Below are 72,089 nucleotides of genomic sequence, written 5' to 3' on the forward strand. Positions count from 1 at the left end.
CAAGTTTTGATATAGAAGAAAAGAATTGCTGAGCCAGTCTTACTGGGTAACCAAGGAGGCAAAGGGTACGTTAGTTAGAAGGGGGTTTTATGATTTAGAGCAAGGGATAAACCCACCCCAAACAAGAAGATGTTTTTTACCAAGCAGAAAGATAGCACAGGCAAACAAGTCAGCAAATGTGGCAAGTAGAAAAAAGGCCTCAGAATTTTCCACTGCAAGAAAACTAAAAAACAACTTCTAGCTTAAACTGTAATGTACTGACTTTTAGTGATTGGAGAATGAATATGGTAATGATAGTAGTTATGATGGGCTACAGACAATAGTTAAGGCATAGATTGCTTCTACTGTATTAAGAGGCTCAACAAATAAAAGTATATAATGCATTGTAACAAAACCAAATGGTCTCCAGGCCTGCCTGCAGCTGGAGCTGACAGCTGTAGGCACAGGCTCTGTTGCCCACGACCCTGCACTGCTGCAACATCTTGGATGGAATAGACTGCATTTTGGAGAGGTGCCTGGAGTCCCACATCCCTCATTTCGGCTCTTAGGAGCCCACAGGAATGATGGAGAGAGACTCTTGACAAGGGCCTGGAGTGACAGGACAAGGGGGAATGGCTTCACACTGACAGAGAGCAGGTTTAGATGGGATCTTAGGAAGAAATTCTTTCCTTTGGGGATGCTAAGGTCCTAGCACAGGTATCCCAGAGCAGCTGTGGCTGCCCCATTTCTGGCAGTGCCCATGGCCAGGCTGAATGGGGCTCTGAGCAGCCTGATCTCCTGTAAGGTGTCCCTGCCCTTAGCCACATCCTCAGGTGTGTGTAAACAAAGGCAGTGTTAGGCACTCTACATTTTTGGACAATGAAAATTACACTGGGTGTTGTGTCAGGTATGTCTGAGTTTCAGCATGCACACATGAGTTCTGCTTGTGGCCTACAGAGCTAAGAGGGAATTGGCAGAAAGCAATACAATCCCATAATAAGCAGTATTGTATCATACCTCTGGAAACTAGAAATACATTTGGAAAACATAAAGTTTGCACGTGGGTATGAAGATTAATTTTAGTATTTTCTTCTTCTTTTCAAAAATCCTCTAAAATTAAAAATCTCTTTTTCTAGAAAAGACTGTGTTTAGTGTTTTTGGAGCAATCCCCTCAAGTGAGTTTAGGTTAAAGCCAAAGAAAACATGCCCTTCTTTACACCCAGTTGACATCTTCAGGTTCAGTGGACATTTACAAATGGACAAAGGGCATAAATTTGTTTTGGCTGCTTTATCTAAATCCATGAACCAACCATCTCATAACTGTGTCTTCCACAGGAATCTATCCAGCCTGCACCACTAAGATGTAGTAACCCACAGGAGGTAAAACCCATGGTGAGGCAGAGTAAAGTGCAGCTTCAGAGGCAACCTCAAGACTGAGAACTGCAAATGACTTTGTTGTGGTTTAAGCCCACACAGCCACTCACTTTCCCCTATCCCACTGGGAAGGAAAAGAGCTGGAATTGGCAGGGTGAAAGCCAGAAACCTCGTGGGTTGAGATAAGGACAGTTTAATCGGGAAAGCAAAAGCTGAGCAAGCCAGCAAAGCAAAACAAGGAATTAATTCACCACTTCCCATAGGCAGGCAGATGTTCAGCCATCCCCAGGAGAGCAGGGCTCCTTCAGACACACCTGGGGAAAAGTCTGCCATCACTTCAAACATCCCCCACTTCCTTCTTCTCCCCCCCAGCTTTATAAGCTGAGCACGATGCCAGATGGTCTGGAATGTCCCTTTGGCCAGCGGGGATCACCTGTCCTGGCCGTGTCCCCTTACAACACATTGTGCACCCTCCTCGCTGATGGGGTGTGGTGAAAAGCAGAAAAGGCCTCAGTGCTGGGTAAAAGCTGCTCAGCAAGAGCTAAAGTATCCCAGTGTTACCAACCCCGCTTCCAGCACAAATCCAAAACACAAATCCAAATCCCTGCCAACTACTGAGGGAAATTAACTCTGTTCCAGACAAAACCAGTACATCCCTCAACTCTTGATTTTCCACATGCCAGCTAATAACAGTTCTAAAACTCTCCTGTGACTTGTTCATGTACTTGCATTGAAAGCCAGTTTAAACTCCAGGAACTGAAGTGGACCCACCAGGATTTGGGTATTATGCAATAAAATAAGCGCTGATAACAGAATACATGGAGTTGCACTAATTCCAAGGCCTTTTTCAGACTCACAGAATCCACAAAATTCACACTTCCGTTGCAATGCAGTCTCATGGCAAGTCCCTGTACTTTTGGCAGAATATACCAACCTGTGCTTTTATATTCTTCATTGTCAGGATAATCCTCTTAGAACCTCTTTTTGCGAGTGATTTTTTTTTTCATGGATTGTACATATTTTATTGGTGCGGTAATCATCTTGGTTCTGAACATCTCGTTCCCTCCCTTAAAACCTCTGGAGAGAATCCTCCTATTTCACCTGTACACATGTGTTTTGGGGAAATGAAGTGACATAATGCTTTTAATAATTAATAGTAAATAAATTTCATAGAATATCTTGAGTTGGAAGGGACACACAAGGATCACTGAAGTCACGCTCCTGGTCCTGCACAGGACAGCTTTTAGTTATGCTAGCAAAGAGCAGCTGGGCTGGCATAGATCCTTTTTAAATGCATAAACAAGGATCGTATCTTTTCTAGCTTTGACTCTGACCCTTATTTCCAGAGGTCAAAATTTCTCTTGTCTGGCATTTCTAGTCCTGCAAGTCCAGCTTCTCTCACTTATGATCCCTAAATTCCTTATTCCTGAGAGAAATGTCACAATATAACACAGAATAATTATGGTTGGAAAAGACCCCTAAGACCAGCTAGCCCACCTACCAAGCCAGCACTGGCCCGTGTCCCCAAGTGCCACATCTGCATGGTTTTCAACCCAGAGGGACAAATTTAGCTCTGGTGAAGCTCTCAGGGGTTTTATCTTGCACAAGAGCAGCAGCAGACTCTGCGTTACACCTGATCCTAACTAGCCCCTTCCCCACACTGCCAGTGAGCTGAGGTACTGGGAGTTTGCACAGTTTAGGGTTTGCAGCAGACACGGACACAGTCTCCATCCGCTTACTTCTCACCAGGGATTAGTTCTGCCAGCCCAGGCCCTGCGCGTGCAGAACGGAGGGAAGAGCTGAGTTACCGAAGCATTGCAGCCCTGAGCCACTCAGTCCTTTCTCAGACAGAATTCCTGTGTTCTTGCTTTCCTCAGGCAACGCCCTCTCCGTAAAGGCAGCCCTGCTGCCACCTGCACTGCCACTGGCTGGGGACAGCAGCAGCGTAGCAATCACCGTGCTGGGGTTATCTGATAGCCATTAAATGGGATCCAGATTAGCAGAGCAAATACTTGTGAGCCTGCCTGATGGCTTTGCGCTGCAAGACTGAGCTGTGGCGAATCTGGAACTTGGTGCTGGTGTTTTTGCTTTCTCACTCAGGTGCCACCTAAGTGCCCTCGTCCGCGGGGACTTGGAGGCAGCTGAAGTGGCATTCTGGTCACCTAAGAGCAGTGTTTGGCTGCATATCTGCATGCATCTTGACCCTTTCAAAGGCAAGGTGAAACTATTGCTTTTACACAGGGTTTGTGTCTCCTGTTCTTTAAAGGAATACTTTTTTCGTCTGCACCATCCATGGATTTAAGCATTTTTTCTTGTTTCACCTCTGTGAGAGATCACAAGGCAGAGAGGGGCTGGACTGATAAGATAATGTCTTTACCATTTTTATAAAAAATTAAGAAGGAGTTTTCACAGGTTTAATTTAGAGTGCAATTCTTCACTGGGCTTGTTATTCAGATCCTCAGATCCTCAACCTGCAGTACAGCAAGACATACAATCAAAGATACATCTTGCTCCCAAATGCTAGAGATTAGCATGATTAATTGCATGGAGCCTTCTAACAGCTCACAAGTAACTTTTTTCTCAAAGCTCATTTTTCTCAGTAGCTGGAAACAGAAAAAAATGCATTTGTCACCTGGCAGAAGAACACACAGGTGTTGTGGTTTTTTTTCTTTTTCCCTGAAGGATCCCAAGTGCTGTAGAAGAAGGGCTGTCATGGCCCAGTTTTTATCTTTGGCTCGTGCTGTGGTACCCTCTGCTCTGCTTGAGGGCTGCTGCGTTCTGCATTGGCATAGAGCTTGTTACCTCAGTGGAATGAGAACAAGCTCTTTCCTCCTCAGAATTATCAGTCAGGGATCTCTTCAGTTGTGTTTTTGTACAGGCTTCTTCTCAGCCTTCAGAACCTTACTTTTGGCTGCTGAGAGATCCTACCACCCAAGTACAAGGGAACATGATTAATGGGTTTATACATCAGCCTCCCATGTTCAGCTGGAATGACAGGCTGGGATTTCCCACTGTTGCTAAACTGCTCTGGTTATGGACTTTTTAAATTAACTTTTCCCACAAATCCTGATCCATTTAGCTCTGCTGGTCAGTTTGCACTCATACTTGCAGCTTTCTGAAAAGCATTCTTCGGCTGAGATGAGCAAAGCAGGCTGCTCCTATCCCAAAGAACCAAAAACTCATTTGGGCTTCCCTGAGGATGCTTTGCCTCAGTTTTGAACCTCCTGAAAAGCCAGGTGTTCGTGCATCCACGATGAATGAGGGCTGGCCAGGTATGAACGATAGAGACATTATACCCTCTAGTGGCAGGAATATCTGTCACTCCAGCACCTTGGCAGAAGTGTTGCAGGATTCTGGAGGCTCGTGAGGGACAGTGAAGTAGGTGGTGGATGTCACTTAAACTCTTGTGGGGCAATCCTTTATAGTATATTGACATCTCAAGAATCAAATAGAAAGATTTGCTCAGAAAAATGAATGCCAAATTCATGTTCCTAATATCATGAAGAGTCTCCTTTACTGCTGACTATTTCAGCACAACACAAACCAGGAATAACTGTAGCAAAGGCACTTTTTTGTTGTTATTTTCCTCTTTTTTCTTTTTTTTTTCTTTTGTTCTTAGATAATCTCAGCTGCTAACTCAGAATTACGACTAATTGCATGAAATAATGCAGCCAAGCATCAGACACTTTCCATGCTTGGTTCTCATCAGCAATATATCCTTCAGGGTTAAACAAAAAACAATCTGCAGGGGGCAGATTTTGGCATTATTAAAAACATAAACTTAAAAATTGACTGAGAGCAGGGAGGGTTTATTTTCTGACATTTGAGCTCATATCCCTCTAGGTAGTTTTGTTCTTCTACAACAGCAGTTGCCTCAGCAAAGCCATGGGAGGGATAAGCATGTTTAATTCATGCCTGTTCCTACAGAGGAGGTTGCAGAAAGCTGCTTACAAGTTTGCTTTTGAAAGTGTGGTGTTTGGGGTTTGCTCAGCTATTTGCCTAAGGGCAGGATGACATTCCTGTGGCGTGTGCTTTCTTGAATTCCACACAATATGCTGTTTTGGTTTTTTTTGCCTAAAATCAGAGTTTAAAAAAAAAAAAGGAAAACCCCTCCAACTTAAAGAAATAGTAAATGATAGCAAAAGATAATAGGGCTTCAAGTGGGCTTTCTGCTCTATGATGAAGCATATAATGTTTCTAAGGTTTGGCAGTGGCAAACTGGTGTAATAACCCATTATTTACTGCAGGGCTGATCCAAACCACCATCCCATTTTCGGGCTCCCCATCACATCATTCAGAGCAAGGTCATTGCATTTCAGCACTGCTGACAGTGCTGACAGAGTCACAGGTTTGTTATTGTCACATGTTAGTCCATCCATTTAACTTTGAACTAATTAAGCCAGCATTTTGTAATTAATTAGATACATCTGGCTAATTTCTGCTCTGTTCATTACAGAACTCCTCTGAAGAGGACTGGCTCAAAGTTGGTGTTCAGTTTTGTTGCTTCTGCTCTTGCCATGAGCCAGAATGCTTCAGTGAACCTATTGCCACAGGCACACAGCTCTGCACTAATTATTGCACAGCCATCCATGTGTCAGCACTGGCCAGTGAAGAAAACAATAATTCTAAAACAATTAAATAAAATAAATAAATTTTCTTTTGCCATTCAAAAATAGCACGAAATGTCTAGGTATCTTCAGCCATAATCTTGTGTCCTTGTCAAGAGCCAGATTAATCAACATATGAAATGCAGAGCATTCAAAGATTTCTTTTCCAGAGCTGTACTAATGGCCCAGCTGCAAGCTTTGGCTCCATGTGGCAGGCTGGGGACATGCATCTGTGTACCTCCCCTGTGTCACCACCACCAGGGAGCCAAGGGTTAAATCACAGGAAGGGCTCTGGCTTGCACAAACAGGGACAAACATCTCTCCTAAGATGATAAGGGGTAATAATCATTGGGACGTAATACAGACACTAATAAATGGCATCTGGAGAAAGACAAGAGATCCCTCAAGGAGCCCTTTGAGGGAGAACCTGAGATGACTTTTTGTTTTATTAGGCATCAGAGGTTCTGCCCAGTTGAGCCTCATGGCACAAAGCCAGCAGGAATCATGCTTCAGTAGTCCTACTGCTTGTGAAATGGCTAATTTCACAATGTATTTGGAAATCCTTATTAAGGCTAACATTGTTTACCCTCCTCTACAAGGAGAGTTCAAAATCCTTGTTATTGTTCAAAATCCTCATTAAAAGGTTATCATACACTGACTGAAAAATAACAAAACTGAAAGCAAGGAGCAGGTCTGGCCATGTATGTGTAATGTAAAGGAAAGAAAAATTTAGAGACTTGGGCAAGAAATAGAGAAGAGACATTAAGGAAACAAAAACTCATCAGGGAAAAAAGATTCCTAGAGAAGAGGAAAAAAGGATTGAGGACATCCACTGGCAGGGTTGAGGGATGTGAAAACACAAAGGACAGATGAGCTTTGAGAACTGAATATGGATGGAAAGGCAAGGTGTCAAGACCAAGAGAAAGGGCCTGGGTTTTACTTTTGGAGCTTGGCTGATGATGTGGCACTGGAACCCTTCTTGCTTCAGAGAAAATCTGTCAGCAACTGAAACCCTTTCAGGGTCCAAACTTCCCTGGCTTTTTGCATCTGGTAGGAAAAAAAAGAACTGAATAGGCTACAAGTTCAAGATGGCCTTTAGAGAGATACTAATTTTTCCAAGAAATGTGGGCATTTCTCATGGCCTGCACTTTGTTCAAATAGCAAACTAAAGCAGGCCCTGCCCCCTTTAGTTAATAACAGTTATTAAATTGATACCAAGGGACTTAGTCCAGAATGAGACAAAACACTGATGCTCCTCTAGGTAGCTACACTGGCCATAAAAACCACTAATAAGACAAATAAAACTCCCAACAATCAGTGTCCTAGCTATCACCTTATGCTACTTCTTGGAATATTGTTAGAATAAACTGTATGCTAAGCAAAACTTCCTTGAAGAAAGGCAAAAATATCTCATGGGCAGAGAGGAGTGAGGAAAACATGTGAGAAACATCCAGCAGACACATGGTGAGAGCAGGAAGAGGGAGAGGCAGGGCTCCAGGCACCCAAGCAGAGATTCTCTGCAGCCCATGGAGAGGGCCTCTATGCTGATTGCCTAAATCCTATCAGCTAAGTCTCTTAATGAAAAGTTCCATTAGAAAATAAGAGTGAAATAATTTCAATTACTTGGTACCACAGTTTATGACTGATGAAGGTGAGGACTCATGCTCTTTTTCCAACTATTTCTTTTCTTCTCTTAGGGAAAAATATGTTCTTTAATTTTCTCTGAGTATTTCACTACATTCTCTATGGCATTCCAGAAATCATTGGTAGATTTTTAAGACACTTTTGTGTCAGCACCAATTTTACCCCTCCCTCTATATTCAAAGAACCTGTTTTCTCTTCCTAGATCTTTTTTTTTTCCCCCAGAACCATTTGCTAAATTCTGTAGTTTCTTCATCAAGGTGCTTTGACAAAGAAATTGTTATAAAACTGTGGCTCAGCAATGGTGTGGCCAGCAGAAGCTGGGCAGTGATTGTCCCTCTGTAGTGGGCAGTGGTGAGACCACACCTCAAATCCTGTGTCCAGTTCTGGGCCTGTCACTACTGAAAGACATTGAGTTCTTCACTGAAAGGCGGGAATGGGCTGTCCACGGAAGTGGTGGAGTACCCATCCATGAAGAAAGGACTGGATGTGACCCTCAGTGCTCTGGTTTCACTGACAAGGTGGGGATTGGTCAAAATTTGGACTTGATGGTCTCGGAGGTCTTTTCAAACATTGATGATGCTGTGACAAATACAAGATTCATTCATATATTTTCCTGTTGAATTCTATGTAGTGCTTTTACTCTGTACTCAGATTTCTTTTTATATGAGGTGGGTCTTTATCCTCCTCCCCTCTTTTTATTTTTTTCCCCCCCCTTAATTCAGAAGCTGCTGCAGGGACAATCTTTATCAGATCAAATATTCTCTGCCAGGCTGAACTGGCCCATTAGACTGCCTCTTCAAAAGATGGTTGTCAGAAAAGGAGTGAACATGTGAGCCACACTACTCTGACTATATCCCTCTTTCTTAGCCACAATAATTTTATTTTCACCAGTGGCACCTCAGAGGAGTGGTAAAAAGTTTCTAGGAACAGCTAAAAGGGACAGCAGATTCCAAGCTGGAACAAAGAATAGCCTTGCTTAATAGTCTGCTGATTTCTGTTGGGTGTAACCTAGGCACTGGGATCCAGGGAAAGAAGAGCATCAAACTGAGTTTATTGGCTCCTCACAAGGCATTCCCAAAGTCTGTCTGGAGCTGGAAAAGCCCTGGCCTCCCACAGAGAATTCTATCACTTTAGGGAAAGAGATCAGGATCATTAAGTTAATTTCCTGTGTTTTATTGAAATCAGTTCTACACCACAACCTTCAAGACAGGTGAACTGTGTTAAAGACAAGGCAAAACAAAGCTAAACCCAGCAAGGATATCAGTCTGATTCTGGATAAGAGGAAGCTTTATAAAGTATTAGAAAGAGAAAATAGTTTCCCTCAATTTGTTTGCAACATGGGAATCCATCTATCTTTCATTAACTTACACAACTTTTTCCATTTGGAATTTTTTTTTCCTAGTTCTTCTTGTTCCATCCCTTGTTCTGCATTCTTCTCCTCCTTTCTCATTTCCAGAGCTGCTTCTTCCCTGCTCCATTTTTCCACATTTTAACGGTGCTGAGAAGTAGCCACACAGTACTGGACAGACAGAGGCATATTTAGGGACTATCAGTGGAGTAAATATGCAACAGGTGGGAAAAAAACTCACATTAAAATTACAACAATCTGTCTAAGGCCCAGTTCCCTGCATTTAAAACTGGATTGTGTTTCACTCTCTGAGATGTAGCAGGGTCTGCTCTGCTCACTGCTATTGAGGGATCTTCCTTTCCTGCAGGCAGTAAAATACCTGGCAGGAATCTCAGGGAAAGAGTTTTTTTGCGTTATCTTGTGTAAGACAAGTGCCCCATGTTAGAAAAGTCCAAAGAGAAATTGAAACACCTGGAAATGCTTAACTGAGATAAAAGGTAAATATCAGCATTTGTTTCAAGCATTTGAAAAATAAGGAATTGCGTGAAGTGATTATGTTGTTCATGGTAGTCCATAACAAAATAATTATGGGTATCTAATGACATTTAGATGTAGGAAGCTTCAAAGTGTCAAAAGCTGTAAAGAAATAATGTCAGGCTAAAGTACAGTGAGAAACTAAGAGGCAGAGAAGCCAAAAATTTAAACGAATTCAGAAAAAAAAGAATATTCATATGCATATTCACAACCATTTGAAAACACAACAAATATTTTGTCACACAACAGATCAAGATTTTAACAGGGGAGGGGAGGGGAGGATGCTGGAAGGGCTAAAACCAAGGGAAAAGAAAAACCCCTCCATGTTAAAAAGAAAAAAAAAAAAAAAGACAAATTCCCTGAAGAAAAAGACAAAAACCCAAGAAAAACTAATCCCTTCTAAAGGAGTTACTTCATTAAATCATTCCAAACAGAGCCTCTGCCAGACTCCACTCCCTTCTAGTAACATAAATAGAATGATTCACTTTCACTGAGTCAAGAGCTTGGAGGTTGCCAGTAACCACTGTATTTCATGGGATTTTCGAAGTCAGTAGGAAACAGCAAATTAAGGATCAGTTAAAGCTTTTATATACATGAGGCTTTTATATACATGCCACAGTATAGAGGAAGGATCACACATCCTTGCAATTGTGGTGGCTTCCAAACACACCACACCGAAGGAGAGCTCCAGTGGATTGTGGAAAGAGATGTTTCCCCTTGTTCCTGGATGTAACACTCACACATGGCTCCTGCTGTGTCTTTGATACCCCCAAAAATACTTCCAGGTTGTTGGCAGTGCCCATAACATATAAATTTCTGCCTTTCCACTCTTTCCCTGGACATTAACAGGTGCGAAACAGGAGAAGAAGGGATTCTTCTAAGCCTTTTCCCCATTTATTACAATATACAATATTGAATGCTGCTCAATATACAATATTGAAACCTGCACATAGCTCAATGGACAAAGTCCTTCAGAAGCTGGTATAGAATCACAAAATATATTAGGTTGGAAAGATTTGTCGCCCCTGAGCAGACCATGAATAAATATTGAATTTGAGGCATTGCTTAGGGCTGTATCCAGTTAAATTTTGAACAGCTCCAAGGACAGAGCCTTCACAATTACCCTGGGAAAATGTGCCAGTGCTTGACCACCCTTGTGGTCTTTTATCTGATTAGGCTTTCTTTAGCTTTAACAAGACTTAACAAACCAGGAAAAGAAAACAAATCCCTCTGTAGTTTCCAGATGTATCATTGGAAAGACCCCATGAAGACCCTGCTGATTTTCCATACTAAATGAGACTCCTTTGACTTGGTTTTACTTTGTCTCCTCTACACGCCCCCTTTAGCACCTGCAACACTGCAATTTTAAAAGAGGTGCCATTGGCAATACATCCATGGGCCAGAGCTGTTTCCCTGTGGGAGTCACTCCAGCCTTGGCTCCGAGGGCACAGCCTGCATTAAGAGTTGCTGTCTGATCCCAATCCCTTCCCCGAGGAAGCAGGATTAGAAGATTAGCTGATTACCCTGCTGCAGGGATTGGGGTTTAGCAGGAATCCAGCAGTGGTCTGGCTGGCATCAGTGTTTACATACTACAATCAGTTATATGAAACCACTGCAAACTGCTTTCTTTATACCCTGCATTTACTACAGCTCAATACAGATATTACATTCTAGCCTTGGCATTGCTAATTTCAACCTTGACACTCTTCATTAAAATAAAAAAGATAAATCAGTTGTAGTGTACGGAAACCCAATTTTCGGTTTTCAAAGACACCAAATATAAAGAATCTATTTAATTAACAGCAGCAGGTAAAAGTGTTTTATTGTGCATAGCTTTTAGGTTTTTTCTTACTATTTGGCATCACTTTAGCTGTTCTGGATGTCCTGGCTTAATAAGTCATTCTGGACCGGGGAAAAGTCTCAACACCATTAATACTGCCCAGAACAACTTAAATCAGGGAGGAATCCTCAAATTTGGTGATTCTCCTCCCTGCATTGGCTGTTCCTAAACCCATCCCCATAATGCTTGTACCAAAACAGGCTTCAGCAAAACAACAGAGAGGAAGAATCAGCCAGCAGCAGCTCAGGACCAGCTGCTGTGGAATTCCACCTCAATTTTCTCCATTGAGGAAATCAAGTCTTTCCTGGGATCTGCTGTGACTCAGGCACATTGAATTTGCTGCCTTTTCTGTTCCTCCTCTCAGCACTTTCCACACATGTAAATACAGACAGATTTACCCTTGGTTTCCAAACCACAGCAATTGTAGAGTCCTTGATATTTCTAAGAGGATTAGAAAGGTTGGGGAGTGCTGGAAAAAAGAGCTCCTCGGGAGATTTGAAGATTGCAATGATTTTGGCCCAGACAAACCTTTCTGGGGTTGGTTCCCAGCTTCACAATTTGTATGCTGGGGAAATTCTGTTATTACATTAAAAAAACTCCCAAAAAACCCCAAAAAGCCAGCAACAAGAAGGAAAATGTATTTATGACTGGGCCATTAAAACTTCTTTTATTGTGCTGGTGGGTAGAGATGTCCTATCTTAATAGAAGGTGCTCAGAACTCCAAGCATTTAAAAATATCTTCCTTAATAACATGTAGTGCAAGAAGGTGCATCTGAACTAGAGGAGAGGTCAGGCTTAGTCACCTTATTTTCTATCCCTCCCACAGGAGTCCAGGGGGTTAGAAGTTTTCTTTCATCACTGAAAACAGTGCTTGGCAGAGGTCATTAAATTAGCAAGAGGATGACTCCCGACTTTAAGATCTTAGCAAACTTCTCTTAAGGTTAGAAAATTGATTTAAAAGGCAACTGCTGAGTTTTTAAAATAGCTATCATGAACAAAAAATCCCAAACCACCAACATATTTATAGGACTTCAATTTGCTTCTTAAAAGCACTATTATTATCTCATTTTGAAACTCTCTTTTCCTGTTGTTGATGTATCACAAAAAGACTTTTCCATAGCAGTTTGTCAAAATTCAGAATTCATGTTTTATTTTTCTCCAAGAAGTTTGTGAAAATTACTTTTGATCCAGCATTGTATGGTAAGATCAAGTTTTCTCTTAACTTACTAAGCTTTCTAATTGGACTTTTCTGGCATTATTCAAAGGCAGCTGAAATGGTAAAATTCAAACTTGCCCTATTTATCAGTCTTTTCAAGCCAAATCTAAGAATATATATATAAAATTATTTTGAAAGCTTGTTCACTTTATAGTTTATTTTTCTAAACATGTATATTTAAACTTTTCCACTAATTCCCAAACTTTGCCCCAGTCCCTAGATATGGAGACATCCACTCTTCTGCCATTGCTAGACTGTAAATTCTCGAAAAAAATCTAGAAACTGAGGATTTGATATTCAAATATCAAACCAAGCAGCAAGAGCTTCATGTATTGTACTGACAAATCCAACTACATTTTTAAACAGAAAAGAAATAAAATCATATAATACATAATGTTAGATGATTAGTAAAGAGCTGAAACAATATCTTTGCCTGAAGGATGTGTTTATGTTTACATGTTTCTCAGGCAGTGCAGCTCCAGTCTAGTGAGCCTTAATATAAGCTCTGTGATTTTGTTTTGTAGCATTTACAGTTTAAATTGGAATAGTAGAAAAATACTTCCTCCCCAAAAGGTATGAGAACAGTTTCTTCTTCCCATTGTGCTTTTAGGTAGAAATCCTGACTTTTAAATTGTTTTAAAATGCCTAGTGTTTTAACCAGCTGGAAAGAAACAAGAAGTACCTCGACTCCCTGCTCTTGAATTTTCTGCAGAATCTAGCAGAAAAAGTCGGAATATCCTCACTGGGTCCAAGAAAATCTTAGTAGGTGTTTTCAGATTAAAACTGAGCAATTATTCAGACTTATTTAGAACAATAGCTTAAAAGTTAAAAGTCTCACTTTGGAACAGCTCCAGATTTGAGACTTAAAGAGGAATAAAGCCAAGAGTTGTGCTTTTACATTTTCCCTCTTGGTTAAGGTGTGTTCAACTCCCATTCCCAAGACCTACTCCCTCCGTTATGAAATTGGTATTTATCTGCCTCCAAAGCAGAAGCTATTCCTGCGATGAGGAATCTCATCATGATGAGGGGATTGACAGGACTGATAGCAATCAGTTATTCACCCCTGGGTGAGGGAATTGGTAACAAGAGTGGCAAGTTAATGAAGAATTAAGTGTTGGATCTGAGATCTGGGAAAGGTTTCTCCAGAGATTATTAAAAAGACATGATAAATCTTTCCTTTGGCAACAAAATCGCCACCTGAGTTGAAGGGGCATCAACAAGGAGGCTAAATCACATCTCCCACCTGCCAACTTTTCACTCAGTGGCTCCCACCAAGTCAGCACAAAAAGTATGTCTCTGCAAACAGATTGTGTTCAGTTTCTAAAACAAATAAACATGCAACCAAATGTCTTTGTTGTGTAAAACACTGCAGGCTGACATCTCCACACCTGCTCCTGCCAGCAGTGTTCTACTCTGAGGTCAGCGGGTCCTCCTGCAGGACGAGTGGGATCCAGGCTGCTGGCAGCCCACTTGTGGTTTCCAGCTCCCATCTGGGATCTGGGGCCGGGCTGAGAACTCAGGTTACACGGGTATTTCTTGTGCCTAATGTCTCACACACCTCTGAAACTCAGAATCTTAGAATCACAGAACCACAGAATCACAGATGTCCTGGGTTGGAATGGACCTTAAAGGTCTTCCAGTTCCAGCCCCCTGCCATGGGCAGGGACACCTTCCACTATCCCAGTTTTCTCTGAGCTCCATCCAGCCTGGCCTTGGACACTTCCAGGGATGGGCCAGCCACAGCTGCTCTGGGCAAATGTCCCTCTCCCGCTTCCCTGCAGGCCCTCTAGATATCAGGAGGTGCTGATACAGTGAGGCCTACATGCATCCTTCCCTTCTCCAGGCTGAATAGCCCAAATTTTCCCAGCCTGTCTCCATAGGGAAGGTGCTCCAGTCCCCTTGTCACCTTTGTGGCCTCCTCTGGACTTGCTCCAATAGTTTCATGTTTCCAAACATATTCTGGTTTTGTACACAAATTTCTAAACTTCCAGACTAAGCCTCTAAGCTGAGCTGAAGTCATCTCCTTAATCAGAATACACATCAGTAATGAGTTCAAAAGGAGACTGTCACTCTAGGAGCCTTGTCTTTGGCACATGTAGTTCACGATCTGACGCTTGTGTGGCAGACAAAACGTCCCCAAAAAGTGGTCATTTTGGGACTGTCACTCACATAAATCAGTAGGTTCCATCCTGCTTTAAATCAGCATAATGTTTTAACAACATTTTTCTTTAACTCACACTTAAACATGAATGAAGAAACATGGCAAGGAGCAGAACAACTTCTAAAAGCAAAGACCTGGATGTTCCTGGTGTCTAAGGACTAAATCCCGAGCTTAGTGAGCCCAGCCTGCTCTGTTTCCAGGAGACAGCTCCTGTTCTCTCCCTAAACAAAGAGGTATCACTTCCCAGAGCCAAATTCCCAGAATTTGGGATCCAATGAGAACACAGACAAACAAAAAATAATCTGTCAAGACACTTGGCACAACATAACACGTAAGCATGGAAATTCTTCCCACTTTAGCCTACACTGTTATTCATCACAAAGGGGGGGGGGGGAAAGGCTGTTTTCAATTGCTCATAGAGAATTTCTGTCACTTACATTGATGCATGTCACTCTCAGGCCGTCTTTAAGTAAAGACAGAAACAACACAGGTATGTACAAAACAGTTCTTCTGAGTGTTGCAAGAAAAGACTGCAAGAACTGGAATTGTTCAGCGTGGAGAAAACAAAGATTCAGGGTGACCTCATTCCAGGACCTAAAGGGACCCTACAGGAAGGATGAAGAGAGACCCTTGACAAGGGCCTGGAGTGACAGGACAAGGGGCAGTGGCTTCACACTGACAGAGAGCAGGTTTAGATGGGATATCGGTAAGAAATTCTTCCCTGAGAGGGTGGAGTGGCCATGGCACAGGGTGCCCAGAGCAGCTGTGGCTGCCCCATCCCTGGCAGTGTTCCAGGCCAGGCAGGATGGGGCTCTGATCAAGCTGGGCTAGTGGAAGATGTCCCTGCCCATGGCAGGGGGGCTGGAACTTCTTTGAAGTTTTGGCAACCCAAATCATTTATGAATCTATGACTTTATGGAAGTGGCGTGTTGGTCTCAGCAGTTCAGCCATCTTTGTCAACCAGTATCTTCCCCTCTGCTTTTGTCACCTCTGCTCTACAGAACAGCTGTGAGATAGAATGAACACGGACATAAGGATTTAGCACTATTTCCCATAATCCCCCTTTATTAGAGCAAATCCCTGTATTCTCAGGGATTTGGGTCAGGCAAGGTCTGTTGAGCTCTCAGCCACACTGCTGCTGGCCGTGACACTAAGGCGTGGAATGGAGAGTAAAAAGAAATTCTTTACACCCAAATCAGAGATCAGACATTAAATGGCTCAATGTACCATATGTCAAAATCTCTTTAGTGCCTGATGAACAGTTCCTATGAGTGCTGTCCTAGGGACAGCCACTGATTTATCTTGATTATTTCAAGCTTCTTTTACAGAAGCTCCAGGTATCCTGAAGCAGAAGTTTCTCCTCAGCAAAGAGACAGAGTAGCAGCACAGGCTCAGAAAACAAATGCCAGAGAAAATAATCTGTGCCCAGCAGCCACACCACAGAAACCTCTGGTTTGTTGGGGTTTTTTATGTGCTGGTAATAACAAAATCTTGCTACATTTTAAGTGTGAGAACCATGTGGGGATGTGGGGATGATAGGTATTCCCAAAAAGAGGATACAGTAAGACCAGAGTGTGTTTTCCTCAGACAGTCTGCCCTAAATTGCAGCTAGAGTACCTGTCTGAGAGCAGATGATCAGATCACAGGAGGAATGAGGAGCAGCTGGATAGATATTTTCTGTATGTGTGGGTGGTCATCTGACCCTGGCTTGACACCAGGTGCCCACCAAAGCTGCACTGTCACTCCCCTGCTCAACTGGACAGTGGAGAGAAAATATAACAAAAGGCTCATGTGTTGAGATAAAGACGGGGAGAGATCAGGCATCCCTTACTGTCCTGGGCAAAACAGACTCAGCTTGGGGAAATCAGTACAATTATGTACCAGTCAGATCAGAGTAGGATAATGAGAAATAAAGCAAATCCTGAAAACAACTTCCCCCCACATCTCCCTGGGCTCTATATCCTGCCCCTCAGTGGAGTAGGGAGATGGGGAGTGGGAGTTATGGTCAGTTCATCGCATTGTTTCTGTTGCTGCTTCTTCCTCAAGGAGGGGAGTCCTTTGCCTGCTCCAGAGTGGGGTCCCTGTCTTGGGGGGACATGAACTTCTCCAGCATGAGTCCTTCTTATGGTCTGCAGTTCTTCACTAACTGTTCCAGTGTGGGTCCCTTCCATGGGAGTCAGTCCTTCAGGAACAGACTGCTCCAGCCTGGGTTTCTCCCACAGGGTCACAAGTGCTGCCAGCAAACCTGCTCCAGCTTGGGATCCTCTTTCCACAGGAGTCTGCTCCAGTGTGGGCTTCCCTCAGGGTCACAGCATCCTTTGGGCATCACCCTGCTCCAGCAGGGGCTGTTCTGGGGGCTGCAGGTGGATCCCTGCACCCCCATGGGCTGCACCATGGGCTGCAGAGGAATCTCAGCTCCAGTGCCTCAGCTCCCTCCTCACTGCCCTGGGTGTCTGCAGGGCTGTTCATCTCACATCTTCTCACTCCTCTCTTCTCTAGCCACAATTACCTCTGCACATCTTTACTTACTTCTTAAAAAATGTTATGGCAGAGGTGCTCCCACCATTCCTGATCTGCTCAGCCTTGGCCAACAGCACATCCATCCATCTTGGAACTGCTTGGAATTGGTTATCTCGGACACAGAGGGAGCTTCCAGCAGCTTCTCACAGAAGCCACCCCTGGGGCCCCCCTGCTACCAAAACCTGGCCATGCAAACCCCATACAGTGTGTAGGCCCCTGGGAGAGAATAAATATGACAGAGCCAAACTGTAATCAGCCAGCTGGAGAATAAAATAGATTTGACTCCATGAGATATAGCCTGTGCTTGAAATAAAACACCTGTGCTGAAAGGAGGCTCTCCATGGAGAAGAAAACAAACAGATAAGCCTTGAAATTCTGTTATCCAGAGCATTATTTCTCCCTTACTCATGCTAAGAACTAAACATGGCTTTTGCTCTTCTCTCTTCTCCATGAGATGTCATCGTCTCTCTCCTGCCAAAGACAAACTTCTACCTACCTCTGGCTTCCAGTTCTTAAAAATGATTACATTTTCAATGAAAGAGGAGCAGAAATCCAGAGCCTCCCTCTCCTGTTATCACTAACATATGAGGTCATGTTTACATCTTACCTCTCGCTCCTGAGGAACATTTAGGAAGACTGTCAAAAGGGCAGCCTCAGCAATGAAGCCCATGCCAGAGTAAGTGGCAATTATGACATGAACCAGGGTATGGGAGACTCTACCAGAGGGGCTTGGAAATTTAGTCTCCCATATGCCTGGTGAGTGTGCTAAATTTTAATTTTTCTGAATGGGAATGTGGGGGGGAAGGAAGGAAGGGAGGGGGGGAGGGAGGAAGGAGGAAGGGAGGAAGGGAGGAAGGGAGGAAGGGAGGAAGGGAGGAAGGGAGGAAGGGAGGAAGGGAGGAAGGGAGGAAGGGAGGAAGGGAGGAAGGGAGGAAGGGAGGAAGGGAGGAAGGGAGGAAGGGAGGAAGGGAGGAAGGAAGGAAGGAAGGAAGGAAGGAAGGAAGGAAGGAAGGAAGGAAGGAAGGAAGGAAGGAAGGAAGGAAGGAAGGAAGGAAGGAAGGAAGGAAGGAAGGAAGGAAGGAAGGAAGGAAGGAAGGAAGGAAGGAAGGAAGGAAGGAAGGAAGGATCACAGTGACACTCCAGTCACACACTTCAGCTGGGAAGACCATGCCCTCCCCCAGAGCAGTTCCAACATTAGGCAGTCTCAGATACTGATTACCAGATGTTTTCTGACTGGATGTTTCCTCCTCTCAGTCCCAGCTGAGCAAACCCTCTAGCATGCTTTTGGTGGAGCTATTCTCCCTCGTGAGACGGGGAAAGCAGTGAGGGCTTCCTAAGATAAACCTGTGATAAAAAAGTGTTTATCACATAGTTTTGCAATTTCTCATGCATCTCTGATGAACTCACCTGTCCTATGTTCACTAATCCATCTCCCCCAGGCTGCTTGGAGCCTGCCAGACCTCCGAGGAGTTTTCTGCAGCTGCCATATGGACCCAAAAAAAAAAAAAAAGTGCTAAAATGTTTTCTCCTTGTGCCTTTCAGTGAAAACTCCCTCAAAACACAGCAGTGGTCATTCACAAGAAGAAAAAAATCTACCTGACAGAACTAAAAATAAATACAGTTTATTTTAAGAACATCCCACCCCTGTAAGGTGTTCAAGTCCAAGCTGAATGAGGCTTGGGACAGCCTGGTCTAGTGGAAGATGTCCCTGCCATGGCAGGGGGTTGGAACAAGTTGATCTTTAAGGTCCCTCCCAGCTTAAACCATTCTTTGGTTCAATGATTTGATAAATAAGAAGGGAAAATGACATGTGTCATTTCCTTCCAGTCCTGGGCATACCCAAGGAGTTTGTTCTTAAAGCTGAAATGTGTTCAAGTCTCTAATTACTGTTTTTTTTTTTTTCTTTTGGCCCTTACTGAACTCCAAAGAGCTGACTTCATAAAACTTGAGGAAGTTTTATAGGGTTAGAGATGCAACTAAAAGAAACAATTATAATGTAAAAAAATTATTAATATCTGTGGATGATTTTAAAACTCTACAGCATTTCTAAGCCATATTTCTGGTAAATATTCAAGCAAATACAGAATATTTGTTGATAAAATGAAGGATATATGGTGCATTGGCCTATCTCAGAAACTTTCTGAATAATTTACAGTAAGTTGGCATGCCAGCTCCAATTATCCATTATCTCTAGTCTTTCCTATAGATTATTGTGCTAATTGACTTTTTAGAGAAATGTGACAATTACAAGATGACATTAAAATCAACTTTTTTTTTTTTTTTTTACTTCAGGTCACAAAATTAATCCTCATTTTCATTAAGATTTTCTCTTGCATTCCAGGATTGTATTTGTATCATGTTTGGTTAGACGTCACGTTGACAGTCAATAGTGTCAGGGATGCAATTCCTGAAGGCATTTTTCCTATGAATTCTGTTGGACTTTTATTGGTAATCTCCATGGAAGAAAATAGGCAGTTCCTCTTAGCAAAACTGTGAACAGCTGTCAGGTTTGTCATCAGGATTTGGGTCTGTCACAGCACAATGGGTTATTTATTTATAGGTCTCACTCCTGTCCCATTGTCACCATCTTTAAAGAAAATTTGCATTGACTAGAGCCAAAGAGGAGATATTCACAGAATCACAGAATATTCTGAGTTGGAAAGGACCCACATGGGTCATCAAGTCCAACTCCTGGCCCTGCACAGGATACCCCAACAATTTTTGATAGGGCTGGAATACTAAATAAAATGTAGAGAGCATTTGAATCTGTGAGTTAATATCTAGACTTTCTGCCTGGATAAAAATACATCTCCTTTCACCTTTGAGTAATTTCCACTCTGCTCTACTTTCTGCTTCCCCTACATCAGTCAAAATTACAATCTCTGATTGCCTAGTACTCTTTCAATCCTTTATCTGCTTGAGAGACTTTAGTTACATTGCAAAGCTTACATTTTCATCTCTCCATGTGTATTAGACAGAAATAGACCCTGCAATAATTCTGTTTGAGATGTGGTGTTAATGTGATAAGTACAATAATCTTACAAGTAGCTACAAAAGGTAGATAAGGGATGATGTGATTTTAGGAGCTTGTTGAAATGTCACAATTTGTCATAATATTATGCATTTGAATAGCATTAGCAATTAGATCCTTAGCTGTGTGGTGTTTCTTGATTTATTCCTTCCGCATTGTTCATGAAAGCAAGAGGTTTCAGAAGAAAATTTAGAATCACACCACTACTTAAACCACTGCATTGGGATATTTCTGCTTCTGCTTCTAATCAATGAGAACTGGCACTTTGAACTTGTGAAAGTCTTTGTACAAGAAGAATTCACATGTAATACTGTAATGCTCAAGTGCCTTATGGGAATGAAGTAAATCTCAGTAAGTCATTTCCATCACAGGCTGACTATCCACATGGGCATAAAACATAAAACATCAAGCTTACAGCCCCATTGGAATGATATAATTTCATCGCCATCCTCTTCTTTAAAGCACCTTTTGCCTGGCATCATGTTAGGCAGAAGTTGAAAGCAATGCTGATAATTGGGTCAGTGACAGAATTTATCCAAATACTGTTCACTCCCAATACAGAATTAAATTCCTATTTTAGACAGACATGTCCACCTTGGATCCATTTATCAAAAGTCTGGGAAGACAGCTGAAATTAAATCAATGCCACACACTTTATGGGCACTGGCTGATGTCCAGAGTGCTAAAATGGCAACGCAGAATTGGAAAGGCCCAAGCACATTGTTTATATGGGCTGGCTTAAATCCAAAATGATTACAGTAAGTAGGAGAATAAAACATTGGTAACAGGGCCCTCTACTCCTCACTTGAGGCCAGCAAGTGCAACACTTCAGCTGGGAATAGGTGATCATTATGAAACATAGGCACATGAACCTCCAGGCACAGATCCGTCATGATCCAGAGCACTCACGCTTGGTGGGAGAGACAGCAAGAGGCATGGACACACTGCCAGTCTCCCAAAAGGATCCATGGAACTGTGGCTTGACTCTCTGCCATGAACTGTGACCCTCAGCTGAGACAGGCTGCTGATGGCTTTTCAAGGATGGTCTGCTGAGTTGCATTTGAATTTACAGTCTAGAGGTTTGTGAGGAATGGTGCTTAGAAGGAATATCCCTGCTGTCTGCAGGGTCTGCAGCCCTAATGCAGAGCTCCTCAGGACCTTTTATTCACAGAACCATTTAGGATGGAAAAGACCTCCAAGATCAGGTCCAACAATCCCTCCCCAGCCTTCTTCATGGTGTAACAGATCTATAGTAAGGTCATGGACCTCATTTGGCATTTTCAAAATGGCTTTCTGGAATAAAACTAAGTCCCCAGGTACAGGACCATGCAGTGCTGACAATGTACAAAGAAAGGGGTGTGGGTAACCAAGGCTGCTTTCCAAAGGTGGGGAAACACAGGCCATTAGACACATCCAGATCCTTGAGATCCACATCTCAGAGAGGTCATCCCTACATCCGGATGAGTGCAGAACTAGCAGAGATCACACTGATCTTGTAGCCGTTAATTTATTTTTCATATTTATTTGCCATTGGGAATTCTTGCCCAGAATCTTAATAATAAATCTGGCCCAGAGAAATAGAATCAAGATCCCTTGGAAAATGTTAAGAGACTGGAAAACAAGTTCATATTGATTCGCAATAAACAAAACAAAACAGAAAACCCAGGCATTGTTCATGAGACAGGAATTCTAAAATATTCCATTTGGGGAGTTTGATGGCTTGCTTGCTGCCCAGCTTGAAAGCTTTCAAGCATTTCTGCTTTCTCAATGCAGGAAAAAAGCTGCAATAACTTAAACTAAAAAAGAGAAAGCAAAAAGCACCCTTTCATGTGCCATTGTGAACCCAGAAACTTTGCCTTCTTGATCATCACCCTTTTTCTACCTTCACACTTGTGCTCTGCTCCTTTACAGGCAGCATTGAGGTCCTTGCTTTTCTTTAATGGAAGTGAGAGAAATAAACCAGCATCTTCAAGGTAGTCTTCTGGGGAGATACTGTTTGGATTTTCCAAAGAGAAAACAATGTTCCGGTAAAGTAGTCATTTTCCCATACAGTATCATAGAGTTGTTCAAAGACAGAGATTTTTCATAAGGAAAATAACCCTCCAATAAAGTCTGCTTCATCCGAAACAGTCTAGACAAGGGCTGTAATTAGCTTCTGGCCATTAGATAATTTACAGACAATTCCGTCCCAAAACCTGACATGTAAAACTCAAACTTTTCAGATTTATTTGACACAGATGTTTTAAAGATGAGCAAATGTAAATATCTCTGAGAACTGTGTGAACACTACCAATACTTTTTTATCTTGGTTTCAAAAGCTGCAATTCAACTCTGTGTACATGAGAATCTGGTGCAACTTGAGACACTTGAGGATTCCATAGATATTCACATGAGCTGGACAGGAATGACACAGGGTAATGGAAAACCTTCTGAAGCAGTAGATCCAGACAAAAAAGGATATCACAGAAAAGCTCAGAATATGTTACATGCTGATATTTCGACAGGTGAGTAACACCCCAAACATGCATTCTAAATAGAGCTTTTAAGGTTTGATTTTTCAAGTATCTTGACACACATGTGTATTTATGAGAACCTTTCCCCACAAAAAAACGACTAAAAGTAATTCCAGCTCATTGACTTAGACCAAATGATGAATTTTTGTAAGCACAGTCTGTTGTGCAAATTGCTGCCTTTAACATTAGTCTTCAGGGACATCAGTGCAATGTTGGTACCCACAGAGGCTTTGCAGGAGAGCAGTTTCCTGGAGCAGTTGCTTAACATGCTGCAGAACTCACATTTGTCAGTGTGGGAAGGAGATCCCACTCTCTTTTGGCAGTGTTGAAAGGAATAAGGGCTTACTTTTGTTCCCAAAGAAAGGATATCTCTCTGGTTGCATACATAATACAGCGGTGCTGAGCTAAGGGAAAGGACTGAATCCTCAAGGATCAATTTTCAGGACAATTACAAACTTTTACTATCCCTCAGTAAAACTGATAGAATCTCAGGGTGCTCCTGAAGAGGACAGGCTCTGACAGCTGTGGGAGTGTATCAATCATTTGGCAAATTTCATACCCTTATCTCTCACTAAAATAAAGGTAGGAACAGCAAATCAAGGTCTGGATTTATAAAAGCAGCACTCAGACTGAATTTTGAAAACTGGTTTGGGATTCTTACAGAGTTTGACACTATTATAAAATCAGATTTGTGTCTAAGACACAAAAATACTGTGTTCTTTCTCCCTCTGAATAACCATTTTTACTTAAGCAAATAACATAAAGAATATTTTATCTTTCTGGGGAAAATATAATGAAATAGAGACTTAATGACTCACAGAGATAGCAATACACAGTTTGACCACTTTAAAAGAAAAATGGATAAAGAGGAGGTGTTGTGAGACTACAAGAGACGATTCCTGCATTTCACTGGAATGTTAGGAAAGAAGTAGTTCTTCAGAAACATGCAGTGTCCTGGGGCAAGAGCTGCGTGTGATACATCTGTGATGACAGCAGTTTGTTAGAGACCCAGATTAGAGGGAAATGTTCTGGCATGCAGAGACTTTAAAGCTCTAACACAACAAAAAGGATGGCAATGGCTAAACAGAGCAGAAATCTCAAGGGGAGATGTAGTCGGGGTTGAAGACATTCAGGGTGCAGCCCAAGAAGTGATGGAGGGAGAGCACATTTACAAAAAGAGATGGTAAAAACTCATTGCAGGGCCTCCCTTTTTTGTTACAGCTCCCACTTCAAAGCTGCCCTGCTTAACATCCCTGCCAGGCTGCACAGGGCAGCTGGGGATGAGCTGCCATTGCCTGTCTCGTGCACACAGCTCGTGTGCTCAGCTCAGCTCCCAGTGGGGAACGGCATGATTCTCCTCCTTCCCCTGAAGCTGCCACCCAGCCTGGGAGCTGGAAGGGCCATGTTCATCCACACCCCTCCCTCACAAGGAGCAGGGCAGCACCACCACTGCCTCTGTTCTCAGCCTTGATCTCATGGCCTCTGGAAAAAGTTTCTTCCCAGTACTTGTTTGATAGCTCATGGTCATCTTCCATCCATCTGATGCTGCTGTGGGAAAAGGCAGATTCTCTGTTACTCTGCAAACTTTTCAACACCATCTTCCTGTCTGATTCAGAGGTAAAACAGGGCTTTAAACACAAAACAGATCCTTTTTAACTTTTTTTAACTGCTGCATTCTATGTCTCCCATCTCTTCTTCTCTAGTGTTTGGAGAGTCACTCATGAGGAGCAGCTGAGGGAGCTGGGGGGGCTCAGCCTGGAGAAAAGGAGGCTCAGGGGGAACCTTCTGGCTCTGCACAACTCCCTGACAGGAGGGGACAGCCAGGCAGGGGTTGGGCACTGCTCCCAGGGAACAAGGGACAGGGCAAGTGGAAATATCCTCAAGCTGCACCAGAGGGGGTTCAAGAAGAATTTCTTCACTGAAGGAGTTGTAAAACATTGGAATGGGCTGCCCTGGGAGGTGGTTAAGTCACCACCTCTGGAGGTTGTTTAAGAAATGACTGCATGTGGCACTCAGTGCTCTGGTGTAGTTGACAGGGTGGTGTTTGGACTCAATGACCTTGGAGGCTTTTTCCAGCCTTGATGAATCTGTGGAATTCATGCCTTTGCTAAAATAAGTTCCCTTCCCCCATTATGGCAGCTTTGATGCATTAACAGATGTGTGTGGATACACTGACACCTTGCTCATGTCACATCCCTTCCTGTCACCTTCCTGCCTGCATAAAACTGAGAGAAACAGGCTGGCAGTGGTTGCACTCCCTAAGTTGGCCCAGGATGCTGAGGCATGAAGATCCATGAAAAGAACAAGGAGATGTTTTCTGCTTCTTAGATTATCATGACTGGAGAACATGTGGACTGTTCTGCAGATGGGAAGATGGGCACAGCATGGAAAAAGAAACTTGAGACATTGAACTTTCTGTGGTTGTTATTCATCACTTAATTTAAACTGGAAATGAATCTGAGAGAAGGAAACCTAACTCAGATTTTAGCAGAATTCATCCCCTTTAGAAAAAGCATGAGATCACCTAAAATGTACCTCTGAAGGTCCCCAGAAAGGAAGATACGGCATTCTTGAGGTTTTAGACTGAAATAGGGTAAGAATCGGAAAGAATCCTGTATCATCACACCAAGTCTCCTCCACTTTGTGTCTTTGTACTTTATGAGGGAGGAAACACAGAAAAAATATATGAAACAGGTCCAATGTTTTCAATGGCTCTTCTAAAAGAATTAGCCCTTTCTTTGGGGGTAAAGGTTTGCTAAATATCCATGAGAAAATGAAGTAAGGCTTTGATTCATTCTTGTGTAACTTAGTTTCTTCTTCCTAACTTGGTATTTCTAAGACACCATCCCTGAAATCTGAGAATGTTGCAAAGATCACCCAGGCCCTTTTAAAAGCATCATCCCAGTGTGTGTGAGATGGAATAAGATGATTTTGAGATATCAGTAGCCAAAGAGAATTTCATTCTAATCAGTAGCCAAAGGGAGATTAAGTCTAACACGAGGATGCTGCAAATTCTGCTTGTAGAAAGGAAGCAAAAACTACCAAACCAAGAGTATGATTTGGTTTGTCTGCTCGCCCATTTTCCAGCAGGATGGATGTGCTAGGAGATGCTAGACTTCTCTGTCTTTTCTCTTAAAATTTCTTTTAATATCATAACCAAGACTTACAGTGTTTTCAGTTGAACTGAACCCGTGATGAATGAACTCAAATATGAAACGAAACAAGACTCATTTTTACAGTTTCTCTAAGGAGGGACATGCTAAAGAATCCCTTGGTGAGTTGCTGCTCTCTACTGGGGAAAGGATGTACAAAAGACTACCCACATGGCACATTCCCTATATTGCATGTTATTCCAGTCTTATCCATGAGCTGACGTACTAATTTTAAAGTGATCCTGACAGTGAATTCCCAAGTTGATTTGCTTAAATAAGTTCCTACATGATGCCACATGCACGTGCACCCCTATCATAAAATTTCAATAGATATCCCACCTTACCTGTTCTCCTTCCCTCTCATGAACACATTCATTATCCTCATTTACTGCTCCTTCCACTAATGTCCCTGGCATCAAGTCCAGTTCAAAGTGCCTTGTCCAGCTCTCAGGGATGTGCCTAGTGCCTGTCACCAACTGCCAACCTAATTTCTTCCATGGTGAAAAGATCTCACTTAGCTGTGACACTAGTTTGAGTAAACAGAAGACTTGTGGTCACAGAAGATGGACTTTTCCTGGAATAAATGAAGTTATAAACTTGCCAGGAGATAAAAATAAGGAAGGAAGTGTTCCTAACACTTTATTCACTACCAGCTACAAAATTCTTCCTTTTGTATTATTTTTCCTCTTTTTTTGGTTTATTTCTTTCCTTTTGCTGTCTTTTTCTTCTTCCCTCCAGCCTCCATTTTCGCTCAATAGTTTTCTCAAATACACCAGTATACCACAAGAGTATAAATGCTCAAAGCTACACTTTTTTTTTTAAATTTCAGTTTCAATTTTACTTTCAACAGCTGGACTGAAGCACTTCTTGCTGCAGGAGATTTTACACCAGGACATGCAGATAAACTTGTGGTGACTCTAAATGCTCTATCACTAGAAATGGAAGCTGTGGAGGATCTGAGCAGAAATGCCTGAGATAGCTCAAGTGTCCAAATAACCTTGGAACTGAATCAAGATTTTGTCAAGAGTTATCAGAATAAAGGCTAATATTTGGGGCAGGAATCTGATAGAGGAATCTGCTACAGACCACCTGCTTGGGAAGAGGAAGCAGATTAAACCCTCTTTAGCTGGTAGAACAAGTCTTGAAGTCACGGGCTCTGAGACTTACTGTGGATCATCAAGATCATTGAAGTCCAAATCCTGGCCCTACACAGGACACCCAAAGAATCACTCTGTAATTATTTCCTCATGATTGCAGGAAGAAGACAGAGTTAGGGAGCACTTAAGCCAGTTGTTCATGGGAAGAGTTGATATGGCTGTGACGTGCCAAGGGAACCATCAGTGTCACTGTGAGACTCATCATCTTCAACAGCTCATGGCAACCAGAAGTTACTTTTGACTGAAAAGGGCCAATGTCACACACATTTCTGCTGGCCAAGAGAGGGGGAGAGGCAGAACTGCTACGTGGGCCTTCTTATTTTTCCTTGTGCAGAGACCACCTTGCTTTCACTAAATGCAGACTTCTGACTTTGGGAGGGGCATGTTTGAGCCCTCTTACAGGTGTCACCTGAACAATCAGCCCTTGTAAGGCCTCATCTGCAGTGCTGTGTCCAGCCCTGGGCTCCTCAGCACAGCAGGGACATGGAGCTCCTGGAGCGGGTTCAGTGGAGGCTGCAGAGATGATTCAGGGCCTGGAGCATCTCTGGCAGGGAAAGGCTGAGGGAGCTGGGGCTGTCCAGCCTGGAGAGGAGCCCCAGCTGAGAGGGGCCCTCAGCCCTGGGTGTCCCTGTCTGCAGGGAGGGCTCTGAGCAGGGCCCAGGCTCTGCTCCAGGGGCCCGGCAATGGCAGCAGAGGAACAGGCAGGGACTGAGCCCAGGAGGTTCCACCTGGGCAGGAGGCAGAACTTCTGTCCTGGGCAGTGACCGAGCCCTGAACAGATTGTCCAGAGAGGGTGTGGAGTCTCCTCACTGGGGATATTCCAGACCCCTCTGGACACAATCCTGTGCTCTGGGATGGCCCTGCTGGAGCAGGGAGAGGGGACCAGCAGCCCCACTGTGGTCCCTTCCAGCCTGAGCCATCCTGGGATTCTGTGATCAGACATTTCTCAGACTACACCTCAGCAGGTTTCTGCTTTTCTTCTGGGCTTGTTGAAAGGAAACAATGATTTCTTATCCTGCTTCCCCCATATGGGGAATGCATGATGATGAAGAGTTCCAGCCTCCATCACATTTGTGAATCTCTGTACATACACACCAGGCTGCTATAGGTATCCTGACACCTAAATCAGCTGGGCACCAGATGCCGTTTGGCTACAAGAGGGAAGCAAAATCTGGGGGCAATTTTTTTAGGATGCTGGAGAAAATCTCCATGCAGATGGGTTATTAACATAGACTGCAAGCTCTAAAGAGCTAAAGAAACCATCTTTAACCATAACTCATTCCTTTCCAGAGGCTTTATAAAGATCAGATACCAAAAATAAAATCTAACACTTCCTTAAGTGAGGAATATTAGTTATAAGAGTGATAGTAAAACTACTTTCTAAAAATGCTTTTGAATTTAAATATGTATATAATGTGTATGTTAAGTAACTATAGGGCACACACCTGGCTTGTGAGTGGGTATGTGCATGAATTCCCACCCTCAGAAATGTATTAAACACTGTAAAAGATGTCAGGTCAAGCACTTAAAAGAGAGAAAATGTCAGAAATTAAGTACATCCTGCAGAACTGTAGTTCATCTCCTGTGAGATTGTAATGTGATGAATTCTGGAACTGCATGATCCTAGCCCTTTTTTATCTTTTCCTCTTAAAGCACTTCTCTCTCTGCATGCTCCAAGTGCTCTGGCTGCTCTGTATTTGTTCGCTGCCATTTTCCTCACTCACTTCTTAGGCTGTGTGTGGCCTCAGGACACACTTATCAAAATCCTGTTCTGAAGACAGAAGGGTTCATTTCCCCATGGAATTTCCTACAAGCAGCAAGCTTAAATCACCTCCCTGAGTCCTTCAGTGCCACAGTGAGGGAAGGGAAAGACATGCTTGACTGAGCATCTTGTACTCCTTGTAGTTTATCACCATGTCTGAAGGCTTCATGAGCAAGAGCATTTATCTCCAAAAACATCCTTTACTGATGGGGACAAGATGTTAAACTAAGAACTATTGCTCAGTTGAGTCTGAAGGCTCCAGTTATTCAGAATTCTTAGGAACATTAGCATGCTCTAATGGGTATGGGGTGCCTTTGTAGCCACAAGGACCCGGAGCTCCCACAAATCGAAAGCCAGGATGCAAAGCAACCCACAGCAGCATCTAGTGCTGGATCAGATTCCAGGCTGTTCCATTGTAAAGCTCCTCAGACCCATCCATTGCACTGACAGCAGCCACTGGGAGTCCATCCCAAGTCCCATGTTTGGCAGAAGGCAGCTGAGCCCGTGTGTGTGTCCTGCCATGTATCGCATACGACATCTGCTCTAAAATTACCAAGGCAATAAAAGGGACACTTCATTAAAGGGCATTTCTCTGACACTTGTGTGAGTCACCTCAACCTAATCTCGGTTCCTGGAGCTCAGGGAGTGGAGGACAGCTGCAAAAGTTTATAATTTCTAGTGCGGACCATTGCATTTTGCCAGCGAACCACAGAACTGTGTGCTGGCATGGCTCCTGGGTTCCATTCCAGCTCCAGCAGGGAGTATTTTGTTGGCTTCAATTCCTGCAGCTAAACTCAGTCCACTTCTTGCCTTTAGGTCTCTTCTTTCCCAGCTACTTCCAATTTCATCATTTGCCTGTGGTATTTTCCTTATCATGCATGCTCTGTTTCTCCTGCTATCTTCACTCTTTGTCACACATCTACTCAGTGCTCACCAAATTTACACCTACCTCTCCCAATTCCTAATCCACAGATTCCTGAGGAAACTGGTGAATTCATGTTCTGAACCATGTATTAGAAGTTGCTTCTGTGTTTTGTAGGAAAAATCCTCCATTAAAAGCCAGGAACTTTCTTATAAACCACCCAGAACTCAGGTAACAAATTTGAATAATTATTGCAAAGGCATAGAGGGGGCAATAAAGCAATTTATCAGTTCCATTCACATTCATAGACAAGACCAGCCTTATGCACTAAGAGGTAACATTTTTCCCCCTCTGAAATTTCTATCAGCTATAGTGAGACAGGATTTCCCCTGTAGTCTCTACTTTTAAGTTACCAAATGCAAATGAGGAGCTTTTAAATGCCATACTCTAAGAATTTATCAAACTATGCCTTCTGTCTTCTGGACTGTTTTCAATATTTGAGGTTCATACCCATTATGCACTCTCACATGTTGAATAAATACTCCCCTTCTATGCTGTGTACACATTCTCAGTAAATTCGACTCATTTGGGCAAAATGGCTTTGTTACAAAGGCACTACTTGTTGGAACCTGGTATACACAGTGCCAACATCAGCTATTGGGGCAGACCCAGGACTTAATATGTAAGATTATGAAAGCCTTCAAATCACACCAGCTTCCAGATTCAGGCTTATGTGCCTATTCCAAGAGTTACCTATAATAAAATTTTGACATTGGAAAAATAAATTGCAGGTATCTGGTAGCTGAGACATGACCCTGTACTAAGACACATCTAGTTAAAGCAAAGGAGTTCACTGAAATCAAAGGAGTGACACTAAAAAGAGACCAAGATCCAGTGATGATCCTGCACTGGTTTAGTACTTCAGGATGGATTGAAATAAGGAGCCAGCCACTGCAGTTGTCCAATTTTTTTTCTTAATTTCCCTGCTGTTCCCATCCTGAAGCCATTAAATGCCAGAACCACTGGTTGATGTCTGACCTCAGAATAGTTCTCAGAATAACCAGCACATTGACCAAAGACATCAGCAAATCAACACCTACCCAGAAGGGAAAAAATGGACCACTGGAAATCTTTTTCTCTGTTTTGTGGTTTGACTCAGGCTTCAGCCAAGTTTTCCTTCCAGATAAACCCCTTTTCCAAAAGAAAATAACTAACCCTGTTTCTCCCCTTGGGCACACACAAAACTTAAACCAATGTTGTCTCCAGGGAAAGGAGTGGTTCTTTTGACAGCAGTGGTTCTTTTGACAGGGGCACCTTGGTTCCAAAAGCTATTTACTACCCCTTGTACTGAGCAAAGTGATAGAATCTTGTTCAGGATTCAGTTTCCACAACTCGAGCCCTGCCCTCCAGGCACACTGGGGTGTCACACCATATTTACCGGCAGTCAGACCTGGAAGCCAGCTCCCCAAAATTGTATTACTCTCATACACATGCAAACAAGCAAACATTTCACTGCATTCCCAACACATACTTTGCCTAACCTTACAATGACCCAAATCTCCACTGGGCTTCCAGAATTTGTTGTTTTCTCCAGTCTATCTCTATATCTACTGACAATCTTTCAGCACCCTCTTCGTCTACTCAAAGCAGAACTTAAAGTGAAGTTCATCTACTTCCAAGACACTTTTCCTTCTGCCTCCTCAGGGTTCTGACAACAAGCAGCTCATTGTTTGTTGTTATTATCTTGGCAGAGACTCTGCTGAAAGAGCTGCTGCTTTCAAAAATCTACTCAGTAGCATGGTCTCCCAGGGCTGCACGTTGTCATATTTGCCAAGAATGCATACAAAAATAATCCAGCATTCATCACAAAGAGAGAATTTGTTTTGTTGCTGGGTGTTGGGGTTTTTTGGGGGTTTTTATTGGTTTTTTGGTTGGTTTTTGTTGTTGTTGTTGTTGTTGCTATTTTTGGGTTTTGGTTGTTTTTTTCTTTTTTCTCTTTTTTTTTTTTTTTTCAGAAGTCCTCAGAGTTAATAGTCTGAAGTGGTTTGGAAACCTGAGAATCTGAAGTCCTCAAGACCCTTCTCCTTCTTCTTGGTAGAAAGCACGTACGTGTGTGACTGGTTGGCTACAAGTGGAACTGCACACAAAATTGCCATGAGAGCTAGAAAATCATCTGGCAGGTGGATGGGCTTCATGCACAAGAGAACTGATAGCGTGGATGCAAAGTTGATGTTCTTGAAAGTAAGAATTTGTATAGCCTAGCCATGTATCCACCAGCTTTGCCAGTGTCACCTCTGATGTAGCATAGGGCTTTCTTCCAGGAAGTAAGGAATTCAGTTAATTCCCTTCTAAGCATGAAGAAGTATTAAAACCTAACTCATCATTTAAAAAGTGGTTCACCAGGGAAAGTCAAAGAAATAGAGGAAATTATAGAAGAAATTCTTCCCTGTGAGGATGGTGAAGCCCTGGCACAGATTGCCCAGAGCAGCTGTGGCTGCCCCACCCCTGGAAGTGTCCAAGGCCAGGCTGGATGGGTCTCTGAGCAACCTGGGATAGTGGAAGGTGTCCTTGCCCATGGCAGGGGGTTGGAACTTTAAGGCCCCTTCCATCCCACACCACTCTGATTTTATGATTTTCCCATTCACCTAATGAATCACTTTGAAAGAAAAATAAATAATCCATTGCCTCAAAAGCCATGTCACTCCAGGTTAATCAGTTCTTTCCTAGCATTTAGCTAGCTGTGTTTTCCACCAAGGCAATTGCTTTCCACTGTCAAATCACACCAGGTAAATTTTTAATCCAAAACAACAACACAGAACCTGGATTTTCCTGTTGATCAGTGCAGTTAATTATCTACCAGCATGCAAATGTTTGACTTAGTGACAGCACACAAAACCCAACATGCAGTAGGAAAGAGCTTGTGTATGTGTCAGTAGGCTTTCTTTTGTATCTTTTATTTGTGCTTTAACACGTGGGAAAAAAATGCTGTGAAGACCCTTACTTGCAAAGGGAAGTCCAGAAAGGCCACTGTGGTGAAGCCTGTAGAAGTGGTTGGGATAACGCTGTCCTTGCCACAAAAGACAGGCTAAATCTCTAGACTTCTATCTGTGTAAACTGATCCACACTTGACACTCCTTTACATAAACTCTCAATTTGGCAAGATGAAAGAATTTAAAAATAGGCACGAGAGCTTCACTGCCAGGACAGTAGGACTGGGCAAAGAGGGTCTCAGCTTGAATGTGACCGAAGCCCTGAGTAAATGGAGGTGGTTCTTTCACAACTGCTTGCAAATGTGTGTTTACAGGTCTCTCTTCAGGCAGCTGAGGGGCTTGCAAGAGCTGGACATGCCCCCACAGGACTTTAGTAGGGACTTGATCAGATTTCTCAACTTTGCTCCAGTCTGAGACTCAGCAGCTCTGTTGTGTTTGAATTTTCATCACCCTTAACTAAAGAAAAAGGTCCTGTTTTTACAAGATTTTTCTGAAAACATTTTAGCCTTCCTGGAGTCTTCTTAGTTGTTTTTATTTCTAAGTGGCTGTGACAAAGAGCAGGGTTCTCATGGTCATAATCAGCCACCAGGTCTCAGTGGGAATCCCCACATTTAATTTACAACCACTCCCTGCCCCATGCCAACCATACACGGCATTTCTGGGGGCTGCCATGCTCTGGTGTGCAAGGGTTGCTCAACTCCCCAAAAAGCACAGGAGTGGTCCACGGTTTCTGATGCCAGCCTTCTGATTTGGAGGATGGGAGTAACTTCCTCCCTCTTGCTTCTTCAGCTGGGCTCCCCTGAGCTGCTCCACAGGGCAGCTGGGACACTCCAGCCCCATCCCTGCTGCTTAAATCAATCTACACTGCCCTGTCAGTGCTGCATTCATTGCCCTACTCTGCGCAACGTGTGGGATGGCAGATTCCACACCGTGTGGTCACCACTCCTCTGCTCAGCCCTGATTTAGAAAGCTTTCAGGCACAGCCTGCTCAGATGCCTTCTTGGTTGTCCTCTCCCACTGGCCAGCAGCAGAGCAGCAACTTTTTTCTGGGTTGGCTCAGAGCACTGCCCCATTGCCTGAGCGTGCTCTGGGGCTCGCACTGCTGAATTCACCACCAAAGCACTGGGTAGCCCATACCTGGAGATTCTGGGGTTTTCCAAGTGCTTGCACAAGTCTTGCCTGAGAAGGAATTTTAGGGCTTCCAAAGAAGAGAGCAGGGCTGAGCATTGAAAGGGATGGGCATGACAACAAGCATTCAGAGATCGGGTTTCCTCCAGACTCAACCCAAAGGACTTTCTTCACACTGATTTGGATTAAGTAGTATTAAGAACTGCCCAACAGCCTAATCAGATAATGAGAAATAGATCCTACATCACCTACACAGGCTCCCAAACAATACTTGGGGCCCATTGGCATCCACCATTTACATAAATCACAGAATCACAGAAGTGTTTGGGTTGGAAGGAACCTTAAAAACAATTTCATTCCAACCCCCTGCCTGTCCCCCTCCAGGGACACATTCCACTATCCCAGGTTGCACAGAGCCCCTTCCAACCTGGCCAGGAACACTGCCAGGGATGGAGCAGCCACAGCTGCTCTGGCCAACCTGTGCCAGGGCTTCACCTCCCTCACAGGGAAGAATTTTTCCCTAATATCTCATCTAAACCTCCTCTCTGTCAGTGTGAAGCCCTTGTCCTGTAACTCCAGGCCCTTGTAAAAAAATCCCTCTCCATCATCTTTGTTGGCTCGCTTCAGGCACCCCAACCTTACTTAAATCAAAAAGAAGGAGAAGGGGGATAAAGGGATATCCATGAGGAAAATTTAAGCATTTGTCTCTGGGTTGTGGTTATGATTCACGTTCCATAACTCTCTGAAAAGGTTTTAAGACAGTCCTATCTCCTGCTCTTTTCTCTAACACCTGGACTCTTGTAAATTCATATTTCTGTGTGCAAGAAGTCCTGATTTGTATGAAGGCATGAATAGTATCTTTTTAAAAATGCCTATTACAAATAAAATCTTAATCCAAAAATCAATATTAAAAGAAGTTCTTTTCAAAACAGCTCTGACTCCTTTGGAAAACACCCAGGGTTTTGGAAAGGTTTGATAGAATTGAGTCAAACACCTTTTACAATATGGATTTTTCTGCAGTAAATTCTGTACATATCTGACATGAAGTTACTTTTCATTTTTTGTGGACTCCAAATTAAGTAAAGTATTTACTATTTGACAGGTGAACTAAATCTTTTTTATTCTAATGTGTCAGTTTAAAATAACTCCAAGTATCATGCCCACAAATGTGGGAACACTTTAGAGTTGCTCTGCCCTTTTACAGGTATCTCTTGGGTAAAAACCCCTTTAATTTCCAGTTCATTTTCTAAGAAGGCTGGACATTTGCATGGTTTTTGAACAGACGAAGAACAAAATCTCCTTTGGAAAATTCCAAAGCACCAGGAAACTGCTTTATTCTTTTTCTTTTTTACTGTATTCAGAGGAATCTATCTATATATATATATATGTAGAGAGAGAGAGAGAGATACACTCTACATTTTACTTATGGCTAGTTTCAGGCAGTGAAAATATGATTGTTTTCTAAAACCTCTCCACATTTTCAGGCCAAGGTCATTCCCGAAGCTGATCCACCATAACACAATGAGGAAATCAATTTTATATGAGAGAAATGAGTGTCCCATTGCACAACACTGATGAGATGGCTGTGCTAACTCTTTAAACCTAATATCCAGTGTCATGGGCATGGAAACAAAAGCCAGTTATAGCACAAGTTTCTTTGGCTGGTGTTAAAAGCAACCAGTTTAAAACTGCAACTTGAAAAGCTATTTAACCTTTCTCAAATAAAGTGGATATAAATGGACTCATTTTTTTAAGTGCACCCCAGCTCACACCAGATGCAACAACGCAAACAGCTGGTCCTGCAGTTCTGAAGTCTGGGCTGAAAACACTTCTTTATTCCTAGTCAAAATCATTAAGTTGAAAGAGAAAATGGAAATAACACATTAACAAAGGCAACCAGCAAGATAAAAGCCAGAATGGACCAAAGGGTTCTGAATACGAGCGAGTTTAGATTAAAGGCCAATGAAATATGGAACCCAGCCCCATATAGATTTACCTGGCTCAGCTTGTGAAATGTCAGTGTAATAGGCTGCTGCTGGAAAGATAAGCAGGGCTACGGTCTGAAGAGGAGCTCTTAACAATAGGAACCTTGTTAGAAAAGTTTTCTATTGTACATATATATGTTAGCTCCTATTGTCTTCCTTTATTAGGAAAATCTTGTCTTGGACTCTGAGATTGCAAAATCCCTGTCAGTTAATTATGTTCCATATTTTAAACTACATTTTGAACAAAAGAAATCTAAATATATCTTGTGTTTTAACTGGATAAAGCTTACTAAAAGGTCCCAGCTAATTCTTGCTGCTAGATACAATGAGGCATAGAAAATGAATGCAGTGGGCACATCCAGATGGTGAATCAGTTTTGTAGTGATAGGCATCAATGAAATCCCCATCGTACTTCAAAGGCTGTGTGGAAAGCACTGGGTGTTTGTGTCAGAGAGAAGAAATATTAGATCTCATTCCTAACCAAACCACTGGAGAAGCACAAAAGGTGCACTTGGAGTCCGCCCTAAATAAAGGCAGAAGATCTCTTCTTACAACAACAAATTTGTATTCAGTCTATGCAGCAGCATTATCAAGTCAGCTGGGCAAACCAGTGTGTCTGTTCCCAAAAGTATGCTTTACTTTTCCACTTTTGTTGAAGAATTGCCTGCAGGAGGCCCATGTATTACCATTTACTATGGCCCCCTGAGAACAAAGGATCATTCTGCACAGTGATAAACGCGGACTCGGAATTGCTTGGCTTCCCATTTAAAGCAAATAAAAATAGAGAAGATGTTTATTATGACATCTGCTGTAAAGTGTTAAAATAAAGAGGCTTTAGGTGACAGAGCTTTTTCAGGTACTGATAAAATGTTTAATTATATCACCATTCATAGCTGGAAGCAGATGAACAATACTCAGGTGTATAACTTTGATCAGCCTGGAACTTAGTGGTCATTTTAACAAGACAAACCAATTCAGATAGTATAATTAACCTTTCCAGCTATGTTACCTCTTCAATCGTGGTCTCTGTGTACTAGTATGAGGATAATATATATATTGACATACGTAAAATGCATGATTCATGCAGTATCTCAACACAGTTGCAATGTATGGGCTGTCACTGCATGCTGCTGTACATTTTTTTTATAACAATACTGGAATCAAGTTTATTTAAATCCAGACCCTTTAAATCAGTGACTTCATTCAATAATCTAAATCATATTTATGGAAATTACTGGTTAGATTTCATTTTATTTTTTAAATGGCCTTTATTAAGTGTGCCAGTCTTGGCAATATATCTGCTCAGATCTCAATTTCCATGTTTTCCAAGTGTGAACACTTTAAATGTGAAATCTTCAGAATCTTGAAAGCTGGTTAACGACATTAAATAGCATTTAAAGGTAACGAGTATTCTACTACTTTTGAAAATAGAAGACTTTGACACATCAAGAAAACAGCAAGAGCCTTGCAAAAATCTAGCAACTAATTAGCATTTCTGGCCTCTCTCAGTTAGGTATGGAAAATGATTTCTTTATTTCTTTATTTCCTTATTATTTGACAACACAATAGTCCCTGGACATCACCATGCAACATCTTCTGCCTTTCCTTTGACACTTCCGCAATTATCCCATGATTTATTAGGTCCTTTGAAGTACCAGGGGTTGGAAAACTTGTGCCCAACTCCAGTCTCTACTTCCAGAGCTAACATGCCATATTTTCTTTTCTAGCAGGAAAAAAGTATTTGAAAGTATTTAGAAGGAAAAAAAAAAAGAGCTTTTCAGGAGCAGCTCTTTTGTCACTCTGGCTGCTCTAACCAGCAAATGGTTGTCTGGCCAGGGATAACATGACAGGAATAATCTGCAAAGAGGACACATCTTATTAAAGTTGTGGCCACCCACTTTGCTCCCTTATTCCATCTGGCTTCCCAGACATCCTGCCTGCCAATCCTTTATTGTGCAAACAGGAATAAATAGGAAACAAACATGAAATGGCAGGCATAGAATTTCCCTCTCATCATAGGAGACAGAAAAACTGAATTTTCAGAGGTGGAACAAACAGAAGGTTCCCATTATTAAGTCTGCAATTGGTTTTTACAGGGATTGCAATGGGAAGTTGAAATTCACCTTTCCCCTTAAAAGACATAGATTTGTACTCAGCACTGATCACCATTTGAGTCTTTTTCTCGTGAGGTGGAAAAGCACATTTTTTCCGCTGCTTTGGTTTCCCTGGTTACTTGAACAAGTTAGTTCTTGAAGTTTTTATGGTTTGTGGCATCACATTACACAAACATGAGTTATTATTGATGCACTGTGGCTTTGAGCCTCTGAGAATGATAAGTAGAAAGAAAATCCCCTTTTGATGTAGCAGTTGCTGAAAATTCCTCCTGAGGTCACTCCTCTGAAGAACAACTCTCTGTTTACAGCAAGGACAGACTTGTCAAGGGGTATTTTTAACGCCTTGGATAGTTCCTCTGTAACTATTAGGAACTGGTAATTGGTGGATCCTGCAGAAGCAACAGCACCACTAGGTTCCCACATGCTAATATTGAGTAATCCAGTGAGTCAGCACCAGTTGCAGAGACTTTTAGAGAGTGGACACACTGGGTTCAGCACCATTTCCCCCCATCTCACAGCAGTATTGCAAACTTCCAACAATTTTCACAACAAAGCTATGAAAAGTAGACCTCGTATCAGGTACCCACATCTGGGTTTTCTCAAAGTAATTGCATGTAAATGGACCAGGGGCAGAGGATTTAACTACAAAGCAGCAGCCCATGTTTCAGAGGTGGGAGCAAACACTCAGCTTTGGTCCTTGGAAAAGTAATCAGCAGCAGTCTCTGTACCTCCAGCTGGAGATTGAAAAGGAGGGATTTAAGGAGTATGACCAGTTTCCTGTACAACAGCACGATGCATATGTGTGCATAAATATCCACATAAAAAGGCTGTGAGAATCGGGATTGTTCAGGCTTTGGGGTGACCTCATTGTGCCCTTGCAGTGCCTGAAGGGAGCCCACAGGAAAGATGGAGAGAGACTCTTGGCAAGGGCCTGGAGTGACAGGACAGGGGGAATGGCTTCACACTGACAGAGAGCAGGTTTAGTTGGGATATTGGGAAGAAATTGTTCCCTGTGAGGGTGGTGAGGCCCTGGCACAGGTTGGCCAGAGCAGCTGTGGCTGCCCCATCCCTGGAAATATTCCGGGTCAGGTTGGATTGGGCTCAGATTAACCTGGGCTAGTGAAAGGTGTCTCTGCCCATGGCAGGGGATTGGAAGTGGATGGTTTTTAAGGTTCCTTCCCACCCAAACCATTCTGTGATTCTGTGATTTGTACAAAAACACCTTCGCACGTCTCAAAGTCCATCAGCCTCACAAATCTACATGAGCAGCCAGCCCAACAAAAGTGACATTTTACTTTTCCAGGAGTGCAGAAAAGAAATGCATTGTGCTAGCTGTCTGCTATCAGTTGTAAAACTCCAAAATCTGAACAGGGATATTACAGATAATGGATATACCCTGTCAGACTGACCTTGCTAAAAGAGCCATCAAGGTGGGAGGCAAAGACAAAGCACCTCCAGGATGAGGTGGAACCTCCTTCCCGGTTTGTGACCCTAAGGGCTGAGAGGTGAAGGACTGTAGGTGGGTTCAGAGCACACAGCCCCGTGGCAACAGCAGCAAGAGGAGCTTTAATGAGAAAAGTATTAAGTGCCTTTGTCACCTATTAGTGAAATGAGCATAAAAATAGTGTTAGGTCATGTGAAACTGCACAGAACAATGTTGTGTATACTCAGGCAGTTGAAACAACAGATGAACTGTGAGGTTTCAGCAGCTTGGTTTGTTTCAAGTATGATGACCCTTAAAATAGACAAAAATATATTTGATACTGGGCATTAGACACCCTTCCAAGCCACAAATGCACCACCCTACTTCTAACCTTCCCAAAGGGGCAGAACTGAGGTTACAGATTTAGGTGCCTGCCATTTTAGATGGCCAGTATTGGAAATGATAGGAAACCCACAAGGTCACATGAATGATTTTTGGTGGAGCCTCAGATTACACTCAGGATGATTTGACATCTTAGAGCACCTCTGTTCAGCAATGGTTTAACTGGGATCATGAGTAAAACCCCAATTGTTTTGGAGTTTTTCTATTTTTTTTTCATCTGTGGTGGTTTTTTTGTCTGTTGTAATAATGTGGAGCTACCTTGCTTTCCATCAGGAGAGATTGTTTCTTCTTAAAAATTGCTCATGAAAAAGAAATCAATCTTTAAGAAGCCAAAAAGGATTTTCTCAAACAGATTTCACATTACACAAGATAAATTGGCTAATCGTTTTTTTCTGAACCTAGATTATCCTTCTAACCTGTTTTCCTGAGAGTACAGCTTCACTAGAATGCTAAATCATGGTAAATTAATGTGCATATAAGATCTGAATAATATATCCAGTTCAAAACCAGAAATAAACATTTTCTTTCCTGAAGCACTTAATGCATTTTTCCTAAATAAAAAACATCCTCTTAATATACTGTTAGACTAACATGTTTGGGATTTGTTGTTTGTTTTGTTTAGTTGTTTGCTTTTAAATTTTATTTTGAAGGCTACTAATGCATGCCTGACCTCAAAAGAATATTTTCTTTAATTAGAAAATGCTCCTAGCTAGAGATGTCAAACTCTCGTTTCAAATAAGGAATGCCTAGTTAAACAAGCCAAAGAGGAAAATCTCTTAATCCATAACTTTAATCATAACAGATATTTTACATAACAAAAGTGTACTTAAATCAAAATGCTGTCCAATTCCAGGAATAGGGAGTAATTTACTTGAAGTGAACCTGTAAAGGATAGTCTGACTGCTGTGTTTTTTAACCCACAGGGTCCTTACTCTGAAGAAAATCAGCACATACATACAGGTGAAAAAAAAAAAAAAGCTTTAGAGTCTTCTAGTAAATCCCAAAAGAAACTGATTTAAAAAAAAAAAACGGTGAACTGGGAACTAATGAGATAACAGACAGACATAATTCAATGTCCTGTCACAGCCATCACAAAGGGACCTAAATTTTCTGACTAGCTTTGGCTGTCCAAGCTCAGTGTGGTTTCTTTGCTGGTAAGAGATGTTACTCCCTGGCTGTAATGAGAACAAGCAACTTCAATTGAGAATCGCTGGGCCAATGACAAAGAACATTTTGTGCTGCGAGGCTTTTACAGCCAAATAGGAGCTCTGGTTTAGGGGCAGAAACATCACACAGGCAGTCTTATACTGCCTTGTTAACCTTGAAATCTTTGGGCAAGATAAGACAATTCCTTCCCAGAATCCCATGAGACAGTCTGAGATGTTGATGTAAGGGCAGGTTGTGGTAGGTGACTTTGAAAAAACACTGCTATTATTAATATGGGATAATAAATAGTTTTGCTAGGAAAGGTGTAGAGTTACATGGAAACAGAGAACAGCTGAATACTATTAAATCAACAAAGCCAGCCTTGTGACTCCACCACCCCTAATATTTGTGAACTTGTGTATCCTGGAGAAAACCTGGCGTGCTCTTCCCTTGCTTCTCCTGGATTTGGAACCCAGGGACCACCCCCATGCCTGCCCCATCTACTTCCACCCCCTCAGTGCAAAGTTAGAGTGGCAAAAAAGGGTTGGACGGGCAGGCAGGCCAAGGATTGTCTTCCTTTTCACCCTCGGACTTCATGGTGACCTCTGAGAGCTTGTTTAGATCTGTCCTTGGCTGTTCTCAGCCCCAAGAGGAGTTTCTCTGGCCCCCTATGGATCTTCAACCCTGCTTCACATAAAATTATAGCATGCAGCCTGTTCTAGAAATAGCTAAGAGACTACAGACAAAGAAATGGCAAATATCTACTTGAGAAAAAACAAGAATGACCAAACACGGTGTTTTTCCTTTAAGGTGCAACATGGAATTTTGTTCACACACAACTGAGCAGAAGGAGAAGACACTTTAAATATCTCTGTGATTGCAACAAGGCTTAAAATAGGCTTTCCCTGACAAGTTCATTCCAATTTATTAATTATGTCTATATCTTAATTGGCACTCACAGAAGTGAGTATAATTGAATGTGTCCACACTTAAGCCTCTTGAAATTGTGTCATCACTGGGACTTCCATGGTCCTTGGGGCTACACTGACCTGAGCCCCTCTCAGAGCTTTTCCAGGGGTCTTGTGGCAAGATCCTTCTACCCCTCCAATTCCAGAAAGGAAAGGAGAGTGATTTAACCCCTGTCCTCCTTGCAAAGCACTGAGCTCTCTAAATCCAGCAATAGCATTGCCAAGGTTTTACCTTCCACCTCACCCTCCATAAGAAGTTCCACTTATAAAATACAGCCATGGTGACGAGGTACCTGGGTTAAAGAAAAATCTGTGTCCCTTCTGTGCCTCTAGCATTTTGTTGGACATGAGTGTTAAGACTAAGCATGTTGCAAGTCTTTAGTGATTCCTCTACGTAAAGAATTACACAGTGGATTAAAAGGATGGAAAACAAAAAATACCAACTATGAACAGTTAGTCACTTTGATGCCCCTTTATCTGGAGCATTGGAAAATTATTTCTTAGTGTTATTTCTCACAGGGGTGTTGAAAGTGGTTTTAGAACACAGGGAAAACAAAATCAGTTTTCTGACTGACTTTTCAAAGCACAAAAGTGAACCTTGGCATCAGTGAAATGTCTCACCAGGAGTGAGCATTCCCGAGGACATTATTTCACCTAAAGCATCCAGAAAGCATTACTTTCTGAAATATACATTGGAAGAAAATTTCTTTTTTTGGAGTTTGGAGCAGGAGGGAGATTTTATTTTCCCCCTTTATATATCTAACATTTCTTTTCCTGTAATTCAAACACACAACATCTGAAAAAAAGCACAGTTTATCAGTGAGACACTGTCATTCCCCACTTTTGCCAGATTTGTTTGGATTTACGAGTGAGGCATTGTCTAGACAGGAAACTGCAGATACCAGTTCAATCAGTTTAAAAACTGATACAGCAAAATCTTTGATTCACATTTGAGTAGGAAGCAGCTGCACTGTGTCAAGATGTCACTGACCTTTGTTATTTGTTAGTAGTGTCCTGGCCAAGTCCCTGCTTTCACAGCAGTGTCTGGGGAATGGCATGTGGGAGCATTTCTCACATGCTTCAGGGTAACTTCCAGAGCTTCCACTCCCCTATGCACACAGGCAGAATTTCCCTGGAGTGCCTGAGAAGAGCAAGTGCATTCTGACCAATGCAAGTGGTGGGGAAATCCTTCACAGAAGGGGTAACAGCATCACAAAGCACTGCAGCTGACTGAGAAATGTTCACAGAAAAACCTCAAAAAAAAATCCAAAAAACCCAAACCAACAACTACAAACAAAGCTTTACTTCAGCCCTTTGAAGGCGTGATGTCAGAGAAATCATTAATTAACTTGAGACAAAATAAAACAAATGCCATTAAACTGGGACAGCAGGAGATACATTCATTTAATTGCATAGATATTGAGCTTGTTTCACCAGTCCAGTTTGAATCATCATCACATAGACAAAGTCCAAAGTGCTGTAAATTTACAGGTAGAAAAAAAGTGCCCATTTGTCATAAAGAGCATATTGTTGGGCTTCATCTGCACATAATCCTCCACCAGGAGAACTGAAAGGGTATTTTTAGATTAATTTACTTAGCTGTGGTATATTAATTTTGTTAGCTGTGGTATTGTATCCATAAATCTATGACCTGCATCTCATTTATTCTAACATGGGGGTTTTTTTTGCACTACTTGGCAATAAAAAGCAGTCTTGAAACAGGAAACAAGCACAATTGAGGTCAGTGGGGTACCTCATGTGCTTACAGCACTTTCAGCACCTCTGAGAGATGGATAAAAGTGCCAAGTGACACAGAGCAGAGCACCACTGCGCTACACCCCATGTCCACACACGTGGGCCTGGCCTGCTGGGGCTCAAAGAAGAAACAAAGGATGGGTACAGTTCAAAGGGGGAGAACCTGGTAATTGTGCCAAGCTAGAAATTGTTCTCTCTGCTAAGTAACAACTTCTTGAAATGGAAGAAGAGAGAAATGAGACAAAGCACGTGACTCCTACCTTTGAAAGGCAGGCCATAGAGGGATGTGCTCATCTTTTGCACTAAAACCCACATCTCAAGCATCTTTAGGTAGGTTTGAGCACCTTTCTGTGGAGCTGAGAAGAAAAGTGTCCCATGGAACTGTGGCTTAGGAGTCCTTGCATTCTCTCTAGGAAAACTCGATTTGTATACTTCTAACTTTGCAGATGGGCCGTGAGCATCTGGGATTCAGGTTGTAAAATGTTAAGAGTAAAACTATGGTGTTAGCAGGAACAGTTTGTGGTCATTCAATGGTAAAATGTCTTCAACCACGGCTACAAATGTACCTGCACTCTCATGCTCAGGATAACAGGCAGACTGTCAAAAGATTACATCTTTGTGAAAATGGCCACTCACTTTTCATAAATTTAGAAAGGTTTATTAAACCTTATCAAAAATATAACATGAGACTGAATAGAGAAACTGTTACAGTGCTGGGAGCAAAGGATTTTCCCCACCATGTGCTTGCCCACATGATGGAGGTTTCACCTTTTAGCCCTTTAACCCCTCCCAAAGTTGTGTCCATTGACCCCTTCTTTGCTGTCCAGTGGTGGCATTCACTTCCTCAAATCCATCTGGAGGTCAGATGTTGCCATAGTAACAAGGTGACTGTCCCAAATGTCCCAGCCCTGGATGTCCCTTGATAACAATGCAAGGGGGTGAAACATCTATAAAACATTTCTTAACCTATATCCATGATATTTGTCTGTTAATTGTGAGAGTCAATCATCGCTTTACTCATCTATCTTTGATTTTAAAAAAACCCCAGGCTGTTAGGAGACAGAGCTTGAAAAGATTGCTCTGAACTCTGTGATCAAGCACCACACTGGGGTATTTACATCTCCTTGTAGTAGACCGAAAAAGGAAACATAATTTTCACCAGCATTTCTGTCCCATCTATTTTTTCCCACCGCCTCCTGTGTACTGTAACAATGCATTTGGGAAAGTAGGTGTTCATCCCATACCTCCTGATCAAATTTTGTTTACTGCCTTCTTTCCCAGACTTCATATAAGTAATAGAGATGCCTGCAATGGCCGTGAAAAGCCAAGCGGGGGTGGTGATGGGGGCACCAGGGAAAGGACACACGGGGCTGGCAGCCGTGCCCTCCAGGCCAGCAGCACATCCCATCCAGACCTTTACCTTTCATGGAGCTCTGCACCCCGTCTCCACCTTAGGAAGGAAATGGATCAGAGTAGGGATGGCCCAATCCCACTGGGGCACACCCAGGGCAGCAGCTGCTAAATCAGCTCTGAAGGCAGTCAAAGGAGGGGTGGAGGGAAAGAAGCATATCTTGGATCCTTGGGAAAAGGGAGTAGAGTGTGCCCTCTATGGCTCAGCTACCCCTGCCAGCCACAGGGGACAATTCAAGATTTCAAATTCAATACAGAGCACAGCCTGCCTTCACCATGAAGCTGCAGAATGGCAGAGGCCAACTCTATCCACCTGCAGCCTGCTGGGATTTAATGGCCTTCAATAGTGCATTAAACAGGATGGTTGAACCCCTTCCTTGAGCATCTCCCTCTTTGCAGTTCCTCTTTCACACCTTAATCTCATTTCTCTCCTGCCTGTTGGACCAGCAGGTGAAATGCCCTTTAACTGAGCCCTTAGCTGGAAACATCAACATAATATAAAAGCTACTGTTCTGACTGATAAGATTATTTTATTCACATAAAATCAGCTTAGTAATTTCAGAAAAAAGTTTGAAAAAACCACAACAGTGGGGCCTTGGCATGGTACTTTTTAGCATCAGGGGAGGATCTTTAAAGAGTGAAAAGTGATTAGGGATGTCTTTAAAGGAAACGCTCCTTTCTTCCTTTATGGATGATCCCAGCAGCACTGAGCCATGACATGGGTAGAGATGGAAGGAATTATTTTGTACCAGATGAAGCAAATCGATGTCTTCTTCTTAATGTGAGAAAAGCTCAAGAACTTAAAAGTGTTTTGCATTCAGCTGTTAACAAAAGTAATGCTGGTAATGTAAAATAACTTGCTGTAGTGAGAACTAATTTACATTCTAAATAGGGCTAAAAATGTGGGGACTGAAGTGATAAATATTAGGGAACATCCTTCTGGATTGATTAGCAATTCAGAAAAGGAAATCTCAGACAATCTAAAAAGCTGTAATGTTTCAAAAGGTAAGTCCTGTATGTCCTGCATCAAAAAATTCATAGGAAATTTTTGCTTTCTTGTACTGATTCATCCTTGAAGCATTTCATTTAACACAGTGGTTTGTTACAGTCAGACTCTATTAGGAATACAGTAATGTTTTAAATAACGTTTTAGAATTTGTACTCTGCTTTTGCAAAAAAAAAAATCAGTAACTGAGGTGCATTTACTTAACACACCATCAAATTCACAATTTGCAGAGGAGTCAGACTATGTGTTCACTTATGTTTTACTCTCCTTTACCTTGTGTGAACTTTATGTGGCTAGCAACCTAAATTAGCACTGTTTCTTGGTTAGTAAATTGATAGGAGTGACTCTATAGCCCTGTACTGCCAAAAGCTGCAAGTGATTAATTTTCTGATTCATTGCCTGGTAAAACAGGGGTTGTGACAGCTCCCAAAACACATCTGTGTCTATTTTAGAAGTAACAAGAGTGTGCATTAAAAATGTATAGAGATGTAGAAGCATGGATAAGGAGCAGCAACCACTGACTGGACCATCAGCCACAATCCAGAACATGTCAAGCCCCTTAAATTTGAGAATGTGGGTGAAGGAAAATGACTGTGCTGGTGTCAAGTGGTGCCCCGAGCTGGGGGCTGAGGCAGCTTCCGCAAATTCACCTCCTGTTTATCCCACTCCTTGTTTATTTTCAGAGCCTGCTTGGCTTGTTGCTGTGAGAGGGAGCTGTAAAAAGGAGCTGCCAGGCTCAGTGAGGTTTTCCCAGCTGGCCTATGAGGAGGACAAGCAGGATAACAAGGGGAAAAGGGAGAGCTGTAGGGATCTGCACCTCCTGGCTCTCTGGGCACACCTTGGGCTGAGGGGCTGCAGGGCAGCACAAGTCACAGTCACTGCCTTCAGGCTCAGCTGAAGGCAGAAGATGGTGCTCCTTTTTCCAGGCCACTGTGCCAGAAGCAAAGAGTGATTCCTGCTTTTGAACTTGGGAAGAGAAGATGAAGCAGTGACTCAACCAGCCTGGGAACTCCAAATAATGCCATCAAGGTGAGTCATGAACAGGTGATGTCTGATGACTGCCTGCCCCCAAAACATCCAAAGACTGCAAATCAAGGAATGAATATTTCCTCTGATTTTAAGGAACCATTTGTATCTTTTTCCTGTTTTCCTACAGGTTGGACTATCCCCTGTTACCGTTCTCTCTGACATTTTTTAAGTTCTAAACATGTGTCTGAGCACACACAGATGAGCTCTTATGAGAAAGACTGTCACTATTTCCTAACCTTATAAGCTATTCAATTCCTGCTTTCAAAATTGCCAAGCATCTGGCAGGGAAAAGATCTGGCAAAGGTCATGCTGTACTCTGCAGGAGGTAGTGAAATCACCTAAATACTACAGGATCAAAAAGCAAGTACATTGAGAGAGGTCACATCAACCATATCATATTCGATGCATAGAGACCCAGGAGTCTAAATTTGCTTCAAGTACTCTTGGGTAAACAAGTTTGGGTTTGATGTTAAGAATGTTTAATTAATTCAATCATTTTGATGAAAATGTTCCTATGAAAGGTTTAGCATTAAATAGAAAAGTATCTTCTCTAGAGATTAGTGTTTTACAGATCTGTCTTCATGCCCTGTTGCTTTCATTACATAATTATTGACTTATACATATATATGATTAATATAATGATTATATTAATTTGATATCCTTGCTAAGGGACAGATCTCCCCCGTTTCCCACTTAATTCACAGATTTTCAGGCAATTGCAATTGTGACTGTTACCTGCTCAAATTATTGATTAGAATATCTGAACTTTGTGATACATTTGTTTGCTTTTCAATGATTTTATAGATTAGGAAGTAATTGAAAAAGTAAGAGTTACTTTCAGAGATGTTTTTCACCATTTTAAATTGTCTTGGGCTTTTAGAGAAAGATCAGCAGAACAAGAGAGGCTGGGTTCAAAGCTTTTTCACCTCCCAAGAACAGTCTCAGGTACCTACAGATCTGTTCTGAGCTGCCATCACCCATCAGCCTTGCTGAGCCTTGTCACCAGCAGAGCTCAAAGCAGCTTTTCTGAAAACTTCCAGGGAACTTCAACACAAATCCTGTTCATATTTCCAGAACAAGTGAAGTGTAGAATATATTAAGCAGGCTTGTTTCACTCTCTGAATAAGATTATGAGAAGAGGAAAGTTCATTTGAGAAGTAAACAGAACTACAAAACACAAAAAGTTCATTGTATGTAAGTGGGGTTTCTTTATTTAATGCAAATGTGTTTATAACTGTGTTTGAGACCTTTGGCTGAATTAATTATCCTTTTAAATCATTCCAGATAACAAAGCTACAAATTAAGAACCCTTTTTGTACTAGATAAAGCTGTGCCACCTTTCTCAGTTCTGTGAGCCAATCCACTACCAAACCTGGAGCCAAGTACCAGAGCTGAATATGAAACTGGGAAATACTCAGGAGGACCTGCAAGACTGGAGCCAAAGAATGGACGAGCACTTGGGAAAGCATGAAGAAAAGCTGGATATCCTGACCGTCTAAATTATTTTAATGGCTAGAGACAGGCATCTCCCAAAAGTGACAATTCTCCATAGGGTGCTGGACATGAGAGACCTCTAGGGAGGGAGATCGATTTGAGGAGCTGGCAGTCTGCTATGTCAAATTACACTGAGAAAAACAAGAGGAAACCCCACAGTTATCAAACCAAGCACAGATAGTTCCTCTCTGTGGCCACAACATTGACACTTCACTGTAACAAAACACTTAATCCTGTAAGGATTAGCACTGCATAAGCCCTGTCCAGAGAACTGATTGCTACAGATTGTTTAAAATTAATTGATTTCCTTTCATCAATACTTTATCAGAATTATTTGTTTTGCTCCATGCACCTAAATTTTGCTAGGAAGGTTAGGTTGTACCAAGTAAACACAACTAAATTGTGATAACTTGGGGAAAGGTTCTCACTGGAACTGTGATTCAAATATTTTTTTTTTCTTTGCTAAGAATGAAAAATGTTTTGATTTAAAATACTGTTACTGACAATATATAGGACTTGTGAGGCCTTGGTGGATATCTTGGTTGTTCCATGTATGTATATCCTTGTATAAGAATGGGGATACCTGGCTGAACTGAGTTCCCCACAACCTGTTCCTCTACACAGCCAGAGCCTGGACACTGAAGTCCTTCCTCCTCCCCTTAGAATAAAAAAATGAGGGACAATGAAGATTTCCAAATACAAAAATTACAGGTTTTGTTTAACTGTTCCAACAAACCTGTAACAGAATGCAACTGCTTGAATGAGGAAAAGCTGTTTCTTTCCACTTAGCCCAAAGCCTGATTTCAGATCCGCCCTTGGTGTGTCAAGGTCCCTTGCCCATTTTCCTGTCCTGGTTTAACCCCACAAGGCAGCCCCTCACTCATCCCCTCATCACAGGAATCAGGGAGAGGATCAGAAAGGTAGAAGTGAGAAAATTCATGGGTTGAGACAAGGACAGTTTGACGGGAAAAACAAAAGCTGTGTGCACAAATAAAGTAAAGCAAGGAATTCTTTCACCACTCCCCATGGGCAGGCAGATGTTTAGCCACCTCCAGGAGGGCAGGGGTCCATCACAGATATTTGGGAAGACAAAAAGGCATCATCCCAAACATTTCCACCTTCCTCCTTCTCCCTCCCTTTTATATATTGAGCATGATGTCAGCTGGTCTGAAATGTCCTTTGGTCAGCTGGAGTCATCTGTCCTCGCTGTGTCTCCTACCAAATCTCCAAGCACCCCAAACTTCCTTCACCAGCCTGACAGCAGGAAAAGCAGAAAAGGCCTTGGCTCTGTACAATCCCTGTTCAGCAATAACAAAAATATTTCTGCATAGTTGTTATAAGTAAGATTCAGTTTGTATTGAGTTAAGGTTGAGTTGATTATTGTAACCTTGTTTTAAGGGGGTTAGTCAATGCTCTTTGCAAGTTCTAAAGGGTCGAGGATATAGCAGGGGAATGGTCCAAATGGGCAGAATAACATCCAGAAACAGAGTCAGCACAATAAAACCAGTGCCGCGGAAGGAGACTGGATGAAAGACCTAACCAATCATTCAACGCCCTGAGGAAATGATTGGTCAGGAATGAACAACAGTAAAGATCAATAGGAACACCGGAAACAAGCCAATCCAAACCCCCTTGTCCTACTCCTGCTTTCTCCTGTCATGTGTCCAACCAATACTTACTCTTAATTATTAGTGGCCTACTACTCTTAGTAGACCACAATATTTCTGAAGAACTCCAAGACACCTAAATAATTACATGTCCTTTGGGTAAGATGCAACTCAAAATAAACTTTTTCAAGTGTGTAGTCACTATCCTTTTCATTCAATCAGAAGTTACTCATTACAATTCCTTGTATACTACACCTGTGTTACACAGTACCTAGGAGCCCTAGGTGAGGTTTATTAAGAGAAAAAACACACATTTAACTGGGACACGAGAGGGTTGGAAACCAAGCCTCTCTGCCTGTACACATCCTCAGCATGCTGCTCTCAGGGTTTGCCATCTTTAAGTCACAACCAAGATGGCTCTTTGGATTCCTGAGATTGGAACTTGGCAAAAAGGCAGCTGAGGGGTTTTTCTTTGCTGCAGGAGGTGTAACCTCTCCTGCCTGTCTCCCAAGCAAACCTCACAAATGAACCATGTCCGTCCATATATAGAGAAAGGCAGAGTTTTTAGGGTGACAATCTCTGAAGTGAGCGGGTAATTGTGTCCCATTGTCAGGGACAGACACTACACAGGCATTTGGTGCACTCCTGCATTCTTGGTTCTGAGCCAAACAACTGCTGGGAAAAGCCAGATAACAACCGTGGCCTGTTGGAGGCTGAGGTGCAGTCTGGTACAAGTGCCTGGCAGCCTGGACATATTAAATGGGAAAAGAAGCCATCACTAAGCTCCAAAGCGAGAAAACAATTCCCATTAGGCCTAATAAAAGATGAAGAAAATAAAGGTCTACCAGAACAAATGAATTAGATAATGAAACTCTGGAACTAGATCAAAACTAGCAGGGGGAGGAGGGAGAAAAGAGCAGAACTGAGATCAAATAGCAGCTGTGGGATGCAAATCAGACAGAATATCCGCAAGTCAGGCCCAGAATGAGGCAGCATCTGGCAGAAGGAGGCAGAAGGGCAGTGGGAATCCAGAAGAGAAGAAATGCAGAGTTTGGGAAAGCTGGCTGGATGACGTTGTATAGCAGAGAGTCAGGCTCCAATGCACCCGGCCCATTTGGGAAGCAGAAATCCAAACTTTCCACCAGAGGAGGAAGAAAGGAAGAGAAAGGCAAGGAAGGAATGAGATGCGAATCAACAAGACAACACTGGGAAGGAAGGCTGGATATGCAGTTAATATTCTGTGGGATAATATTTACACCCAGAAGGATCAATGCTTTATAGTGAATTAAAACAAACATGGCACACTGTAAATAGGGACTGATTTCCCTCAGTGTTGTATTTGGTGTTGCAGTGTCTTTAAGGCTAATTCCTTTCCCATGACCTGTTTTGGGTAATTTCCATTACCCAGTTTTCCATTACCATTTCCCAGTTTTGTGGGAAAGCATCCAGGATCTGCTGCACCCAGAAGGTGTGCCCCTGATGAGGGGAAGAGTCACAGGTCACATATTCAGGAATTATTTACCAAAGAGAGGTGTGGTCCCAGTTTCTTGAAGATACTCAGGTACCTCTGCAGGTGCATGACAGAACCTCTTTCACAAGCTAGGCTTTCTAAATCCCATGAATATTTTAGAGAAATTAAGGCTGGGAGTGGTTAAGTATTTTTCACCAGGACTTTGGATAACAAACTCCCTAAATTCTATTTAAAATTCAAATGCAAGGGTTTACTGAAATGCCAGTATGTTTTGTCTCTCTAACACCAGTAGGAAAGACTGAACTTTTACACTTCTGCAAGGAGTTATCTGTGTGTTCAGGATGAGCCAGAATAATCTTTAAACAGGATTTCCTAAGCCAATAAAGCTAACACAACCACAGCACAACAGCTGACATCATCCTTTCCCTTTCTCTCTAATTTCCCTCTGCCTATTTTTGTCCAAAATCATCAGAACAGAAGATACCAGGAGAAAGAAAGATATCCTGTCCTATCACAGCATTAATGAGATGATTGGCCTGAAATCACAAGGGAGAAACCCTTGAAGGGAAATTTTTAAACAAGTAAAATTCAGGGTTTGTAGCAAATACAGGTTTATTTTATTTTGCTCCATTGATCCCAGTAATATTTATCTGAAGTATCATACTTTTTCTATTCCTTGTTTCAAACAGTTATTTATTTGACTCAAATAAGCACTATTCAGAAATGAAGGTGGAATATGATTTTATGTTTAATGCCAGAATTTTGTTCTTCCATAGACTGAAATTGAAAGTTCCAGCTAAAAGGATCAAAAGAAAAGAGAAAAATGAAGCAGCTGGTGAAAGAGGACAAAGTCTCTGCCTCAAGGGGTAAAGAATGTGACCTTCAGGAGACAACCATTTAATGAGAATTTAAAGCTGCAGAGCACTGAATGCCAAAGCACTTTACTTTCAAAGCAAAATAAACCATACCTGTCATGTTACAGAATAAGATGTTTTGCAAAATTAACCATTGGGCAATGGGCATAGGTGGTACTGATTACTTATTTTATCTGTACTTTACCTACTGTTTGTTATCAGTCTGTACAAATGCTGAAGGTCAATAACCTGTATCACAGGCTGGAAAAAAAAAGAGATAAAATTAATATAAAAATGGGTATAATGAAGGGTATGGTGTGTACACTGAGGTCAGCAGTGAGGTCTGAGTTCCCACAATTTTCCCACACATTCATTGTCATTTCAGCATCAGACTGTTGCAACTTCCTCTTACATTTGACACATCACAGCCTGGATATATGAGCTAGACTCACACTTACATCTCCTACATATGGAAAGAGAACATTCCAAATGTCAGGAGATATATATATATAGATATCAATAGATATAGATATATAGACATAGATATAGATAGATATAGATATAGATATAGATATAGATATAGATATAGATATAGATATAGATATAGATATAGATTAGATAGATAGATAGATAGATACACCCTAAATTGTCCTTTTTATGGAGCTCATGCCTCTCATCATCACCTTTTTGTGGCATGAGACACAGCGTATATTCTCATTGATTAGTTGGAGACAAGACCTATGTAATCTTCACTTCTTCACCTGCCACTGTCTCCTCGCAGGGTCTTAAGTCACGTGTTCCCCTTGGTCCTCAGCTTATCCATCCAAAGAAATCAGTGGGACAAGAAAATTTGCAACAAACACAACAGAGGCACTTCAGAGGTAAGGAAAGAAGGTTCACTCACGAGCTGAGGCAGTCCAGAAAGTTCTGCAACAGAATATCTCGCTCACAGAAAAGGGGTTTAAAAGATAGGTGTATAAATATGTGTGGTGGAAAACCTGATTAGGAATGACACTTGGTAAGTTACTAAGGGACTTGTCTATGTCTTCCCTCATGAAGAAGAAATTCTGCAACCACATCAAAGTACTTAAGCACTGTCCTTGAAGGAAGAACTGGGTTCTTTCAGCTCTTTGCTATGTTTATTTCCTTCTCCTTCATGTGGAAATTTGCCTTCCTTCCACTTAGAGCTTCCTGAGGGCTGTGAATTTGAGTCAGAGCAAAAACTGTTGCAAAGAGCACAGTCTTTCCAGCAGAAAAACACCAGCACATTTTGTACAATCTCATATCCTAAAGGACATATTAAATTTGGTATTAAAGCTCTGAAAAATCTATCTCTGACTGAGAGAAGAGAACCATCTTTGCCATGCCAAAATTGCAGGAGAACTACAGTGATAAATACTCCTTTTTTGTTTGTTTAGGGAGTCCCTATAATTGAATGAGTATATCCTTTTCCTACCTCCTTTGACCACCCTTGCTTCAGCATCAAATCCTAGTGAAGATTTAAAGTTTAACAACATCACAAAAAAAAAAGAGAGAAAGTCTGGGGTAGGAGGAGGAGGTGAAAAGGCAGGTGTGGCTTGACTAGTGATGAGGAAAGAGGCTTTCAGGACACAGAGACTAGGGACAGCTAAGCTGACCCCATATCCCTGAGAAACAGAGGGAAATCCCACGCCAGGCAGGGAGCAGCATTGCTGAGCCACTGGAGCGCACAGGAGTGAGCAGCAGGCGCACTGGCATTTCAGAACAGGCAGGCTGAAGTCATGAGAATGTGAAACACCATCTGAGAGCAGGCATTCTATACCAAATGCAAGGAAATCTCCATGGAATCAGCTCGAAGGCATGTCAGGAGCATGACCAGCAGGGCTGGCCGGAGTTCAAAACAGCTCCGCAAAAACCCTCCAAGTGTTGCCTCACAAGTCAGTGTTCATTAGAATTCCATGATTCCCACCCACCCCTTTAATCCTGAAGAGGTGGCCTCCCCTAGCACCTTCCAAGGTCACAAGAGCTCTGCATCATGATTCCCTTGGGAAGGGCTAGCTTGAGAGACAAAACCAAAGGCTGCTTGCTGAGGGGTGGTGCTACAAATCAGTGCTGGACACTACAGGTTCACAGAGTGACTCTAACTACTAACTGAGAGTTCTCACACTGTTGCACAACAAGGAGAGTTGTTCTTTCTTTCCTGTTACCAGAATATTGTCTCTGGGCAGCCTTCACAAACCAGTTGAAGTAAATTAACTGAACCAGAAAAGTGGCCCCGGCAGCATCAGGAGCACAGCAAATCACTGAGTGCTTTACAGCCCCCATTTGAGAAGTAGGGTGATTAAAGCATTATCTAAATGAGAGGCGAAACAAGTTGCTGGGCACAGCTCAGCTGCAAACAAGGCTTTCTGAGCAGGTGGCATGGTATCTGAAAAGACAAGGGAACAAGTAAGTCAATATGTAAGGCTAGATCTCCATAATCCATCCTAAAAGTGCTAGAATACCCTTCCCAAGGCCTGGATCCCCATTCTTTTTTAATAGCAAATTCCTGCATTACTAACACTTTTAGAATAAGCTTCACAGCACAGCGTGTTTCTCCTAAAATGCTAGGCACTAATATAAAAATGCCACGTCATAAATCCAGCTTCTCCTGAATAAGCAGTAATTTGCCATAGGAGAGCCCCACAATTTCAAATAAATGCTTGAGACAAGAGCTGGATGAAAACTGAAAGCAACTCCTTCTCAGGAGAAATAACAAAATAAACCTTCAAATACTCTTTTAATTCTCAGGCTGTAGGAAACTTTAAAAAGTGAGAGACTGAAAAGGAACATTGAATTCACCACCTCCAGCAAAAGCAACCACTGGTGGATTCCAGGAATATGTATTTAAGTAACTCTTTTCCTTGGAGTTACAAAAAGCTTTCAGAGTATGAAGCCATAACCAGAGACTAAAAAAAGACATCTTCCACTCAACACTAATGCCCAAGGCTTTATCTAGACTAATATAAACTTTGATTTTCAAAAATGCTTTTGGACAAACAAGCCCTGCTAACTCATTGGGAGAGTACGGCATGTACCAAATTCAATTCGCTGGATGTCCAACCCTCATCACTCAGCCAAAGCTCCTCTGGTGCAAGACCCTGAGCATTCACCCCTTCCTGGTGCTTCCTGTCTCCCAAGACGAATGTTTTCTTGGGTACAGTGCTCTTAATTCCTGCTAATCAAAAGGATCTTAAAAGATCACTCTGAAGAAAAATAAAAACAAACAAAATAGATAATAAAACTGGATTTGAATATGGAAAAGATGAGATTAACTACATACAGAGCCTGGAGTAGTTACCCTACAAATTGTTGCTTCATGAACTGTCATTGTTGCTGATGTTTTGCTTCTGACAGAAAGGGCATTGAAAAAATGAAGTGGTGTCAGTAGAAAAGTTCAGCAATGATTTTAAAGGCAAATACAACCACATGGTCAGATTCAGGCACAGCTGGAGATGTTTTCTATATTTTGGAGATGGGCTGGGGTACCAGGACTGCGGTAAATATTTCCAGAGGGATAAAATTCAAAATTCAATTGAATTGAAATATCAAGCAAATGAGGGACCACAGTGTATAGATCCAAACCTTTTCCAGGCACCTCTTACAGGGAGGATCAGCCATGTATGTACAAAATGCAGGGACGTGGGAGGACTGGGGATGGACCCTCAAGCCAAGGGTCCAGGAATATTGTCAATATTTTGAGAAGCCAGCACAGGATCTGTCCTTTCTCTGCTCAAGCTCCTGTGCGCCTAGGCCTGTTAGAGCACAGGCAATAAAGTCACTGCACAGTTTTTTGGGACAAGGAGGAATAAAAATATTACAACACTGCAGGAGATTGCTGGTGGCAGAGTGGGCAGCCTTCTGTGAATACACTGAGACAGGATCTTCCCAGCAGGATTGCATACATGGGATTTAGTGACTTTTGGTCATTTTTGACACTTTGTTTCATTCAAACATACATTGCTTTGAAATCAAGGAAGGAGCCTTCTCAGATGTGTTACTGCCCAGCCACAAGTTCCAGGTTCATTGCCAGCATAGCTTCACAGCACAAGTTACAAAGAAAGTCAGAGCAAGTGTCTGGAGATTCATCCCTTTCCTGCCTTAATGACCCCAATTCTCACACCCCTCACAATGACACCACAGTTACCCCAACTGCCCTTCTATCTGTATAAAAATATTTTCCTTTTCTTTTCCTCAGCCATGTTGGAGGCTGCCATTTGCATGATTCACCTATTCTCAGCTCATCCTAGCTCCAGCAGTACTGTTTTTCCTGAGATTGGGAGTGGAGAGTGATCTAGCTGTGCATAACTATCAGCAGACACAGTCTGTCAGCTAGAAAAGAGCTCTAAAATCCAAAATGTCCTGTTCTTCTCCAGCAAAAGAGCGAAAATCAGAAAAACATCTATTTATGGCTTCCAACTGAAAAGGTCAATGAAAATAATCCCATTTGCTTTCACGGATTTTGGAGGAGATCCACATATCTTTATTTTTAGGTATGAAAGGATCTATTGCTGGCTGCTTAAAATACACCATGACTGACTCCTCATCCACGGGACAATGCTCCTCCCTTGCCTTTGTTGCTCTTTGATAATCAAAGGTCCTTTTAGATTTTTTTTTTTCAGAACATTCTTGTTTTCCCCACCGCACACTAAATACTTTGTTTAGAGAGGTTTTCTGGAACAATATTTCTTCCCCTTCTCCAAGGAAAAAGGCTTCAGTGTCCCTTCAGAGAGCCCTCCCTTGTGTGACTGAGCAGCTGAGCCTTTACCCATCCTCTGGCCACATTTCTGAGTGTCAGACTATCCCAGAATCATGGAATCTTCAAGGCTGGAAAAGACCTCCAAGATCATCAAGTCCAATCTTAATCACAGAGTACAGCAGCTGTAATGCACTCTGCAAACCACAATGTCTAAAAAAATTTGCCGCCTTGCTCAGACTGCTGTCACTGACAGAAATCTCCTTGGATTTCTGGGCTGGATCAAACCCACCAGGTCACTTGCACTCCTAACAACTGAGGGCCTGTTTTCTTTTCATTAACTGTTCCAGGAATTTTTTTTGTACTGCAAACAACACAAAAAACAAACTTTATCCAAAAATCTCTTCCCATATGGAAAAATGTACTTTTCCATTCCAGTGTAAATAAGGTGCTGCTGTGGGAAGTCCCCAGAGGCTTTAAATCTAATCCATATTCTGCCCAATGGGGCTATTTAGCCAAACAGAAATTAGACACCCTGGGACATGAGCCCCCAGGACATCTCAGTAACAACTGAAAGGATTTAAAGATTTGTCATAATTATGGTGGGCAATAAATAGCTGAGCAGAGTGGCAGATTTCTGTGGGATAGGGAGCAACCCCATTGGGAGCTGCCCATGATTATGTGCCCTATTCTTCCCCTTTTCAGCCTGAGCTTTGATGTGCACCAAGAATTTTTATGAATCAAATACCCTGTTTCGATTAAAAATGCACCAAAATTGAATGCACAGTTTATCCTAAAGTCATTTATTCCATACTGCTGAAAACAGATAAACCAAATATTTAAAAAAAAAATGTAATATAAAAAATATTATACAATGCACCAGGGTCTTATGACTGGAATAAAAATATCTTCAAGCATCCTTCCAACCGAATTGTGCTGTTTATGCTGTTAGCAGAGACAAGGGTTTAGTTTCCATGCTACTCAGGGTCTGTGGATCAGCCTCATTTTCAACAGTGGCTATCATTCTTAAGGAAATATTTCTTTCTTGTACTGCCAAGCTGAAGTCAAACCAGCCTTCCAGCACTTCAGTATGTAAAAATGTGTATTTATTCTCCCATACACTTTCTGTCAGACTGCATTCCTACAGCCTGAGAAAACAGTGCACAAGCTAAATCAAAGATAACCCAAAATACTTTCATAATGAACTATTAAAAATCTTTTACACTGGTGACTGGACTGAAGAATTCCCTTGCAATAGGAGTATCAACTCCTTTTCTTATTAAAGAAGTTCTGAGCTCTAACCAATATTTCCTTGAGTTTTGAGTTGTGTTTTACTCCTGATGGAAGGATCAGAGATGCAATTATGAGTGAGAAATTCTTGACAGCTTTTAGGGATCTCAGATACAAGTCAAGGGAGATAATTGAGTCTGCTCTGAAAGGTGATAGGACAGCTGGATGTTACACAAGAAAAAAAAATCTGATTAAATGAGGACATCTGGTCAGCTTCCTGCGGGAAATTGTTCTAATTTTAATACCAATAAAAGCAATCCAATATATCTAGAAGTTGACCCTTTAAAGAGCCAGACACTGAGTCTTGAAGCCTGGGGTCATCTCAAAAGGAGATCAGTAGCAAAAGTCACTGTCAAGGCCAGGGAGTAAGACATGATCCCAGCAAAATTCTGTTTGCAGGATTCACTTTTTAATGATGTCCAGATCTATTATAACACCAAGAGGCCGCCAAGGTCCCACTACTGGTGGACATTTAAGGAGAAAACAGCAATTCCATACGGACTGATACTGCAGCATTTCCTTTCAATAGAATGGTATTGATGATGTTGCTTCTTTATAACATGGATAGCCCTGGCTTCCTGCTTCCTGCTCCCACTGGGAAGTCCTCAGCAGGACTTCATCCATAAATTTATTACACTGTAATTATACTATTTATATTTATGCCAGAACCACTTAGAATGGAGTGTATGAGAAGATTGGCTGTAATTGCCTGCTATTGGCATTGTTAATTATTATTGAGTGGCTGAAGTCCACAATAAGAGAAGTCATGTGAAAACAAGAAAAATCAACAGGAAAGTTAGTCAAGAGGAAGAGCTGTTCTTTCTAGCACACAGACATGACAACAAGGGACAGTATGAACTGGAGCCATCTCAGACTGCCTGTGGGGGCCCTGCCAGTACTCAGAGCAAAAATAGGACTCATAACACCAACATCTGACTTTCAAGACTCAAGGCTGCAAAGGCTTCTGCTGGCAGCTGCAAAAAAAGATACAGAAATAAAAATAAATATATAGCTGAAGCAGAGGGGAAAACAAAGGAGAGTCTCAAGGACATTGAAGAACTCCTGATGCCTGGGAGAAAAACTACTTAGTTTGAAAAGGAACTTTCTGGATTGTTGTAGAGCTGCAGAATTATCACCATTTACTAGCACCAAAGGTATCCAGACAGAAGAGAGAGGTGATCCCTCCTTCAAAAATAGAAGCATGGGCACATGCAAATGAACAGATGGGAAAGGATTGTCAGGACCTGTGCCTGCCGTCAGGATCAATCCAACTAAATATCTTTACAAAACAAAATAAAACAAAACACCACCACCACCTACCATGAACAAACAAATAAAATCCAAACAAATAAGCTCCTTTCTGGAGCTATGCTTCTATCCCAGGTTGTAGGAAAAGAAATGTCACAATGTGGTGGCCAGCAGGGACACTGGGTCTTCTCTACTCAGAAACATGAAAATTCTCAGAAGCATGGAGCCACTGATTGAAAAATCAAATCCATAAAGAGAATGGAAACAGGAAAATCTCCCCAGAGCCCCCTACATAAACAAGCATAGCAAAGCAGCACAACAGGACTCTGGCTTAATTTCATGCCCTAGATGTCCCATGTCCATCACCCAGCTCTTCGGCACCCTCCAAGTGTCCTGCTCAGAAACACAGGTCAGATCCTATTCCTGCTGGGCCAGTCCAAGTGACCCATGGATGGCAGGACCTCCAGGGAGCAGAGAGAGGGCCTTTGAACATCTGTGGGGCAGGAAAATAAGGAAATAAGTTTCCTAAAGGTAATAATTCCTTAGGGAATCTTTTAAATTTGTGTTCCCCCAGAGAGCTTTGGAGGCAAATAATCCCAAACCACATCCTCTGGCAAGCTACCAGCTTGTTAGGTAAATAATTTTCTCTCAAAAATCCTTAGCACAAATTTATCACTGGGATGGGAAGAATGAGAGCTTGCACTCACTGAGCTGGAGTTCAAGTCTTTGGTTTCTTTCAGGTGGTGACATTCATCTGCATAAAACAAAGTATCTTGATACTGTGCATTGGGATTAGAGGACTATCACCATGATCTAAAGACAGAGCTGGGTAATTTTATATTTCATGTACTTCCCAGGAGCCCTCAGAGACTCTGGAGATGGAAAACCAATATAACAGATATTTTGTGACTAACAAAGAGCAGAGACAAACAGCCCCCCAGAGCACACTCAATTCCTGATAAGAGGCAATTAATGCAGAAGGAACCTGGGGAACAGGCAGGGACTTTGAAGAGAGCGGCTACAAAAGAAACACGTCTCCAATAAAAAGGGTATCAAACTCAACGTGATTGTGAAAAGCAGGGAAGGCTCAAAAACTTGCTGAATCTCATTTGTAATGTGATCTGAAGGATGAGTTGCCAAGTGCAGCCAATGTGCTAAGGAAATATGGCCCTGCTTCTTATTCACATTCCTCCCATCCTTTCACAGATGAAAAGGGAACAGAAGGTATGACACCAACACCTGAGTAACACAAACAGGCTGAACAAGCTAAATCCTACCTCCAACAACCCTGATCTGAAAGGACAGTGAAAAATTAGGGCTCGTATTTACAACCAGTGCACTCAGAATATCCATCACCACGGATGGACTTGAAAAGACAGCAAATACTCCTGATATAGATCCTCCTTCTTCACCTCCAGAGAATAAGATGGTTTCTGATGCCTTCACCTTCTTTTCCCTTCATGAGACCTGTTAGGAAAAATTAATTCCTCTCATTTCATCATCCCACAGACCTCTGTAAGTCTGTCAGAGAGTACTTCAGGTGACTCAGGCTGGAACAACAATAACAATCACCTGCTGGAAACCTCAGACATCCTTTTTGAGAGGCCACTGTCCTGGGACAACAGGTAACCAAATAATATTTCTCCTATAGATTTGGCAAAATCCTGACTTGATCCAGAATTTTCAGTATAAGGACTTGCAGCCATAATACAAAAATCCAGGCCAACACTCAGGTACCCATGGCTGCAGCTGGGAAATGGTTTCCTATCATACTCACTATTTGGTATGGTGATTTTTACTGTTTTCTTTCCTGAATTAGGAAAAAAATCCAAAGACTTCAAACTAAAGATATGTTTAACAATTAATTAGTTAGAGGAAAGTGGTTTCAAGCAGGGAAAAAAAGAAAAAATCACAATGAAAAAGGCTCAGAACTGTTAAATCATAGAACAGACCATCTTAAAACTTTTAACTGACATTGTAATTGAGTGTTTTCCAAAGCTAAACTTTTCTGTAAACACCTGAGTTTTTAAAATCAGCATTTTTCAAAAATAAAGACAGACATCAGCAAATGTTTTAAAGTGTAAAGCTGCCATGCTAAATGTGGAAGAAATATAAAGTGCTTATATTTAAGAATTCTCATGACAGGTGCAGGTGAAATGTTTCAGAACAGAGGGAGAATGAGAAAGAAGCAGAAATTTACATATTTATTTGTCAAAAACTAGTCAAACATTGTTATTGATATTGCATTCTATACAACTGTGGTGTTTTGTTGTTGGAATTTTTTTTCTGATTGGAATTTTACTTTGAAAGCTGCTTTTTAGAGGTCCCACCTAGTAGAAAGTCTACAAAGATGATTTTTCTATATTGTTTTAGACACAAAATCACCTTAATTTGAAATCATTGCCCAATCAGGTTCCCCATACTCGTGGATCTCCTTCCCTGGAGTCCTGGGAGCCATCTCCCATTTGGGAAAGTGAGGGGTGGGAAAGAAGAAAAATCACTCCACACTGAAGATGTCAAATTACATACGAAGAGCTTGAAGGACTCAGGAGCTCTAGTTACTTCTATATAATGTGTTCTACTTAAAGGTATGGTCTCACAAGGATTTCACCTTTATTTTTAAAATCAAAATCATATTAAATGAAAAGACAGACTTGACAAAGGTAGTGCAGAGTGCTGCTTTGCTCAACGGGCTGTGGCAAGCATTCAAATTCCAGTCAGAACTGCAGCAATCCCTTATGCTGTCAAGAAGTACAATTCCTCTCTGACAGAATGTACTGCAAATTTTATGAGATAAAACCAAAGCCAGTTCTTGTAAGATCCATTAGAGTTCCTCTCAGTCTGTCTGGTTGAGATCTGGAGGAGTACAAGTTTTCCAGCTATTTCTCCATGCTGGTAAATAGCAGTTTACTACTGTTTCCACCTTTAGAACTGGAGAAATCATACTTGCCACCTTTAAATCAGTAACCTCTGCAAAACTTTCCTGCTCCAGTTTTTAGCAGAGAGAACTACCAAAAATGTGCGTGACACCGTAGTGACAACTCAGTTGATGCTACACCTAAAATCACACAGTGAAGCATTGGTGCAGAACTTTGTGTACCTTGCTGAGTAAAGTATGCAAGGAAAACTGACCTTCACAATATTCTGCATTTATAAACATCCCAGAATTAGGGTGCCTGCAAATGAAAGCCAGAGGTGGAGCTTCATGTTGCAGTAGAGGTGGTATGATGACCAGGAACTGAAATGATCCAAGAAGTGAAATGATTCCATGAAAAGAAAGGGGCTCTGCTGTGCTCTCCTAAGCAGCTGCTAGGGCTTAACTCTAAATAAAAGTGTAATAGTATAAATAAAAGTGTAATAGTCCTATATTTGAGGGCTCCTGGAAGTTCCCAATTTACAAATCCCTGGTGAGGCCTCACCTGCAGTGCTGTGTCCAGCTCTGGGCTCCTCAGCACAGCAGGGACATGGAGCTCCTGGAGCGGGGCCAGTGGAGGCTGCAGAGATGATTCAGGGCCTGGAGCATCTCTGGCAGGGAAAGGCTGAGGGAGCTGGGGCTGTCCAGCCTGGAGAGGAGCCCCAGCTGAGAGGGGCCCTCAGCCCTGGGTGTCCCTGTCTGCAGGGAGGGCTCTGAGCAGGGCCCAGGCTCTGCTCCAGGGGCCCGGCAATGGCAGCAGAGGAACGGGCAGGGACTGAGCCCAGGAGGTTCCACCTCGACAGGAGGCAGAAAAAGGGGAAAAAAACCAAAAAACAAAGCAAACAAAACAAAACAACAACAAACCCCAAACAAACAAATAAAAAAACCCCACCAAAACCAAACAAACCCAGAGAAAATAAAAATACCAAATAAACCCAAAGGAAAGGAAAAGATAATGGCTATATATACACAAATGGCCTACTATGGTGTAGTGCAGTGTAGTGCTCTTTATATCCCTTTTTTGAGTTGTTTTTAAACTCAGTCTACTGAAGAATCCTATTTTATCTACTTCATGTCTTGCATAAAACAGAACCAGGTTAGCATAGGGTAGATGGAGGAGGAAGAACACCTAGCAATGCTGAGCATCTTCATATGGGTGTTTTCACACCTGGAGAAAATGTTCAATTATTTTTGGGGCAAGTTTCTCAAGGTAAAGGTGCTGCCGGTTTTCCCTGTCCCTCTGAGGCAGAGACCTCGTGTGGAAGCCCAGAAGACAAGAGGACTAATGTGTGTGTCTCGAACAAGAATAACTGGATAGCTGTGGAGCCAAGCAAGGATTGTTGCCAACGTGCTGTGACACAGAACTAGATGTTCCCTCTCCCTGCCTCCCTCCTCCCTGCTTCCTTTCCTTTCCCCGTCCCCTCCCTGTCCCTCTCTGTCCCTGTCTCCCTGCTATTTCCTTCCTACTCTTTCCCTCCTTTCCCTGCTCCTTCCTCTCTCTCTGCCCCCTTCCTCCCTGCTTCCTTCTCTACCTCCATCTCTCTCCCTTCCCTCCTTCCTTCCCTCTCTCCCGACACCGGGAGATGGCGCCGGCTGCCCGCGGTAGCGGTGGGTCCCACTGCTCTCGCTGCTGCCGGGGGGGTCCCATCGAGCCCAGGGCCGGGCTGGGAGCAGCACTGCTGGGATCACCGCAGCCCTGGCACGGCCTGGGCCGCCTGCGATCCCGGGACACGGGCGCTGTCTCCCCCCGGGCTGTCAGGCCCCGCCAGGTTCCGAAGGCCCCGGGAGCCCCGCGGCCTGAGCTCCGGGAACGCCTCACGTTTCTGCCGAAATCCTCACACGCCAGCCTCGAGCCTGCTGCGCGCTCCCAGCGCAGAACTTCCTCACGCTGCTGTAACTCCGGCTCTTTCTCCTTGAACCAAAGCCCAAAATCGGGGATATGCATATTTCCCCGCTTAAAACCCATCTGCCACCTTCCTCCCTTTTCCCGCAGAGGGTCTGAACCTGCTCCTCCTCCCCGTACATCCAGCCGTGCGCGACCCCCGAGCCTGCAGTATGAACTGTGGTATTTTTGCCTGGCCAGCCATGCTCCGAGCCCTCAGGCCAGCTTGTGCATCTGTCACCCGCTCGTAATCCTGCCCAAGCCGCCCAGCCTGGCTCCAGGCAGCCACAGCTTCGGTATTTGCCTCTCGGCACCGGGGTGCCCCGTGCCCTCACGGCAGAGACCAGCAGAGATGGGGCCAAAAACACCCATGGCCTCTCAGCCCTTTTAGGGGAACACACCCTGCACATCAGCCAGATCCTCTGGACATGGTGGTGTGTGGATCACAGCACAGGAGAGGGCCCCAGACCAAGGTCAACACAGCTGGATGGCCCTGCAGCTCCTCAGGCTGCAGCCTGAAGTAACTCCCCACCTTTCTCCCATTATCTGACCCCATCTTTTAGCCTTCTCTTTGCTCCCCATGGTGTGTAAAAGACAAGGATAGGGCTGCAAACCACAGAACCCAGCAGGTTTGTTTCAAGCTGTGAGGAAAATTAAAGGTTTTGACTTCATTATTGCTGAACTCAGGGAGTCACTTTCAGTCATGGAATCATCTCAGAATCATGGAGTGGTTTGGGTGGGAAGGGATTATAAGGATCACCTTGTTTCAATCTCCCAGGCATGGGCAGAGAGACCTTCCTCTAGACCAAGTTGTAATCCCTTTCAAATCCTTTTGATGGGGACCACTCCTTTGACCAAGAGAGAACAGTGGCAGGTCTTAATCAACCTCCATTTCCTGTTGTCCATCTAAAAAAATCCTCTTAGTCCCCTACAGACTGGGTTCCATGTCTTGGCAAAGAGACAGCATCAGCTCCATGATCAAGGTTGATTTGCAGTTCAGCCATCTCTGGTTCACAGGACAAACTCCAAGCAGTTCAGGGGAAAGATTGGATTTACATCCTTTTCCATGGATGACATCTGTGCTGAGTTGAGGAAAGGAGGAAAAATTGTGGGTTTAACACCCTAGAATCATGGAATGGTTTGGGTTGGAAAGGGACCTTAAAGATCATCTCATTCCAGTGCCTCCCCTGCCACGGGCAGGGACACCTGCCACTAGCCCAGCTCGCTCAGAGTCCCATCCAACCTGGCCTGGAACACTGCCAGGGATGGGGCAGCCACAGCTTCTCTGGGAAACCTGTGCCAGGGCCTCACCACCCTTACAGGGAGCAATTTCTTCCTCATATCCAATCTAAACCTGCTCTCTGTCAGTGTGAAGCCATTGCCCCTTGTCCTGTCACTCCAGGCCCCTGTCAAGAGTCTCTCTCCATCTTTCCTGTGGGCTCCTTTTAGGTCCTGGAAGGCCACAATGAGGTCACCCCAAAGCCTGGAAGGCCACAATGAGGTCACCCCAAAGCCTTCTCTTCTCCTGGCTGACCAATCCCAATTCCCTCGGCCTTTCCTCCCAGCAGAGCTGCTCCATCCCTCTGATCCCCTTGGTGTCCCTGCTCTGCACTGACTCCAGCAGCTCCCTGTCCTTCCTGTGCTGGGATCCCAGAGCTGGAGGCAGCTCTGGAGGAGGGACTGAGCCGAGAGGAGCAGGGGGACAGAACATATCTTAGTATATAATAAGGTACAATAATATCTTAATAACAGGTTCTTAAGACATCCTTCACTTTTTATATAACATTAAATATTAATGTACCTGATTTTTTTCAAATCATTCCATTCACACCTTGGGATGGTGTAACAATCACAATAGGGTGGGTCAAGCAGTAGGGGTTGACGGCTGATTATGGAAAGAATGTAATAAAGTTAAAATGTCTCTTCATTCTTATGTGGAGGTCTAGGATTTCATGGCAAGATATGCATCGTGTTCCCTAAGGATTTCCTTCCTTCATACAAGCACTGTCAGGCAATCAGTATTGTCTGACAGGGATAAATAAAATAACCCCAGATTAGTTTCCTGTTTGTGCCTCAGCACAACAAACCATACACTTATAGTAAAAGATTGTTTCGACAGCTTCAGAAAGAATCTTTTAAAAGGAAGTGTTTAAAGATATTGAGGCAAAGCAAATCTGTTCTCAGCATTCTCATTCCCAGTTCACAGATACTTGGTTTCTCAGGATTCCTCTCTCTTTTTTTTAAATTTAATTCAAGCAGCATGTATCACCCTATTTTAAAAACACTTCATTTAAAAAAATGAAGTTATATTTGTATCAATTTAACCTACTTTTCAGGTATTTTGACAGAGGCTCTGGGCTTAATGCAGACTACTGCAAAAGGATTTTTTGTTTGCACAGAATCTGCTTATGATAGGTTAAAACAAAGGAGATAGGTCAGACTAGTCTAACCAACTGCCTCTTTAATCAAATATAAGCTCAGTTTAGGGGATTTTTTTAAATGAATTTATCCTGATCCCTAAGACAACTTGGCCCAAGAGAAGTAGGACGCAATATCCTTTCACAACACTCCTTATCATTAACTACAATTTTAAATTACAACCTGGGTTATTAATATTAGTGCCCACATTAGACTCTTTCAACAATTTCCTATCTCCTATTAAAAAAAACAAACCAAAGCAAAACCTTTTCTCTTCTCTTTCTTTCCAACATCATTTGCCTTCTCCTAAGTTTCGTGCCTTGTTTTGTTCTCCAGGTTGGAGTTTCTTGCAAATAGGATTGTACAGTTTCTGCTCTGAGAACCATTCCTGCATTTTTCCCTGCATTCATTTCCAGTAAGAAAAGATGGATCACAGATTTTTCAACAATTGGGAGCTGGAGGAGACAGGAGCAGGAGAAAAGAAGAGATGAGGATTGTTTCTGGAAGAGAAAGAGAACAGTTTCTGGTGGATTTGGTACCAAGAAAAATCATGACACACCATTCAATCCCTCAGTTAAAATAGACACATCACACCGAATCTGGAGAAGCTATGTAATTTTGACTGTTATGAATGAAAAAAAGGAAAAAGGGCCTATGTGAGCACTATTCCAGTATTGCCTGGGTTTGTGTGCTAACACTGGATCCTGCTAAAACTTGCCTGAAGGTGGAGTGGAGCACTCAGGTACAGTTTGAATCCCTGGGACCAGCCAGAGCTCCAAGCTCTAAGGGACTCAGCACTCAAAGCCACCCTCACCTAGACAGTTTTTAAGTAAGAGCTAGGTAATTGTATATTAGATACATGGAAATATTATTATTGAGCTAATAATTGTATATTAGATACACAGAAAACCACCAGTGCAGAAGTTACCACAGTAAAGGCTGGTGAAGAAAAACAACAGCAACTTCCAGAAATGTGGGCCTGCCCCTAAACATACCACTTTCCCTGAGGATAAATAAAAAGTTTGAAGAAAACAGATAGTTCCCATAAAGTTTATCATGCCACTTAATGAAGGTGCAGGCCCCTACCTTACACTGACAGTGGCTTGCTCATTGTCCTCCTACAACCATTTTATGCTTAGCTGTACTGACATTCTAATTTGCTGCTAAAAATATTAGTGATTAAGTAAATAAATATATTTACCCGTCACATTAGTTTCACTGACATCATGATCAAACTGACAGATAGTGGGTTTAGATTGGCTGTCAGGAAGGAATTCTTTCCTCTGAGGATGGTGAGGCCCTGGCACAGGTTGCCCAGAGCAGCTGTGCTTCCCCATCCCTGGCAGTGTTCCAGGCCAGGCTGGATACGTCTCTGAGCGAGCTGGGATAGTGGAAGGGGTCCTGCCCATGGCAGAGAGATAGAACTGGGTGATTTTTAAAGTTCCTTCCAAGCCAGGCCTATGATTAATTAAATTTCTTTTGCATGGTTTTTCTTCCTCAGAAGGACACAATTCCAAAGGACGATCTCCATAAACATGTACAGGTTCAGGACAAAAAATGACAAAGCCTTCACCTGAAGTCACAAAATTGAGCAAATCTGACTTCATTGCTCTGAAAACTGCACATGCTGGCTCAGTCTCAAGATATGCATGTACATTTTTTATCTTGGTTGCAATTCAACTCCTGCCCAGAATAAAAATACTAAAAAAATTGGCCAAACATGGATGTAAGCATATCAGCTTTGATACTGGGTGCTGGATTTTCCTAGAAATTAATCCTCCATTAAAGCAACAGATGGCCCTGTGTTGTTCCAGGGGCTCAGGGCACACATGAGGGGCTGGGTGACTGATGGACTTATGAATGACTGGGTCTGCATAAACCTTAAGTTGGATTAGGATAAGCCTATGCATGTCAGAAATGGTTTGCAGTATTGACATTTCATGTCAGCTTTGTGAATCCAGACTTGTTTCAGCCCCACACAGAGCTGTGTCACATGGAGGGGACAGCGTAGGAATATGTAGGAATAAACACATCCTGGCAGCTTTACTGACTGCTTGGATGCTCTCAGCCACCAACAAATGAAGTCCCTGCTGATTCATCCTTTAAATCAGTGACAGCTACTTAATTAACAGGACCACAGCCAAGCTGCTTAGGACTAGCACTGACCCTTCTTAAGAAAAGGAAAGTTGTGCAGCACATTTTGAAGGGCACCTCCCAGCAAGCCCAGATTTTGGGTGAGCTAGGTGAAGAATGGTAGCAGAGAGAAGCACAAGGTTGTGCCTGCACTTACAGAGCTGGGAAGGACTATCTGAGCACGGGGGGCTCACAGCCCTCTCCTACCTGATTCCATAAGGCACACAGATATTCCTTGGATAATGCCATGACCTTCCATGGACTCTCACAATCAAAGTGTTGGCTGTTACCCAAATGCTTTCACAGTCCAAAGAGCATTTACAGGAATTATAAAGGGTCAGTAACATGCTCTCCAAAGACCTGGACAGCCTCTGCTACAGGCAATTAAACCCCCTTCCCTTGCACACCTTTCAAAAGTTTTCATCTAAACAGTTCTTAAATAACAGGTTAAAAACCTGCCAGCTGCACTAAATCCATGATTAAGGTACAAATTATCCAGGCTCCAGACACCTCATTGAGGGGCTGAAATGTTCTGGGATGGCTTCTCAGGAAGGATGTGCAGCTGCTGGAGCCAGGCCAGAGCAGGGACACCAAGGAGATCAGAGGGAAGGAGCAGCTCTGCTGGGAGGAAAGGCTGAGGGAATTGGGATTGTTCAGCCTGGAGAAGAGAAGGCTTTGGGGTGACCTCACTGTGCCCTTGCAGTGCCTGAAGGGAGCCTGCAGGAAAGATGGAGAGAGACTCTTGGCAAGGGCCTGGAGTGACAGGACAAGGGGCAATGGCATCACACTGACAGAGAGCAGGTTTAGATTGGATATGAGGAAGAAATTGTTCCCTGTGAGGGTGGCAAGGCCTTGGAACAAGTTTCCCAGAGAAGCTGTAGCTGCCCCATCCCTGGCAGTGTTCCAGGCCAGGTTGGATGGGGCTCTGAGCGAGCTGGGCTAGTGGAAGGTGTCCCTGCCCATGGCAGGGGAGGCACTGGAATGAGATGATCTTTAAGATCCCTTTCCAACCCAGGCTATTCTGTGATTCTAAACCTCAGCTCATCTTACAGGCCTAAAAAGCCCCCGTGTTCATGTGAAAGGTGTATACAGGCCAATAAAGTGCATAAAAATTCCCCCCTACTAATAAAAGTCCTCCCAGTCCATTGCAGAAGCAGCTGTTCCAGGATGGCTGAGGTCAGCAAACACAGGGAAGAGGCCAGAGTGGTACAATGATGTTTGCCAGCAATGTGATTCTGCATTCAGCCAAACACTTGTCAAGATCAGTGAAGGGGGCAAAAGGAGACCTTGTCTTGTTAAATTTACAACTGTGGGTAGAATGAAAACAATTTGCTTCCAGATATTTTGATTCAATCTTTTAAAAAAGCCTAATGCCTAAATACTTGTCCTTAGTATGGCTTTGAGAGAAGATCTGATGATGGTAAGAATAAAAAGAAAGAAACTGTGATAATTTTTCCTGCACCAGTGTTTAGCTGTTCCTGGACTTAATGAAGAAAAGCACAGAGTTGACCTCAGGTTTTACTTCCACAAGCACAAATATCCCCTGCCTTACTCCCTACCTTCTTGTTCTCCCTGTGCTTATAGGGCAAACGGGGAGGTGAGGGAGAAGAGAAACTTTTCCCACTAAATTCTTCATCATAAAACACAGAATCACACTTTCTCCACAGCTGGAAAAGCAAAAAACTTCCCTGTACCATCTGCACTCCCACAACTCCACATCATATTCCTCCCCAAGAACAGAAGCTGGATTTGTCCCTTTTCCCCATAACTCTATAAAATCCTATAAAATACTGGCCACAGGTGTACACAGAGCACTGCCAGTGTCACTCAGAGGTTCTTGGCACCACGTGGACTCCTGCTATGGGTAACTTGCAATGGGCCTTTCACCTCCCTGAAATCTGGGGGGAAAGAACACAGAGAACAGGTTTTTTGCCATTAAAAAGAGGAGAAATGCAATCTGCCAATTTATTCAAGACAAATGAAACAAGCAAATTGATCTCATCTAAACCATCATAGAAGACTAATGCTGAAGGACACAACAAGCACCATCAGAAGGTTAAAACTAGTCATGCCAGAGGCCTGGAAAAAACCTGGAAATCAAGGCAAAAGCTAATTCATTTGATGAACTAGCAGCAGAGTTTATTTTCACAGCAAAAAAACTTGCCAGTGGCAGAACACAGACTGTCCTGCTGCCCAAAGGCAACATCATTTGGCATGAAGAGAAGTTTTAGTTACCAAAGCAACAAAGGATCTCCAGACCTGAACTCTGGCATCACGTCAGTCCCATTGCTACAGGAACAGGAGACTGGGGGACTTGTCCATGCTATGTCACAGCTGACCCCTGACTTGTGCAGCCCAAGACTCTATTCCCTCATCCTGGATATCAGCCTAGATTAACTTTTGTGCTGTTTGTAGCTGCATATTTTAGGACACAGATAGTTGCTACAGGCCCTGCTAGTTGGATAATAAAACACACATATACTTTTTGAGTAAATGAAAGAGGAGGTTGGGGAGGATTTTAATCAGCCCACAAAGATAAAAACTGTACAGTTTTTTTAAAAAAATTGGTTATAGAGACACTTTGGTCTTTATTAGGGGAAATCCCATGCACTTCAAATATTGAGGATGAAAAAAAAACTCTCTGGAATGTTTAGCAGTGACTTTCTGCTGTTGTAATTTATCTCCTTTACTCAGGTTATTAAGACAAGAAAATGGCATGCAATTTAAGAAGAAGAGCAAAGCAAAGAAACTTAACAGTCCACAAACAATCCAGAGGTTGGAAATGATTTAGCTGGAGTATTTGCTGGGTGTACATGTTACACTGGAAGAAAATGAGACCCAGAAAAATGTTCTGTGGTCAAAAAGGAAGAAATTCAGATAACAAACCTTCAGTTATAGATTTCACAGCAGATGTCAATTCCTGCCTTTGCTAACTTGTCTGTTAGATTTCCTCCCAATTTTTTTATTCTACTGTCTATGTATGGGGAACGCACGCGGTCATAATGTGT

Source organism: Fringilla coelebs (assembly GCF_963513975.1).
Source record: "Fringilla coelebs genome assembly, chromosome: 5".
Classification (NCBI taxonomy): domain Eukaryota; kingdom Metazoa; phylum Chordata; class Aves; order Passeriformes; family Fringillidae; genus Fringilla; species Fringilla coelebs.